The sequence below is a fragment of the Pithys albifrons genome, chromosome 1 (assembly GCF_047495875.1).
Source record: "Pithys albifrons albifrons isolate INPA30051 chromosome 1, PitAlb_v1, whole genome shotgun sequence".
In the NCBI taxonomy this organism is placed as follows: domain Eukaryota; kingdom Metazoa; phylum Chordata; class Aves; order Passeriformes; family Thamnophilidae; genus Pithys; species Pithys albifrons.
In genome coordinates this window covers 85,497,023-85,557,970 of record NC_092458.1, presented here as the reverse complement: position 1 = coordinate 85,557,970, position 60,948 = coordinate 85,497,023, and the positions used below count along the sequence as shown (strand labels likewise).

Sequence of the window (60,948 nt, the reverse complement as noted above, 5' to 3'; positions counted from 1 at the left end):
GTATTGATTTCAGCTTTAGGTATTGGTGACAGCAGCTCCTAACGCTGGGCTAAACATACAGCCTATGCTGTCCTATCTATAGGCCCTCAGCACATATTCCCGTAAAATGCTCTCCTACCCCTTGCCCCTAGGCACTGCTGCCCACTGAAATCCAGTTCCTTGTGCCTGAAAGCTAACTGAAGTGCTGGTTTGTGTAGCATTACCGACACAGCATCTCCACACACCTTTGAACAGTTTGATTAACACCACGAACATGAACTTAGAGACAAGTGCTCAGACATCACTTTAAAAAAGACTGAGCGCAGTGCCATTCCTTTGGGCCAAACTTTAAAGACAACAAAAATACATACCTGTATGCACACTGGACTACAAAAGGAGATACATGCTGAGACAGATAGGATAGCAGAACACTGGTACATTTGGAAGCACCAGTTCCATTAGTGCCAAATTATTCAACTACAAATCGCCAGCTGCGATTTCTTTTCAGAGTACACATCACCAGTGCTAGTAGCCAGGTCTCAGATGATGTTCCTGTATCTCACCCGCCACTCTCTCGACTCCTGGGGGCCCAGCCGGTCCCTGAAAATAGTGGCTGAGCCCACGAATTGCAGACAATCTCGCAACAAAGGGTTTCAGCAGCAGATGGCAGCACACGGTCGCGGGTCAGACTGAATTTGCAACGCCTGATCGCGGATGATACCACCCAAGCCAGGCTTGCAGACCAGGCTGGGACGGCAGGAGAGCACCACACATCCCTAAAACACAAGGCTCAACACAAAGGCTCCAAGTTACAGGCAGCTCCCTCCTTTAGGGAATGTCTCTTCAGACTGCTTCAAGGACTAAAAATTCAATCTACTAAGCAAGCCAGCTCCCTCTGTCCCAGCACTCAGGAGTTGCCTGGGAAAGAAAAAGGAAAGCAGGCTATTACAAATTACCTGGCTGGCCTGCCCCAAACACAAGTATGCAGGATCCCAGCAGTGACAGCTGGAAAACATTGCTCTGGTCAGGAGACACTCCGTGGACCAGCTGCTGCTGACTGACCTTCCCGTGCTCAGGTTCAAACAGTGTCTGTCAGAGTCAGAACTCTGGATGGGGACACAGACAGCTTATAGGTAGTGGCAGGTGGCAAAATTAAGAACTATCAAACTAGAAGGGCACTGCATCCTGCAATGTGCTTTTTCTGACTGTGAGCATGGGCAGAGCTATTATGTATGTATGTATGGCCAGACTTCGCGAACGAAGATGTGGGAAGGGCTCTCCCCACATGTGCCCTTCCAGCCTGCACAGTGGATTTTTTAAGTGAATTAACTTGGAAGAAAGAGACCGGTAACACTCTCTAGAGTGAGAGTCTATTGTTCACATAATCTAAGGAGCACTCAGCAGACTGCCTAGACCCTGAGGCATTACAGTCTGTGTTAACTACTTAGACCCTAGTGCTCCTCTTATAGGCATTACCAGCCCAGCTGTCCTCTCTCCTAAAACTTTGTAGGTTAAGTTCAGATTCAGATCCTGATACCTCATTACCAATGCTCAGGAAGACTGGGGATTTTGGTTTCCTGTTTGGTTTTTACTGGAAGGACAACTCTTCCTCACATTTCTTCAGTCCACATACAGCATCAAGGTTTTGTGAAATCTATAAAGTTTGTGTCTGAAATCCATATATTTGTGGCTGTGGTAGAAAAAGTAGCTGCATGACGGTGAGATTCTGTCTCCCATTTGGCACAAACTTTTCTTCCACTTTGACCATTGTGCCTCTCACACTGTGGGCAGCTTTTCCCAGATGCCTATGGAAATCAGCTGATCTACTATGTGGAACATAGTAAATGTTCAGGAGATACTGCTCACTTTGATCTCCTGATCCACGTTAAAGGCCTGGCCTTAATCCTTTACAGAGTGAAGTCTGCAACATCTCAAACTGTACTTCTAATGTAGCAGAAAAGTCAGTAAGCAGGCTACTTGAGAAGAAACCACTGGCAAGGGGAAGTGCAGAAAGACATGGGAGGATTCAGCCAGTCCATTCACAGGCCAGCAGGCCAAGTCATTTCACCAGGAACTTACCTGTGAGGAAAGGCACAGGGACTCAGAGTATTTACAGAGAAGACTAAGCTCTCTTTCATGAACTGTTTCCCGGTCCTCTATGCTTTATGCACAAACATGAGTATATCCCTGCAGTTCCCTTAGGTGCATCTCACCTGAAAATCCTTCTACTCTGGAGAAACACCCTCTTGGGCTTTTCAACCCTTTTTTCTACAAGTACCTACTGCAAAGTCAGAGAACCTTCACCATAGCTTATGGGCAAGGTCCTTCACTTTCTGTCTGCCATGAGCTATGCAACATATCCACCCTATTCACCAAAACACAGGAACAGCTCCCAGATCTGAAAATAATTTTTTCAGACACCACAGATACTAGAATATTTGATAACTCAAACAGTCAACTTGAAAGTTTAAGACTTTTCATCTTTACCCAAGCCACAAGACTTCTGTTGTACTTTCAACACAGCCATATGCACAGCTTTGCTGTCTGGCAGAGGAACACTGAGCAAGTATGACTGTGCACAAAGAGATGGCTGTAAGCAGGCTTGACAGAAGAATGTCAAGGCCCTGAGCATATTCTTCATCTTTCACAGCTGCCTGGACTGAGGTCCAGCTTAAATACAGGCATCTGGCTTTGAGAAACCTTAGCAAAGTTGACCTGTGGGCTTATCACAGCTAAGGGTCTCAGCCTTGATCCCCGCCTGAGCTAGAGCAGCCATGCTTACATCTGGCCACATACCCTGATGATCTAAATCCTCATCCTGACCTGCTCTGATATTCGTGCTCAAGTACTGCAGGACTGCTCCTTTGTCAGTGCAGTCACTGCCCCTGCCTGCCCTGCTGTGACTCAGCTTCCAGCTTGCTCTCTTTCCAAGCAGGCTGCCCTTGCTGCCCCTGATAAAGCTCACCTTGCCCATCGCTGCAGTCAGCAGAGACTGCTACTCATCTACCAGCATGGAAAGAACTATTTATGAAAATATCTGCAGGCTGTAGAAGCCTCTAATGTCTGAAATACAACTAAGTTTTCTCACTTGTAGTTTTATCTACACTTATCGAGCATCACATGAACCTACAGTCAGAGCTGTTTCTATGTTGTTGTGTTTGCTGTCATGTGGAGTTTAACTCCCTTTGGAGCAGCCACGTCATTTCAGTGTTCTTCCTCCACACTCCTCATCTTTGCCCAGATAGAGCCTGAACCTACTCACTCCTGAAGTTGCTCTTGTCCAGTGTGCAGGCCGTACACATATGCAGAAGGATAAGCAGGCTACTAGGATCTTGCTGGAGACATGAAGACCTTCAACTTAGAGGCTTCCAAAGCAACAACAACTTGACAACTTAGAATAATCAAGACAGTCTTTTCCCCAATAGTACTTGTTTAATGACCATTTGCACCAGTACATCTTATACTTTATATACATATATCTTTAATTTTTGCTTCTTCCGCTTTTTGAATACATAATATATTATCTCCAGAATACTAACTAAGACAACACAGAAGAGGCTCCTAGTTAGTTGTTAATTGGTGCCATGAACTTCCTTGGTTGGGGAATTGAGACATAGTTGAAATGACAGGACCTCACTAGGATTTGAGCAAACAAAAAAAGACAGATCAAAAGCCAACCAGCAGAGTCCATGACTTCACTGGCAGACTAAAGCCATCCACAAGTACAGGAGGCAGGAAGCTGAAGTGCAGTGAAACTGCAGGAGTGACTGTGAAGGCAAGGGAAAACACCAAGAGAGCCAGGGAATCAGGATTAAAGGACTACTTAAAATACATCCAACAGCAGTCTGGTCCCCACTTCCACAAGTGGAACTGCAGCAGCTTTACAGCTATTTCAAGAATGTTGCTTCCCAGAGGGATGGTCTAAGTGAAACTTTGTCTTCAAAATGCCCTCAGTGTAGTAAGAAGACAAAAATGCCAAGGGACCTTTTGGCCAGTACGAGGTGCAAACATCTACCTATTCCTTTTAAAAGCCTCACAAGAAAATTTTTGCCCAAAGCCAAAAAATTTACTTGCAGAGGTGTGCTAGAGACACAACAGTGTTGCTGTGTTGAGTGTTCAAAACAGGAAGAAGCCTTTCAGTGAAGCACCAAAACCCTAGTGTTCCAGTAACTGGGTACAGCTGTCCTAGAGTCAGTGAGATCACCTTCCCAGCTACTGTTCTGGCTTAGTAGCCAGCATGAAGGGTAGCCACCATTGTGAGGTTTCCAGCCTGCCCTGCGAGCTTTGCCCAGGGTAATCAGACTTATACCCCAGATCATGTTCATATGCTAAAGAGGAAACAGCATCCACATCAAGGAGCCTCAGGAAGCTCTCCCAAAGGGAAAAGCAGAGAGTAAGGGCCTTTCACCTTCTAACACCCTAAACCACACAGAAACAGAAAGGGCTTGGGGCACATTAAAAATATTAAAAATAAAAAAAATCCCAGTCCGAATAACCAGCTCACACCCTACAACATTAACCTCAGAAGAATAGCTGTAAGAAATACAGGTGGGAGAACTTTGCTGCCACAGTTGCAAGATTGGGCCTACTATACATTTCTAGCCAAAATGGGAAGTGTGAGCTGAAAAGAGGAAGGAGACTGTCCCTCCTCCAGAAAAATAATCCACTGTCCCACCTACTGTGGCATAGATATGCAATATTTGTAATACAGTGCCAAGTCACAACACAAGGCTGGGGCTCAAGATAGTGACACAAGAACATGAAATGCTGATTGGTGGGAATTACTTGGTTGTCATCTGGTGCAAGTAACTACCAAATTATAAAAACAGGCTTTTTTTTTTAAAGCTATTTCCAGTTAAAAGAAGCTCAGTGATAGAGAGGCCTTTGCATGGGGAGAAAAGTAGTTAAAATGAGATAAGTTCCTCCAGTGAACCTGCCAGCCAAATAAGGAGCCTGGAGACAGGGTGCCCACCTGGACCTACAGTGAAGTGGCAGCAGGTCTGCTCAAGGATTTGTATGACTCCTCCCACAAGAGCATGGGAACATCCAGCACTACCAAGAACTGCACCAAAGACAGGAAGAGTAACGTGTGCAGGGGGAGGTTCACTCCTCACCACAGACACAATCAAACCAAGAGGGTTTTGCGTAGAGACAAGAACTATCTCCTTACAGGCTCCATTTACCAGCTGCAGTCAGATGCAGCTGTCCTCAGCACTGCAAGCAGCAGAGACTGGAGTCACTATTGAAAACAGCTACAAAAAGCAACAGCCTAATCAGAGAAAATTTAAAGGACAAGGAACTCAGAGGCACCTATCCAGCCTACTCCTGTACCCACCTTCTTTAGGATTCTTGCTTTTCCTGTATGGAGAGACAGGGAAAAAGAGCTAGGATGTACCATGCAATGGCCAAGTGGATGGAAGAGATAAAGCTACCTCTCTCCTCCTTACCCGTCTTGGGTGGAGTCAGTATGTTCTCTTTAGGTTCAGTAGAATCAAAAATAGTTAAGTTTTTACTGAAGTGAAGGTCTGGTTTAAAAATGAAGGATTGTCCCAATTTGGATTTGATTGAAGACTAAAGAGGTTTGTGCCCACTCTGATCCCATTTTGTGCCTCTAGAGCCTCTTGGTCATCTGTTTGTCCCATTCCACTGCTTTGATCAATCAGAACTGGACCCAGTCGGACTGTTGAGGAGCCGGATTGGGAACAGCGCTGAAATAAAGAAAGGAGAATCAAAGGGGCAGATCTAATAAGACTTTATAACTTATGGTTCTTCCAGTGCCCACCAGGACACTACCCTTCTTGTGTTCCCTTCATCACAATTTACCTGGATGCAGTGCTGAAGTCTCCCCAGAGGTCTGTGGTAGCTGATACTGGTGCCTTGGATGCAGATGCAGGAGCGTCTAAGTCTAATAGAATATCTAATGCAGGAGAGAAAAAAACATACCGTGCTAATCAAGAAGAAAACCCCATAGGCATTTAAACTGTCATCTTAAAGAAACTTCTGGATACAGGGGCAGAAAATCTTTGAAGAGACTACAGCTCTCTCTCCAGAAGAAGGAATTTACTTTTAAAGGGGTTTTTCATAACAGCATCACCTTTTGCTGAATGTGCACAGAGCCTCCAGCTCACACTGCAAGGTACATTTGTCTTCAAGAACTTTTCAGTCTCCATTTAGGACACCAACTGGTAGAATTGTGACTTACTGCCTCTCCCAATAGACATAAGGCTCAGACTCAACCCAAGCTCAGCAATCGTAGAAGTTGCCAAATAGGCATCACCTTAACAGGACAAACCATGCTCTGGAACCACATGAGCCCCATCCAGAAGGTTGTAATTTCTTCTCACTCAAACCTGTGTACAGCACTGCTGAAGTCTCTGCCTGCACAAGGGGTACCATCAGCTCTCCATTGTCACACTTTTAGCACAGCCTCCAGGAGGCTGCAGCATCCTCTTTGTTATAGAATCATAGGACGGTTTGGTTGGAAGAGACCTTCAAAGCTCATCCAGTCGAACAGCCACACCACGAGCAGGGACATCTTTCCCTAAATCAGGTTGTTCAAAACCCTGTCCAATCTGGCCTTGAAAGTCTTCCATGAGGGGGTACCTACAGCTTTTCTGCGCAACCTGTTACATGGTCTCACCACCCTCATTGTAAAGAACTTATTCCTCATATCCAGTCTAACTCTATTCTCCTTCAGTTTAAGCCTTTACCCCCTGCCCCTGTCACTACAGACTTTTCAGTCTCCATCTTTTTTACAAGATTCCTTCCCATACTGGAAGACCACAATAAGGTCTCCCTGGAGCTTCCTCCTCTCCAGTCTGAACAACTCCAACCGTCTCAGCCTTTCTTCACAGAAGAGATGTTCCACCCTTCTGACCATTTCCATGGCCCTCCTCTGGACCCAGCATAAGAGATCCATGTCTTTCTTGCACTGGGGCATCAGAATCGCCAAAGAGAGCAGGGACACACTATGCCTCACAGGGCACTGCTGGCACTAAGTTGAACATGCCTTTGCAGCAGCAGATCTCATCCCTCTCTAAGCCCCTACCAGTGTCTGACTGAATGCTTGCTCTGTGCTAGTGTTTACCTGCATTACTGGATTTCTGCACAGGTGGTGGTGTGACATGGTTGGCAATGGCTGTGGAAGAAGGGGAAGGTATAGGAGGAACTGAAATTTTGCCTCCTGGTGGTGGGGGCAGCAGGCTTAGGCCACCTGATCCAGATGCACGGGGCTTGGCTGCTCCTGCTTTCTTTGTCGTCATGTTCTGTATAAAAAGAAAGGACAAGTAAGGAGGAGTCTCCACTGGCATATCCATAGAAAGAAGCAGGGTAAACTGGTTTGCTTACCCCAATGTTTAGTTTGATGGTCTGCCCTTCCTTAAACCCTAAATCTAATTTGGGACGTGTGTCAGCTTCCTGGGACTCCTTGGAGATCTCAGTCTCCTGCTTCACCCATCTAAAAAGAAAATAGAAAGACTTGAGATCCTGTGGCAAAAGGGAACAGGATTTCAGAAAAATGTGTGTTTTTTCTCCCCATCCCACCAAACTTACCTTGCCGTGTCAAACCTACTACCTTCCTACTCCCAGTGTAGTACAGCAAAAAGCTATGACTGCCACAAACCCAAGAGACTTCCTAACACTGCACCTGGAGCATCACAGGACCTAAGCTTAAGACTTACAGACCTGAGCCTGCAGGGTTGTCAGCTTGTATGACAGCTGACAGCACACTCAAGTGATCCTTGCCAGAGCAGGGCTTCAGGACCATCCCAAGGAAGCCTGTGCTGAATGACCATGCACCACCACCCACCATGTTCTACAGGCCAGAGGAAAAACAGCATTCCAGAAAAGCACAACTCACTTGAAGTGATCCTGCAAAGAGACGTTGAAGTCAAAGGCATCACCACGATCTGTGAAGCCAATGCCAATAAAAGCACTTCGTCCTAGCAAGGAGATAGGAGGAGTCATTAGAGGTGACCTGCAAATGGGCTCTTGTATTCGTTCACTCCAAAATCCTTCTGCTTCTCCTAAGCCACTCTGTGCTGCCTCCCTCCAACACACCTGCAGCTGGACACCAGCAGCCCTCAGCAGTTCACTGTTCCTAAACTTCAGGATGCATGCTCAGAAACCGAATGTTCCTTCCCAGCCCCTGGACTCTGTACAGTGTAGGAAAACCTCCTCTGTTTACCTTGCCTTCTCATCCCTTCAGGCACACTACCCAGCCTTGTCAGCACTCCGAACACTGTTCCAAACCACCTGGCATACACCCAGCTCCATCAGGCTAAGACTCCTCCACCCCTGGCACTTGGCACATACATTGTCCCTCAACTCACCGGTTCCATCCTGAATTCGAATGACAAAGTACCGGCTGGAATCTGCCACAGTCTCTACTGCAATGCCAGGGTATTGATCTATGGGAGCCTGGGCAAAAAGTTCTCCTGCAGACAAAGAATCAGGCATTAAGCAGAGAGACCTCTTGCTAAATGTGGCCAGAGCTGCCACACACAGCCCTGAGCAGGTTGAGAAACACAGGCTCACAAGCAGCAATCACAGTTGCAGTCCTGCCAAAGCACAGCCTTTCCCTTACCTGAAACCTTATCCTCCAGTTTTATGTAAGCAGTTTTGCCTTTGGAGGTGACACGAAGCCGCCCTGTCCAATCTGGATGGTCCAGTTTCCAGTCAGATGCCCTGAAAAGACAAGCAGCTGATCACTGAACATACATCAACCCTTCTATTTCTGCTCAACCATCTCAGCAGAAGTCGCTACTCCCAAACCCTCAACACCTGCAATTTCTCATTCCACTTCCCTCCCCAAACAACACATGGGGTCTCAGTTCCTCTCTGATGCTGACAATCAACACACATGACTGACTGGTCTCTCTGGGTAAAAGGAAATAGACACAGTCCAGAGAACATCAACTCTCTACCTTTGTAAGTGTACAGAAGAGGAGAGATAGAAGCCCAGAAACTCACTTGAACAGGAAATCCACAAGTAACTAATAAGTGACTTGTGAGCATCCAGAAGACCCCAAGAATTAATAAATAGCATGCTGAAAAGCCACTCCATTATTCCATCCTATTGCTGCCAAATAGTATCAAGTACTTCAGAGCCTGGAGACACCTGGCTTACACCAGGTAAAACATCACACATTCAGACTATCCTGTCAAACTCTGACTAGCCCAAAGACTCTTGTGAAGGGGAAAAAAAAGGAAAAATGAAAAGAAAGAGAGAGAAAAACCAACCTAGAAAATCACAGAATATTCTGAGTTGGAGGAGACCAACAAGGATCACAGACTTCAACTCTTGAGCCTGCATAGGACATCAAGAAACACGCTACGTGCCTGAGAGCATTGTCCGAACACTTCTTGAACTCTGTCAGGCTTGGTGCTGTACAACCTACAGGATTTTACAACACTAAACAACCATCAGTGGCCTGGTACAACACCCACAGCATCAGCAGTATGTCGGGTTCAGGAAATATACAAATCCCCTTCTCCAGCAGGCCTGTGGGCAGAGCTTATAAAACCACAAACCACGATACTCTCACCTAACCAGAGGCGGCCTTTCTAGCTTCTGGCCCTCCAGTCTCTTCTTAGAAATGATGCTGAACTTCTGCCTTCCTCCCCGCTACTGCGAGAGCAGACAGGGCGAACCCACCGTGCCCTCAGAGCGCACCAGTCAGTCACATCCGCGCCGATGAGCCAGCCGGAGGGGGAGATCAGCTCTGTCTGCACAGCTGCTTGCTCGGCGCCCTCACCTCCTGCACCTGAGCGGCAGCGCGGCCCCTGCTCGCCCCAGCACGGAGCGGACGCGCTGCCTCCAGCACTCACTGCCCACAGGCGGCGGCAGGGCCGTCGGGGCTCGGGCAGCGGGGCAGACCCGCTCGCGGCCGCGGGACGCGGCTCCCAAGGCCTTGCTCGGGGCCAGGACGGCCCTGCTGCCACAGGCCGGGCTGGGCCGGGCCGGGCCGGGCCGGGCCGGGCCGCGCTGAGCCAGGGCGACCGCGGACGCCGCCGCTCACTCCCTCACCTGTACCCGCGGTTGGAAGTCCGAGGCGGGATGCGGTAGACGTTAACATCGGGCTTGACGCAGAGGACAGACTCGTACTCCAGCTCGGCCGCTGCCATCTCGGGCACGAGCCCCCCCGGGGAGCGAGCGGCAGCAGCCTAGTGCCCAGAGGCGCTGCCCACCGCCATCTTTGATGCGGGCACACACCGCCTGGGGGCGCGGGGGCGGCCGGGCGGGGCGCGAGCCACGCAGGAGACGCGGAGGGAGCCATCTTGGATGCTGGCAGCGAGGCGCGGGGGTGGGAGGGCGCCATCTTGGAGCTTCCTCTGACACAGCAGCGAGGACCGGCGCCATGTTGGAGCCTGGCAGTTGCCTCGATGGGGCGGCGCGGCCATGTTTGTGTGGGTCGGCCTATGGCGGCCACGGGCAGCGACCCGCCTGGCACGGGGAACAAGCGACACTCCGGGTACTGCGGGCACTCCATGGTGCTGCGGGCACTGCGGGATGCTGCGGGCAGTCCATGGTGCTGGGGCCACTCCACGGTGCTGCAGACACTCCATGGTGCTGCGGGCACGGGGCTCTGGGCAGCACAGCGAACCGGAGGGGAAACGTGACACGGAACACTTTTGTTGCTGGGAAGGATGGAAATGCCACCTGCGCCAAGGTTAATTCCAGGAGTGTGACTTGCCCAAAAACGAGGCCAAAATAATAATATATTTATGATAATTACGTATCAATTATGTTAAGACTAGCAGTGGTGCTGACATCTCAAGGATCAGCAAAATTAACCCTTTTTTCGGAGTTACCCGGAATGAGAAGGGGACTGACTGTGAAGCAGAGCTCTGCCTGATTGTTGCAAAATACGGAATTTGTGACGATTTTCCTAAGAAAGGATGTTTCTTTGATGTTTGTAACTTTCAAGTCTAATCAACAGGAAAGGAGATTTGATCTGTGAAACCAAGAGCAGCTGACGAGCAAGCTCTAAGTGATGTCCGTGTGTTAGAAAGACACATTACTTATGGGTAGAATTACCTTGTTAAGAGTTTAGGGCTTCACGTATTTCAATGACCTCAGACCCAGGGGGAGGGTAACAAAGCTTGAGGAGAAAGATGTACCACTGATAGCAGACTCAAAGAATGCAGAATTCACAGGCCACGAGGACACTTGGCACAACTCCCAAGATAAGGAAGAAACTAATAAAGACAATTCAGCAGCTGTGCTGAATCAGCTCTGGCTGGTGAAAGGGAGTTCCAGCAGGGGGAGATCAGGATTATCAACTCAGGCACCACCGACCCAAGAAACCCACAGACCCAAAGGGAGAGAAAGATTGAGTATGTAGAGTAATTAGCATGGGAAGGGACAGAATCATTAACCAATAGAAGGTAGAGTAGTAATTAATTAGAGAACTATGTAACTTGTAGCCAAGGAACACTAAGGCCTTTGTTTGCTAAAATGTACAACTAGCAAAAAGATTTGATAGTTGGTCTGCTTGATTTGTGGAAACCTCCACCTTGCACCCTGCATGGAAAAACATTGTCTCTTTTCTAAACTACATTCTGTGTTAGGGAGCTACTAAATCGGCAACAGCAGCATTTAAACCATGCTCTTCTTAATGGTGATTTCTCAGCCAACACTGGTGTTGCAGCAGCCTGTGGCTGAGCCTCTAAAACACCAAATGTTTACTCTGAAAACTGGAAGAAAAGGCATAACAAAAGTTACAAGATTATGTAGAGCCATGTCCATGTCAAGTGTTGGAAGAGGCTGCCCAGGGAAGTGATGGAGTCACCATACCTGGAAGTGTTCAAGGATCAACTGGATGTGGCACTTAGTGCTGTGGTTTAGTTGACAAGGTGGCATTTGGTCAAAGGTTGGACTTGATGATCTCAGAGGCCTTTTCCAACCTCAATGATTCCGAGATTCTGTGGTTCTGTATCCACAGAACAAGGGGTAGGCATAACGTGGGCTAATTGTGCTCAGAAGTAATTCGCTCTATCCATGGAACATGGAGTGAGCACAGTGTGAAGAAAAAGCATCACTAAGTTTGAGGAATTAGTCTTATTTTTTTTAATGGTGTGGAATAGCATTAGTTAATGCGGGGAGAGCTGAAAGAGTATCTGGCATTTTGTTTCTTGCTGTTTCCAGAAGTAAGGAGAACAGTAAAGGTTCACAGGAAAGTGGTGTTGGGAGGAGCCCCCTCAGAGAATTTTTCTCGCCATACCAACACAAAAGGTTTAGGCTTGGAGTGCCAGGACTGAGAACAAAAGATAGCTGATGACTTTCAGAATCAAGCTTAATTGTGGAGTGGAGGTGAGAAAACAGAACCCCAGCACCTGGGGAGGGGGAGAGGTTTTTCTTTCTTTTTTCCCCTGTGTGCTGGCTTGGTTTGATTTTGGGGGTTTCCTTGGGGCAGGGGCAGAAAAAACAGCCACTTCTTGCTGGTGAGAGCTTTTTTTTTTCTGGCTCTGCTTTTTGCTTTTCCCCCTCCATCTCTGGGCACCCTGAGCTTCAGAGAGAGAGAGAAGAGAGGGGAGACATAGCTGCTTCAGGACACTGCAGACCTTTTTTTTCCCCCTCTTCCTGGGGACTGGTTTGGGCTGCAAGGAGATTCCTGGGAATTATCACCATTTCCTCCACTGCCAGCTTTTCCTTCTTCATTTGGAACAGAGGACAAGGAGAGAGAGAGAGAGAGTGAGAGAGAGAGTCCATGTGAGTTCATCCCTTGTCTCTGCCTCGCTGGGAAAAGACTGAGGATTCACCTCGCAGCCAGCCAAGGTGTGACACTGACACTGTCCATAAATACAACTGCTCCAAGAGGAACCTACTGTTTTGGGGGTTCTCTTTTGTCTTTACGTTTGGTGCTGGGGGAGTAGTTTGCTCTGGTCTGTTTACAGTTATATCTATATCTACACATATATGTATATATATACTAGTTAAGAACAGTTATCCTTCTTATATCCATTTTCTAATTAAAGTTCCTTTTTCTTAAATTTAATAAAGAGTGATGTGATTATTGTGGAGGAATCCTCTCCTCTGCTTTTTGGTAAACATTTTGGTTTTCCCCTCAAACTAAGACAAACAGGATAGTAGTGAACCTCACTCAGAGCAATCAATCTATCCTGTCAGGCCAAACAGCCAACTAGCCCAGCACTGCATCTCTGAAGTGCCCAGTGCAGAAAACATTTGAAACAAAGAAAGGAAATCTGAGCTGCTGATCCATAGATCTGGTAAGTGACAGATACCTGCGCAGGTAGAGAGATCTGAACCCTGCCATGCAGCCTGCACAGGAGTCACCCACACTCAATGCAGATACATGTGTAAAAGGCAGCTCAGACTCTCTTCTTCCACTGTGCCAGTGTTAAGTTGCTTGTCAGGCTGCAGAATTAAGGTGAAGAGGTTAATGAGAGGCAAGCCCTGGAGAACTTAAAGAAAGCCTGTAAAATGGCACAGAATTACACTTCTCCAGTATAGTAGCTTACCAATCTAAGTGTAAGGGCTTTATGGGCCAGGGATTCAATGCATTTCTAAGCAATATTTTATAGTCTGATATGGTCTCGTCTAGTTTTTTTAAACTTATTTATACTTTTAGTTACACATATTATCCCTGGAGCTATGAATCTAATCGTGCAATACAAAAAACAATAATTTTTTTTGTTTTCAAATACGAGTTCACATCACCTTATCTATGTGTCTCTCATACTGCCACTTGTCTCTTTCCCAAGGTGAACCATTCTAATCCATTTAGCTTGTCCACCAAAAGAAGCCATTCCCAGCAATGGCTGTCTAGCCATCCTTTTCTGTATTTCTTCTGATTCTATAATTGTATTTAAAATCCAGGACCACTACAGCATTCATTATTCAAGAAGCAGTGAGTGCTTCCTGTCACATTTACCTTTTGGATTGAGTTGTGTGTGATTTTTCAGAGAACATCCTGCAGTGTCTGCTAAGTTTTTTCTTTGAGTGCTAATAACTCACCTAGACTACATCCCTCTGTGTGTATAGTTACAGTTGCTGTTCCAAGTTCAGTGATTCAGTATTAGCAACATTAAATTTCACCTACCTCTTTACTGTGCTGTCATTCAGTGTGCCATGGTCCTCCTACTGTCCTTCTAGAAGGAGAGCATCTAGGATGAGAGAGTGGCAGAGGGCCAGCTGTTGTAAGGCATGTGAAGAATGATTCACCAGCAGCACCAGGACACCAGGAATACATTTCCCATTCAATTCCATTGAGACTTAACCAGCAGAGAACAAAAAATTGCTTTGTTCGTTCAATCGAGAGTCTCTGGATCAAGAAAATACAAAGCACTGCTGATAATAGCTAAAGTTTGGTTTTATTTTTTTTAAAAGAATTCAGCAGTGAAGTTGAAATCTTGTAGGAGTCAGACTTTTGTAAATACAATGATCATGTTTTTATAATTGCATATGGGTCTAATTTTTTAGTAACTGATAGAATGGTGAAGTTTTGTAGTAATAAACCTGAAGTGGTGACATACGTGGTGACTTCCATTATGGCTTTTGCCAACTTGTGCTGGCTGATTGACTCTATACATCAAGAGGAAGTTCAAGATGAACATTTTCATAGTCAAGCTGACAGAGTATGGGCTAGGTAAGTGGACAGTGAGATGGGCTGAGTAGTGGCTGAACTGCTGAGCTCAGAGAGTGGTGATTAGAACAACTTCATCCATCTGAAGACCACTCACTAGTGGTGTCCAGCTGCAGCTGACACTGGTTCCAGTACTGTTCAACTCTTCATTAATGACCTGGATGATGAAGTCATGTGCACCCTCAACAAGTTTTCAGATGATATAGAACTTGCATGAGTGGCTGATGCACCAGGTGTCTGTGCTACCATTCAGAGGAACCTGGACATCCTGGAGAACTGGGCAAACAGGAAACTCGTGAAGTTCAAGAAAAGTGGAAAGTTCTGGGGAGGAACAACCGTGTTCACTAATACATGCTGGTGGCTGAGCACCTGGAAAGCAGATTTGTAGAGTGATGACATTGTCCTGTTGAACAAAAAGTTGAACATAAGCTGGCAATATGCCCTTGTAGAAAAGAATGCCAATAGCTGCCAGGGGTGGATTAAGAGGATTGTTGCCAGCAGGTCAAGAGAGGTGTTCCTTCCCCTCCAGTCATCACTGATGAGGCCACATCTAGAGTGCTGTGGCCAGTCCTGGATTTCTCACTATTGGAGAGTCATGAACATAGTGAAGTGAAACTTGTGAAGAACCACTAAGGTAATTAAGGGACTGGTACACCTCTCATGCAAGGACAAGCTGAGAGAGCCTTGGTGACTGTGACGGTGGTTGAACATTGCAACAGGTTGCCCTGAAGAGTTTATGGAATCTCCTTCTACGGAGACCACCAGATATAACTGGACACAGTCCTTGACAATCTGCTCTCGCTGACCCTGCTTTGAGAAGTGGGATTGGGCTAGACAGTCTCCAGCCAGCCTTTCAACTTGAACTAATTTGTGATTCTGTGAATTAGAGCCTTTCTCAGCTAGCTTGGTCTTTTTATCACAAGGGGAATGGGGAGAGCCAGAAGAGAAGAAAATGCAATGTGATGATTTGGGATTAACATAAAAGTTTAGAGAGGTTTTATCAGAACTGGTGGAGAGGGACGTTCTTGCAAAGTAGAGTCTGACTAGAGCTATCAAGTCCCATGGTGGTCACCAGGCTGTGTCCCCTGGCCAATAGCAGTCCATAGAAGTAACCTCCTATCAGCACTGCCTATCTGAGTCTGAAGAGTCCCCCAGGAAGAACGGCAGCTGAGAATATGATGCAGCTAGAGGAATTTTCCTGGCAGACTGCCTATCTTTGGGGTTGCAGCCCAACCCTCCCCTGTCTTCCTTCCAGTTTCATGGTTTATGTGTTAGAGGCAGCATTTGTGTGTTTCATAGAGCCAGCCTCAGGAGCAGAACTTTGCTCTGTCATGGATCATTTTCCAGACCAAAACCAAAATACTGAACCTGATTCTTGTATGTCTGGGCTTTGTAATTTCTGCTACAAGTCTTGATTCTCAAATTCTGAGGAGCAAGGGGGAACCCCTTAGCTAAAACATTTGAAATGCCTTGCCCTAGAGATCTTTAGTTCTTATCTTTAGTCTTGCCACATTTTGCGCAATCACCATTTCAGTGAACCACTTCTAACCTTCTGTAGTCAAGTTCCTTCTTTAAAAATAGACTTTAAATACTCTGAAAGGTAAAAGTCAGATTAAAATGCCTTTGACACAACCAGTCATGGTTTGCTGAATACAGTGTTCTGTATTTGGTGAACTAAGCTGTCTTGAGCTGGGACAGAAGCTGATCTGGATTGCCAAGAATCCAAAAATGGGATTAACTAGGTGAATATGCTGGTCTGATAAAGCATGGAAGTGGTCACAAGACAACAGGTCAGACATTTGACAGTGTCATAGCAGAGTCTGAAATTATGGATTACATCAAGCAAATGCCAGTACTATGCTAACAGGCAAGATGTCATTCAGTTGTCTGATAGAAACTACAGTAAAGTATAGGTCTGTGCATATAATTCCTTTGCTTTCCATTAATGTTTTATTTGGGGCACTATTTTATTTTGACAGTATCGAGACAACTTCTTTTGGTTTGACTGTTCATGGGCAGATGATATCTAAAACTCCAAATATGAGTCATTCTAAGCCATTCCATCAGATTGAAAGAACACACATACAGGAAACAAGTAGGTTCCTAAAATGTCATGTGAGTTTCTTTTTACAGTAACTCCAGAGACAGGACTGATGGTACTTGCTCCCTGACACACTGAAGTAACTGCTTCACTCAGGTAGGTATTATAAGCTTGAGAATTCTGCTTTCCTCTTCTACTTGCAATTTATTAATTCCTGAAAATATCGCTCTCTCCTCCAGTTCCCTCTTCCAGTTTTGAACAACGTTCCAGCCCTTTCAGCACTCTTGAAAACACAGAATGGGCAGTATCTTCTTGATTCATCTCTCTGTTTACTTTGGAGTAGGACTTGCATTACTACCTTTACAGCATTCCTTGATTCCCTATCCTCTTCATACCATTTTCTGTATGGGGAGGGAGCGATATTCAGCTGTTGCAGCACTATTCTCCTGGTTTTGCTGTAAAAGCCTCTTCTGCTTGTATCAGCAAGAACACAGGAAATGGGAGAAACTTGTTACAATTTTAAGTTAAGACTCCAGCTTTAAATTAAGCCTTCCAGAGGCTTCTTTCACAGCTTTCCTTGCAGGTCACTCTCACCTAAAACCTCCTGGCAGTTATTACCAAAACCTGATAAATTACAAGCTAATTTTCTTCCCAGTGAAGCAGTTCTAACACTTATGCATGGCTCCACTTTCAGACTATTTGTTATGCAAGAAAGAGATTGATGATTTGAATTTAAATTTTTTAATAATATTTATATTTAGTCCTGCCCACAACAGTCTCTGTCATTTAATTACTGGCATAATAGAGGTTAAAAGAGGGTCAGTTGCCTTATTTATGTCTTCTCAGTTGTTTCTGCAGGCTGTATTCAGCTTTTGCCTATGCAGTTTCCTTGCATTTTGGTAACATTTTTTAGGGACTTTTCAGCAACACAACTGACTTCATCGATTCAGCAAGGGTTTAGTTAAAATAGATAATTCTATTAATGCCTAAAGGATGAGGATCGGGCTCTTTTTTTCATTCTGTCTTGGCTTTGCTAGTTTTTCATTCCTTTCTAAATTTAGTAATATCTAAGTCCAAGAATAACTGAGCAATTAATGTTGTTTCTCTACTACTCTCATAGTTTTAATGTCACTTAAGTATGTGGTAGCTGAGCTTCATTGTCTTGCAATAAGGTACCTCGTATACAAAAAGGCTCAAGAACATTACTGTTATAACTCTGTATTTTCATTTTTATTTCTACAACTAAATCTGTCTGTTCTTCTTAAACCATTAATTTCTTGTCTTTCTCCTCATGAAGATTAGCTTTCCAAGGAACCAGCAGACAGCTCAGAACACAAACAAGGGAGAAGGAAGTGGTTACCGAGACTTCCCTAAAATACCCCCTAGCCAACAGAGTTGCTGTCCTTTGTGTTCTATTTATAATGTCCAGAAAGCAGAGCAGGGTTACTTCATAAAGACAAGCACTGCTTTCTTAGCCTAAATGTATTTCACTGGTTATGCCTGAGGAAATTGCTCATTTGAAAGGGAACAGGACTTTAAAACACGGATTTCCCTTTCTGAGAAGTGTATACAAAGCAGGAAGTCAATCAGGAAACACATCTGGAACAGCATGGCTGTGAATAGAGAGCTCTACTTTGGAAAAAAAGGTATCGAAGGGGATGACAGAGGTAGGAGAACGTAAGTGTATACAACCCTCTGAACAGCAGGACTTGCATAGCTTAGCCACCACAAGAAAGATGAAGGTGTATAATGGTCACATAAGTAAGCCTTTAGCACAAACTTGGATAGACCAATGCCTTTGTACCCTCATAGCTCTGTACTGTCACCTGACTCAGGGATGCTCCAGTAAAGAGGAGAATTTGGGGAGTAGAACGTGAATGGCTACTAATTTGCTTTCTGTTCTACAGCTGCAGAATGTCTCAACTCCTTGGCAATAGCAGTTCAGAGGAACAGGCTGCTGTAAATTATGGATCGGCATCAATTGTCTCCATTGCTATCTTCATCATCATTTTCATCATAGGTATCCCGGGCAATGGATTGGTGATCTGGGTAGCTGGTCTGAAAATGAAAAGGTCTGTGAACACGGTGTGGTTCCTAAACCTTGCTGTGGCTGACATCATGTGCTGCTTGTCCTTGCCATTTTTCATTGTTCACCTGGCCCTCCACGAACACTGGCCATACGGATGGTTCCTCTGCAAAGTCATTCCATCAGTCATAATCTTCACCATGTTTGCTAGTGTCTTCCTACTTGTGACCATCAGCATTGACCGGTGCCTCCTTGTCATGAAACCTGTCTGGTGCCAAAACCATCGAACAGTGAAATTTGTATCGCTAATATGCAGTGGTATTTGGATCCTGGCCTTCATCTTCTGCTGTCCTGTCTTCTACTACCGTGAGACAAGCACTTATGATGGCAAAACTGAGTGCGGGTACAGTTTTGGAGATGATGAGGTCCTGGATTATATAAACAAGTCTGTAAATGAGTCATGGGAAGAATACTCACTTTTAGCCTACAATGATAATGACTCATTGGGAAATACCTATGCAGATGATTATTCTGTACCCTTTGCCTTAATGGTAATAAACATCACTAGGGCTGTCTTTGGCTTTGTGCTCCCCTTTGGCATAATGGCAGTTTGCTACATCCTTATTGTTTTCAGAACACATGCAAACCAGTTTAGCAAACCACGCAACAGGATGCTGCGAACAATTGTGCTCGTGGTACTTGCATTCTTCATCTGTTGGGCTCCGTACCACATAGTTGGGATTCTCTCTCTTGTACCTAGTCTTGGAAAAGGACTGACAGAGTCATTGATCCTGTGGGATCATCTCTCCACAGCAATTGCATATGCCAACAGCTGCATCAACCCCCTGCTCTATGTTTTTGTGGGAAAGGACTTCAGGGCAAAGGTACGGCAGTCAGTGCAAGGAATCCTTGAAGGTGCCTTCAGTGATGAACTCCCAAGTTCAAGCCTTCACAAAAGTCAGACTTCAGCAGAGAGGAACATTAGCAGCACAGTGTAATGCAAGACTTCTTATCAGCATTGTAGAAAGAGCAAGCTATGGCCCTCCATATCAATTCCTCTGTTTAACAGTTGGTTTTGCTCCAACCCATTTCATTAGCCTGCAACTCCACACCCAGGACACTGTGATGGTTCAGATCATGACAAGTAATCCCTTTATATCCTACTCTAGAAATGGGAAGACCTTGGCATAGCAGAAGAGAGTATTTTAACCCTCAAAGAAGAGAGCAGGGCTGCAGAAGGTGGTGGGATCATGTAGTTTAACCTCTGAATTGAGATGTGAATATTATTTACATATGTCTATGTTCTACATCTCTGGTCTCTAGTAAACTGCAGATAAAACTAACTTTGATGTCTCTCCTCAGAATATCATCACATCTTTCCTATTCTTTGACTCTACTTGGTGTCTGAGGTGCGTGTGGGGTTATCTGAAGATTCCCCTAGAGGGTAGTGCTGCATTTCCTTACAACCATGCATTAGAACAGCACCTGCTCCAGTCAGCTGCATTTGAACTGACTTCCATCTGGCAAATATTTCACTGTACCTGGTCCAATGCCCATGCTGTACCTCTCTTCATTAACATGTGCACAACACTCGCTGTCTCCCCAACACTCTCCACCACCAAATATTCCTTTTAGGAAGTAGTTTGAGATTATCCAAATGTACCTCCTGCATTTTAAGACGCCACATGCACAGAATTTGACTACCTGTAGTCATTGATGATCCAGATTAGGTAACTGCTGGACTATCAGCCATTTGGCAAACCCCTGGAATTGAGAATTGATAATCTCCAGTCTGATCTCAAGAAGGCAGGGAACGAGCATGTTGTGTCTCAGTTACATCAGGTTCTCTTTACAAGAGAGATGTGATTCTTGTGTCCTTCTGGTGAAGGAAGATAAAAATTTCGGCCAGTCAGACTATTTGAGGTATTCCCAAACTTGAATGCAAACTGAAAAGCAGAAATACTTTTACTAGGTACTCGATGGAAGCAGTTTTAAATCTGCTTTTCCTCTTAGTCCTTCCTTTAAAGAGAATGACCAACACATGGTATGGCAAACAGCCACCAAGTATTGGTAGAGTTTTCACTCACCTTTCTGGTGAGCAGGCGTTGAAAGACTCACAGATCTCAGTGCCCCAAGAACAGCCATCTGGGAGAACTTTCAACTTTCTCTCAACATCATAAAAAGTCTCAGTCTAAAGTACATACAGGTTCATTTAGCTATGTCAACACCAAAATTATAAGGTAAGTAGGTGGAAACTGAGCCAACCTGACAGGCGCCGCTGGAAAAAAAAAATCAATACTGGCACCAAAAGAGTTAAACCATAAACATTCACTTTTTCTTTTTATTAAGAAAGCATGCACAAAAATAAACTTGTGAGACCACGCCCCTCTCTCCCTGACCACTGACACAAAGCATGGGGGGCCACACCGGGCTGGAGGGGCCTGCAGGACCCTCCTCCAGGCCAGGCTGGCCCACTCTCCTCCCTGCAGGCCAGTGCCACCCATCCCATCAATGTCCTCCCATGCACTAACAACGCACATTTATTTCAGGGGCAGAGGAACGAGGCTAATTTGCACACTGACCGGCATGTATTTACATATGCAAATGAGGCACAACTTAATACGCAAATGAGGCAAATATGCTAATGAGGAGCACTTGGATACGCAGAAGGAGCCATCTTGGTTTTTCTTCCGGTGGTGTTTTCAGACTTCCACAGGGCTGGCTCTCAGTAACATCCTCTGCAAAGCACTAACTGGCACCTGCCATAAGCTGTCTCTGGTGCCACTTCCCACAGAAACCTATCACACATGCTTCCAAGCTGTATCATTCCCATCCTGAATCAGCAGAGATAACAGCCGACTCCATGTTGAAGCTGTCTGGGATTCCTCATTTCTCTTGGAAACACTCAATGAGAACTCCCCCCCAAACACACACTTAAAACAAACAAACAGAAAAACCCAAACAAAAACAAAAAAAAAAGGAAGGAAAAAAAGTGTCGTTCCCCCTTCCCAATACAATGAGACTCTGTCCACTTCCCTGACATAGATCCAATTTCTGATTGTAATGGTAGTTCCCCACCTTCCTGAAGTCAGAGTAGGGGTTATTATTTTACTCCCCCGCCTAAGGTCCGTCAAATGGCCATGGCCATGATAGTCTATTTCCATGTTTGTTCCCTTCACAGGTAAACAGGGAATAAGGGCTGGGGGGAGGCTTTATGAAATATTAAAGAGGAAACAAGAGGTTTGACAGAACAGAGCCATACCAGAAAAAAAGGGGAACACAGGACACAGCTTAGGGGAGGAGGCATCTCTATACTCACTCCTGCACCTTTTCCACCTTCCTGATTTGCAAGTGCTGAAAAACTCATCCTTCAGGACTGACACCAGATTCTGTCATCTCCCCAGCTGAACTGCAAGGGGTATGACCCACCCTCCTCCCTTTTATACTACACTCTTGGACTGTTCGGCTTAAAACCCTGCCCTACTTCATCCTCTCTCTTCTAATGCCCTTCTTACAAAAATCACTTGTGAGGGCCTCCTAGTACCTGACCAGAGGGTCCAGCCCTTCACCAGCAGTCCCCCAGTTCCTTCCCAGTCTGCGCAGTAGCTTCCTCTGCCCACCATGAGCCCATTCACCAAGCAGGAACCCCTGATGGAGAATGTGCACCTACACAACAAGACTCGTGTTGTTGGCACTCTCAAACCACAGGGAAAGACAATCTCCAAAGAAACATGAGGGGCAGAGGGCCAAATAACAATTGGACAAATATTGATGGGACAAAGTTCCAAATTTGCATATGCAAGTAAGAACCTCACTACATATTTTGAAGAAAGGCTTGAAGGGTAAGAGGTGAAATTAAAAGCTCTGGGGAACAGAATTCGCTGAATCACATGTGACACCCCTGACTGCTTCTTTTACCTGATGGGTATGTAGGCTTCACCTAGAGACTGCAAAAGGCAGTGTAGGAAATGGGTCAGGATTCCCTTCAAAATCTCTCTGTCTTCACAGATGGCACTGCATTCTGAAAACAAACTCCTCTGCTGAAATACCATCTCCACCACATTGTCCTTTCTCCAAACTCAGGTCTGCCCTCCCAGTTCAGCTTAGTTCTCCCTACCTAAGGGATTACCCTCTCTCTGTACTCGGGAACACCACTTCTTTTCTTGCTGTTTCTGCTGGTGTGACAAAGTTCACAGAGCTAAGATCACCCCTCCACAGTCCCTTCAGCCCCCTGACCTTTACAACATTTACGAAACAACATAACTACAGGCTCCCAGGGTCCACTAGGCTCTCTCACTTCAGTAGCCAATACAACAGATTCACCGGCCACCTTGAAGGGAAAGAGGGATTGTTAAACGCAAAATGATGGAGGCAGAGAAAGATGCACTCGAGGATTCAGCCTTCCAAGGTCTTTTCATGGCACCAAGGACCCATCTTTCTGCCCTCCACAGGGCACTACACAATATGAAATAGCCGATCCGATGCATCCGAGGCCATCAGAGGTGGGGGAGGGCTGTGCTCAATTATTGGTAATAATAATAATAACAATAATAATAATAAACAAAAAAAGAAAAGAAGATAAAACAGGACACAAGGAAGGATTATCTTCGGCAGCATCTTGCGGTGGCTTCTCTGGCGGAGATAGAGAATATATATCTATATACAGGCAAGGCAGGGAGGCTGGGGAGGGCGGTGCTGACACCATTGACCCCATGTCCCCCTCCTCTCCCACGTCCTTCACAAAGGACGGGCTATCAAGTCTGTAACTCGCTAGGTGATCAAGTCCCAGTCGAAATCATCGGGGATTTCCTCATTGGCGCCTGGAGGAGGCCCTGGAGGCCGAGGGACCAGATGATGAGCTGAGCCAAAAACAAGAAAAAAAAAAAGAAAAAGGGAAGAGAACAGTTAGAATAAAGAACTTTTTTAGAACTTTTTTTTAGAATAAAGAATGCTTTTTCACAGAGAGCTCTCAGGCAAAAGAAACTCAAAGCAATTTGGGCCTTCTCCCTTCCAACAATCTAATAAACAAGAACACCACTGGTATCAATTTCTCTGTCATATAGCACCTACCAAGGTCTGTAGGTGGTCTGCTGTGAAATTCGACACAGCATCTTCTACAGAGGTCAGTTTCAGTGCCTTTACCTTCCTCACAGCTGACTGCTGATAGAGCACAAAGGACTTCATCAACAGAAGCTTCTCATGTAAAGTTGCCTTCAAGCAGCAAGTTGAAGGTGAGGGTAAGCTAGGAGACTGTTTATGTGAAGTAAAAAAAAAATCAGGCCACTGAAACCCTAAACCTTCCCAAAGCTATGGCAGAGCCCTAAATGGAGGTTGCCTTGCAGTCCAGGCTCCCTTTCTACTTGCAGTGCTCCATTTGATTACTAAGTGCTTTGGGAGAAACACACAAAGGGGTTGGGAACCAGTTTTAAAATGTTCATTGGTATAATATGCCTTTAATGTCACCACTTACCTGGGCGATTATACCCTGGAGAGTCCTGGGTGGAAATCTGGTACATAGGAGATGGCCCGGAGAAGAGATGGGGAGGCTGGGGCTGACCATAGGAGTTCACTGTGAAAGCAAATGAATAAAAAAAAACAAACAAAAAAACCCAACTGTTACAGTTCTGGTCAGCAGTCTTGGCCCTGACAAGGTGGCAGCTCAGCCACAGAGCAACTCACTCAGACCCACGGGATACTGAGGAGATGTTCAGCTGTTGGGTCCTAACTGCAAGCTATAGCTTGGTCAGGGATCTTGTTCTTGGAACCAGCAGAAGTTTCTCTATTATTGTAAAAGAAGAAAATTTTCATCCAGAAACACCACAAGCTGGCTCAATATCATCCATTTAGTTCAGTAGTAGACGACACACACAGTTCTATCAAGACCATGACATCCCCTGTGCTCTCCTCAGAGTGCATCTTCCTACTCCTCATCCAGTCAGTATTTCTCCAACATGGGTGCAAGAGCTTTCTCCTTTACAGCTCATGCCATCTGGAATAGCAATGCCTCTACTTGGCCATTTCTTTCTGTTGGTCTCCTACAAAAAATACCACCTCCTTCTCCTTTTACAGGTTTACCTTTTAAATATATTTCTGCCTGGATAGCTTGCCTGTCAACAGTATGCATCACGTAACAGTGGTCAGTCCAGTCACAGGCATAGGACATCCCAGTTCTTTAAAGCCAGAGTAAGTTGAGTTGCTATGAACACCTCTGACAGCCTAGCTCTGAGTTGCTCAGTGCTACATTGCCTGCCAAGGCTCTAAGTAGTTTAGGATATTCACAGAATTGGGCCTTCATTTACATATCACTTTAGTCTCGTCCTAATTACCTTGGTTCATGGATTGCTCCTGTTTGCCACTGTTCAGAGCACAAGAATCAGAGATTCGAGGGGGCTGCTGTGGGCCAACCAGATGAGGGAGCTGACCAGTCTGGGTAAGGAAGTGATTAAGGGAGTCGCAGAGGTTGGCAATATGATGTTGATCCAGCGTCCAGTTCTTCCGCTCAGCCTGGCGCAGACTCTCCATCAGCTCTGTGGGGGCCAAAGGACAATGTCAAAGACAGTAGTCACACTGTGGTCTTCTCTGCAGTTTCTATATTCTACCCTTGAATCCTACCTCCTCCTCACAAAGCCAACTTCATTGCTTCAAATCTGTCACCAAATTCCTGGAGAGCTGCCTATCTAGGATACTGTCTCACTAACTCAGGTAGGGGAGGGAAAAGTTGGAAGGAAAAATCTCAGTTAGCTTTCTGACATCCTTTTATGAATTAGTTCTCCCTGCCCCAAATTCCTGCAGTATTCATTCAAGGATCTTTAACAGAACCTATGGAATAAGATACCTCATTTTAGAAATAAGGTGAGTGACTTGAGAAACCAATGGACTTGATATGGTTACACTGAAAAAAAGTTCTTGACAGCACTCACATGTTCTAGACTACAGCCCTAGTCACTTGGCCAACACTGACCTGAGAACTGGGAGTGTTCAATGCTAGACCAGTTCAGCCGGTTTACCATCTTGAAGCTTTCCTTCAGGGAATCAATGTTGGAGCACCAATCAGGGGGAAATGCTGGAATGAAACAGGGACAAGGTTAATCCAATACATATTGCCCTTTCCCTCCACCCCTTAATATAAAAAGATTGGCTCCTCATAACCGAAGAGCCCAATGCTAAAGTAGTTAGAAAACCTTCCTCCCTTGGAAGACCTGAGACAGTGCCTTCTTTTTCACCTAGGCCCTGACCTTATCCTGCTTCTCTAAACAGAATCCCAAACCCAGGATGAATGCATCTTTCTTTCCTTCAGTAGGGAAGTAATTTCCCTTTCATATTTCAACCGTATCTGGCTTTCATTCATTTTCTACTAGTGTCTAGGCAAAGCTCCCTTGTGGAATTTCTCTCTGGGTGCTGCTCATTGCTCCCCTTTTCCCCAGCTGTGCTTTCCATTGCCCCTGACTCACCAAAGCCAGCACTGTTGATTGAAGCCTGTGACTGCTGCTGCTGCTGGTGTGGCTGCTGCTGTGGGTGGGAGTGCGGGTGATGTTGCTGGTGCTGGTGGTACCCTCCGTGCTGCATCGGGGGCGGGTGCATGGACATCACTGCTGGAGGGCCATAACCTTCACCACCCTGCTGCTTTCCCCCTTGGGATGGGCAACCCTCCGGGGTTGGAGTGTGAAGTGGGGGAGCGGCACCCACTGAGGAGGGGCCTTGCTGCTGCTGCTGCTGGTACATGTAGTAATTGTGGTTGGAGGGCTGCATGTCACCAAGGAGTGAAGAGAAACCTGCCAAGTAAATGAAAGAGGAGGGAGCTTTAAGAGCAGCCTGAATCAGACCTCTGCTTCCATTATCCGTCTCGAATTTCACAGTGCTCATCCCATACTATTTATGAAGACTTTGGAGTGCCCTCTACAGGCTGCCAACAACCATCATCAGTGCAATTATGCCCTTGCTGTGCTCCAGACTGTTCAAACCAAAAGGCTCTACAACAAAGACCCAGAAGGAATTTAGCACAAAGTTTGACACTTAAATTCCTCCCTGGATTTTTCCTACATTTGCCAAAGTAGCCCATGATCTCCTGAAATGTCATGCACATGTTGATTTCCCATAAATGACCACAAGCAAAGTTAAACAACAAAACATTTAGAAAATGGATAATGATACATCTGACTTGCTTTTTCCAAAGGCTCCATTCAGTTCCCTTCTGCAAGCAGCTTGGTCAGAAAACTTCCTAATTTTTCTCACACACATAAAAGGCTCTCCTTTTATACACAGAGTACATTGTACACATAAGGGCTCCATCATTACTTTCATTCCTTCTGACTCACTGGGTGTGTCATTTCTATCCTGCTGTATTTCAGGCATCCACTACATGCAAGGGCATCGGGTGTTCTCCATTCTTCCTCAACACCAGGAGCTCAGGATATCTCTTATATTTGCTTTCCTGGTTCATTCTCCCCATGCACTGTGGAACCTCTGCGAAAAATCACAGTTGAGGACTTTAACCTGAACTACTCACTTCTTACTTCAGGTACCCTTACTTGACCATCTGCAAGCAAGCCTCAGATTTTCATTAGACTCAAGATCAAGCCTTAAAGCTTCCTACTACTGTGATAGGGCAAAAGGACAAATACTGCCATCCTGACTCCAAAGTTGCCTAAAAAACTTCCTCAAAAACTGCATGTTTTCCTGGACTGCCTTACAGCCTAAGACTTGGACAGAAAAAAACATCAGACTACTGCTAAATTTGTAAAAAACGACTCCAAGGTCTTCTCTACATTTTAGTAGCTTGCTCAGCTTACAACACCTCATGAAACAGGATCCTACTAGGAATCTCAAGTGCCAGCATGATGAAAGCACTAAAACTATATAAATTTTTATGTCACGGAAGCTACAAGTTCAGGAGGCTCCTCCCAGAGTAGCAAACTTTGCCTCCATTGTGTGATGGCTGACAGTGCAGGTGAAAGGCTCATGTAATAATATATTCCTTTTTATTCCAGATTAGTATTTAGAAGAGCATTTAAAGGCAGGAAGAACTGTAGGCTTTTCTGAAGTGTTTTCCGCGGACATCTCAACCCTGTAGCGATTATGCCCTCTAGTGGCTGCTTCCTCAATCCCAGAAAAGCGAGCTATAAATGGGGTCAGAGGCTTCTTTGCTCTCAATCCTCGAAGCACAGTTCTCCGAGACCTTGTACAAACCTTGTTTTAACAGATCTGTGCAATGATGACTTTTCTCTCTCCTCCTGGAGAAACTCCATATGCAACAATCCCCTCCCTCTTATGGTTTCTAGTCTGACAGACTGAATATTACTCTGACATGCTTTTCTTCAGGACTGCATTTCTCTCAGTTTCTGCCATTTCAGTATTTGAATTTTTATCAACACAAGGTATTTTTAAATCATTATCCTCTTTATTCTAAGAGAACTAGGGGGAGCAATAGATAAAAGATGTATAGATTTCTTATCTGCTCCTGGCAGAAGTAATTACAGCATGCCAAAGAAGGCAAGTCTGTTTGCACAGGCTCCTAAACGAGGAAATATCTGAGAGATGCCAAATGGACAAGATTGTGTGGGCAGATACCTGCCCACCCCACATGACGCATGTAGTTACTCACCATGCTGAGAGGAAGATGATTTCTCCAGCATGGATTTGTAGAGATTTCGGAAAGACCAGCTAAGATCCTGGAAGTTGATCTCAGAGTAGGAGAACTTGAAGTCATGGTTGGCACTGTACAGCGGGGGTGGCACATCAGCCCCTTCACGGCCCTGCCCCCCTGCTACAGTAGAGGCAACATCCACAGGCCCTGCACCCTGCTGAGGGAACAAGAAATAAGGCCTTTAGCTTGTACTAGGTTTTGTAACTTGAGACAGAGATCCAGAGACTAGACACACATAGAACATGCACCGATAGCCCATTATCACTTAGCTCATCTCCCAGCAAATCTTCCCAAATGCCATTTTCCTTGAGGAACATCAACCATCACCCTCCCTCTGCAGGCACAATGGCTCCAGCATTTTCTTCAGTTGTGTAATACCATTATGCCTTTATCCTTATGCTCATCCAGCCCTTTGCTAAAATTCACTTCCTCCTTATTTTCTATCTGCAATTTCAGCTCCTTCCCTTCTTTTTATTTTTGCCTCCATATCACAATTTTCACAATTCCCTCTCCTCACCACTTGGCTTTTCTGTTCATGCACTCCTCCCACTTCTATCTTTTTCCCTGCTGCTCACCTGACTATAGTTGGCAATGGGGGTAGTACTCTGGATTGTCATCTGAGGGGTGGCCTCAGGCGGCAAAGAGGCTTCTGTGCTGACTGGAACAGCCCCTCGGGGGCTTTTACTTGCCTCTTGCTCCGGGGAGTCTTGTGGTATCTGTGAATGGGGAAGAAAGAGAAAAGGAAAGGATCAGAAATCAGAAACAGATGGAGAAGTGAAACTGCAGATGGGAAGCCAGCTCCCCCGCTGTAGAAGTTCATGGCTTAAAAAAGAGTAGGACTAGGCCTTAGTCACTGAAAAGTCAGGATAAGGACTTTACACAAGATTAACTTTTCTACTGAATAGCAGCAACAACAGCCAACCAGCGGGACATACACACTAGTTCATTCATTCCCAGCCTTTGTCTCCCCATCTGTACAACCTGCCCCCAAAACACTACCATGGTCTGGTGCTGGAAGAACTCATTTGAACAAGAAGGGAATTCCCACCCCATTCCATGCTGTCTGGAAAGAAGAACACTCACATCATCATCTGGAGGATGCCGCCTCTTGCGAGATATATCTGGACATGTATCTATTGTCCAATAAGAGCCCTGGAAAGAAGATCCATTGGTGAATGCATGATTCAATCACAGAGGTTCCTGAAGCAGGGGACGACTGACTCATGGAATGTAGCACCAACTAATCATTAGGCCCACATGGACCACCCTCTAGAACATCAGACAGAGACTTGGGTGCTGTACAGAGATTCCCCTCTTGCACTGAGTTGCACTGCACAGTGAGATATGATGCTGCTGGTGGAAGGCAGAATACTCTACTCTTCCACCGTGAGACAGGACAGGTGAATTCTTTTGGGCCAGCACAAAAGAGCAGCTTCCTTCAGCAGCTTTCTCCCAACTTGAATTTGTTACTGACTGGTGAGAACCAACTTAATATTCTGATTTGGCAGAGACAGGTAGAAGGATTGCTCTTTTTCCATGGTTCTGAGACTCCACTTTGAGGATTCTGCCTGTTTGGGGGGTTCTCAGTACAAGACAGACACTGATGTACTAAAATGTATCCAGAGAGGGGCCACCACAATGATTAAGAACTAAAACAAATAACATACAAGCAGGTCACACAAAGATCTGTTTAGCTTAGACTCTTAAGAGAAAGCTAAGGGGATCTAACCACTGTCTTCAACTGCATAAGGAAATTATAAAGGATGACAGAATCAAATTCTTCTTAAAAATGTACAACACAAAAGCAATGAATACAAGTTACAGCAAGGGAAAGTACAGTCAGATATGAATAAAATTTCTTCAAAATGCTGATGGTGCAGCACTGGAACAAGTGTCCAGTTTTGCTATATCCATCCTTGGAGATGTTCAAATCCAACAAGAACCTAAAGAACCTAATCTAATTGTTCCCGTTTGGGAGGGGGGGGTGGGTGGTGCGTGTTGACCTCCAGAGGTTCCTTTCAACACAAAATTGTCTATTGTTATGTGTGCTGTTTTCTGAGTAAGTATAAAGAGAATTCCACAGTGTAATTTAGCTCATTTTAATCTCCAACTGAAATCTGAATAATCTGAGTAAGTAGCAGAACAGGCTTTCATTATAAGCCCAGCCCAACATGCCAATGAACACCTGCAAACATATACCCTTAAGTCAGTTAGGATTTTGTGGAATAAGCCATATAATCAATGGTATTTTTGAGCAGTGATCTTCAAAGATCTACTACTTCCATTTATAGACACCGAGACCACACAGTCCTTTAAATATAAATAAAAGGCTTGAGCAAGTGGTCCTTTCTGGTAACTTTAGGATGAGGAGGAAGAGACAATCTTTCTGTCTAAATCCGTAACTTCGTGCCCCACCATCTCATTCTGCCTGTTTAACTGTGAGGTTTTTTAAACAATAATATCTGCATGCCAAGATGCCAAGTCTTGGTTTTGCTAACAATTCCCCTTTACAATCTATACATACCATCAGAGCTTTATTAGCCCTTACTTGGCCAACAAATTCCTAAATTCTTGTAAATGATTTCTACAGATATAAACTATGTGGTGATGATATTTTTTTCCAACACTAAGTATTTTGCAGTCTAGGTAGGCAGTAGTTCTGCTTTCACTTCAGTGGATCAGCCATGCCTGTCATGTCATAGCCCTGCTGTTCAGCAGCCACTATGGTCTTTCATAACAGAACAGGTTGGACTAGACCTACATTTAACACAAAGATCAAGAAGAAAAATCTCCAAAACTGATAAGGTACGTTCCACCCTATTTTTAACTTCTTCCATATCTTTACAGTCAACTGAAGAGCACAGGCAAGAAAAAGAATTACTAAAACCACTAGGGCTCCTTGAGAGGTTCCCTTTAAGTAAATGTGTCTGCAGCCAAAGGACTGCAGTAAATCTTACTACTGCTTCCATTTTTGCCTACACTTTAGGTTTCAAATTCCAACCGTGAGTTAGAAAGGGCAACGCCAGCTTATTCCCTGCAGTTTTAAATTGCTTGCCCAGGAGTATGTTGATTTCTTACCTTCCCAGGATCGTCTCTCGGTCGAGGCACCTTTCGAAAACATTTATTCAGAGAGAGGTTATGACGAATAGAGTTCTGATGAGAGAGTAAGAGATACAGGTAAGTGCTACAATAAAAACATACAGTCTTCTGAGTGTGCCCTGGAGCAGGTAAAGAAAATAGGATGGTGAATTTCAAAAGCCAAAGCTCACTACATATACATGGAGTGGAGCAGAAGAGAAGCTGTGGAAAGAGAGAGGTGGATTTGGATGAAAATATGGGGATGAACCAGCTCTACATCTACAGGGGGTGCAGTGAAAATAGTAGTAGTATGATGCAGAGCTTGGTAGTGATGTGCAGTTTGTGGGGGTTTTTGTTCTTTTTCTTGGTTGTTGTTGGTGGGGTTTTCTTTTTGCACACTCCTTCTTGAGGGGGCACCACATACAGCAAAATTCTCAGAGAAAATGAGACTTCTGGCTCTGCATTTTCTCCAGTTGGTCAGTTTACTTTTACACATCTTATTTTTCTCAGTGAGGATATTTTGCACAGAATTAAGAAAAGAAGTCTTGTAAACAGGCAAAAAGAATACTTTAGTGATGCAAGCCCTCACCTTCCAACCAATACCAGCATTTTTGTAGTAGGGAAAGTTGTCACAGATCCAACGATAAATCTCACTAAGCGTCATCTTCTTGGCAGGTGATGAGTTTATGGCATATGTGATCAAAGTGGCATAGCTGTAACGTGGCTTCCCATCTTGGTGCACTGCAGCCTCATCCTTACTCAGGGTAGCATTAGGATCTGTTGGTGAGCCTGGGGGACACTTTCGGGCAGACCCTGGAGGTCCTGCTTGTGAGGAACCCCCTAATTTTTCAATAGTAGCCCTTAAAGTAAGCTGTGGGAGCCAGTCTATGGAAGTGAGGCTGCTTTCCAGGTCGGAGGCCATGGTGCTGGAAGAAGGAGTACCTGTGAGAAGAAAGGAGAAGAAAGGAAACTCCTGAGACACAAACAAGGTGACCTCTGAGAACAAAAAAACTCATTTGCATTCGTCCTCTGTTTCTTCCCTATCACAATTACCTGTGTGAAGATCATCCTACTTCATACACCCTATTCACAGCCAGACAGAATCACCCAAAAAGGCCTACAATTGTCTCCGAGAGCACCATCCTTGCTGCAGCAGCTGGGACAGTGCTGATGGTAACACTGCTAGGACAGTCTTACTCAGAGCACTGTTTCCAGGTGAAGAACCAAGACCTGTTCAAAGGAAGTGGAGCTCTTTTAGCAGCTGTATCACATTGACTCCTTTACTACATAATCCATATAACCTTGGTACCCTTCACCAAGATTACCTGTAACCCAGTAGATTTACTATGTCAGGCAAGAGGAAAATCATAGCTAAAAGGGAATACTCATTTATGCCATATACAAATGACAATTTAATTAGATCATCTGCAAAGTCAGGACTGTCTTAATTTGGGGGGAAATTAATTCCTCTCCAAGGCCTAGCCTCTTTTTTTGCATTAGGTGACATTATAATGAATCCTATTCCTTAGAGCTAGGATTACATATCTCATTTTAAAACACCAAGATCATGCATAATACTACATATAGATAATTACATCTACCATGTCAAGTTGGAACAGACTATATTAAGTTCTTAATAGCTAAAGCTTTGCCTACCATAACCAATTTTTCCTAAATACATTTTTTTAATTGAATTAAATCTTGCTTACTTCACAATATAGCAGGTAAATATCTTCTCCATTTCTAAGACACAGGAAAAACTTACTCATCCAAAGTTACACAAGTTTGCCACAGGGTAGGAAGAGACTCAGGATCTTTTCTCATAAATATTATATACTTCCCCTCATAAAAATAAAACACACCTGGCTTGCAGTTGTACCCAGGGATCACTACTTAGCAATTATTTTATATAAAGAAAATATTTAGCAGCATGAACCTGTAGGAACTTGAGCACTTAACACACAAACTTTTATGTTGTCTCTTGTAGTAGACAAGGTAGCACCAAGTTCATCATTCTTACAACTGGCTGCATCACTGTACTAGGAGGAATCCCTTGAAGTCTACAATGAGGTAGGTAAGTTTCCATGGCCACAACCTGCACTGCTCTGTGCTTATTCTTTGAATAAAGAGAAGAATCATGTCTTGAAGGGATGCAAGTTCTGTGCCTTTCATTTCTGAAATTAGTCCCCTCAGAGGATTAGATGGTACTGCCTTTGAGCATGCTAGCCCGTACAAAAGGAAAAGACAAACACATGAGCACATACTTACATAGACAATTGTGAAATTAAACACATGCATACATGTAAGAGAACAGACTGACATGAACACACTCTGCTTAGGCAAGATTCGTCAGCAGACACCTCCCACCGAGTGCATCACTCAGATGAGTGGATCAGATGAGACAGGGAGACACCCATCTGCATGAATACCAATTAGGTACTCATTCTAAAAATAGGCATTTGACAATAACACAGTGTGGATGCACAGATCCAGAGACAGATGCACCCAGCATTTCCACACAGAAGCTACCTGTTCTTCTCCCACAACCATATGTATTATACATATGCATCCCAGGCACTCAGCAATAGGACAAGGGGGCACAGGCTCAAGCTCTGCCAGGGGAAATTTAAGTTGGAGATCACAAAAAAAATATTTCCAGAAAGAGTAATCAGGCACTGGAATGGCCTGCCCAGAGAGAGGGTGGATTCCCCATCCCTGGAGGCTTTTAAACTGAGATTGGCCGTGGCACTGAGTGCCATGATCTGGTAAAGGGACTGGAGTTGTACCAAGGGTTGGACTTGATGATCTCGGAGGTCTTTTCCAAACCAATCGATTCTATGATTCTACCTTCCCCTACTGCACTGAAGTGCTCTCACAGCACCAAAGCACCTAAGTCCATATTCCAACGCATTTGCATGCACTAAACCTTTTATTTCCATGGATGTGCTCACAACACTTCTTAGGGCTCAAATATCCACACAATATCCCAACAAAATGCATCTCTCAACCCCCACAGGCAAGCCCTGGCCTCAAAAAACACCACCCAGTTGCACAGCTAACATTGTCACTGACACTCGCGGCACTTATGCAATTGCAGGGCTACAGTATCTATGGCGAGGGGAAACATTTTTCTGTCTGTGGAGGAAAGGAAAAGCTCAATTGCTACCAACTTACCCATCTACTCATCTGCCACACTATCACATATGACAGCGATAACTCACTTGCTACACAGCAAACTAGAGAGCTGCAAAAGGCTTTGCATTATTCATCCGCCTCCAGATGTGGTTTATTGAACAATACTTTTTGAATTATTTGAAATTTACACACACACCTCCACAAAACTCAACAACAACAAAAAACAAACCCAAAAAAAACCCAAAAACACACACACAAAAAAACCCCCAAAACAACCAAAACAAATAATTTCCTGAATAATACAAGGGAAAAGCAACAATACAGTTTTGTCCAGTGGGGATGGACAGACCACCATGCAACCAAAAACGCAGGATGGTAACTTCACAGGTGAGGGCGGTCCCGTGGTGTAAAGGAGAGCACTCTGGACTCCAAATCCCAAGGACCTGAGTTCCAGTCTCAGTGGGACCGTCCCCTGGCAGTTCAATGCCTCCCTGCCATCCCATCCCGTCACATCTCGGATGCTCAGCAGGGTCAGCCCCAGTTAGTACCGGGTGCTGTGACAGTCCCGAGGACTTCCCTGTCACTGTCCAAGCTCGCTCGGCCGTGGCAAATGGACCTCAGGACTGAAACGGTGGGGCCAGTTCTGTGCACGCTGTTCCTCACCTAAAACATCCCCTGCGCAGGCTGGAAGGGCACGTGGGGAGAGCCCTGCCCAAATCTGCATTCACCAAGTCTGGGCATACATGTACATATATACAACTTCACAGGTACAGCCCTCACTAAAAGCAGTATTTTACTTGTGAGAAAACAAACATGAACTAATTATTAAGTCGAATGCCTAACTTTGTAAGTGTGCCTCATATGAATTTTAATTTCCATGGTGCAATCAGACAACAAATTACAGCTTCTTGTTAAACCACTATGAAATACCAGTTGCAGTAACAATACAGCTCCAAGGTAAAGACAAATTTTTCAGTTCCAGCCCAGCTTGCTCGCCCCGCCCCCCCCCCCCCCTTTTTTTTAAGGTAAGCATAGAAATCAAGAAAATTAGGTTATAAAAGCCTATGGCAGATTAAGACACCAATCTGAAACACCAGAAATTCAAGAGGCAGAAGAAAAAACTGCAGTTTCCACAGAGTTTCATATTTGCCCAGGTTATGTCAGTAGAGCATCTGGGATGATTTGCTATGCAGTAAAATGTAAGGCTGATATGCAACACCCCCATCAGCAAATACATGAGCCTTTATGCATTTGTGTAAAATATACTTGTCAGGGAGACAAGCAAGTTTAGAATTGGGTCAGATTACACCCACACTAAGAATTTTAATATTTTTCATTCCTTGGTTTATAGAAATCTTTGACAAGAGAACAAAATCCCAAAATCTTAAATAAAAAAAATTTTGTGTACACACATGCACTAGTCACCCAGAACTGAAACAACCACCTTCCAGTAAAACACAGCAGCTCTTTAAGAACATATACACGAGGCAGTAATTTAGGACAGAAAGTGAAGGCTCAGACCCAACAGCAATCACATGGAAAATTTCAAAGAAGTGGAGTCATAGTTTTTTTTCCAGGTTTGAAGTTTATCATGCTACTGGATTTAAAAGCCTGTATGTTGGCAATACAGGATCTGTAATAATTAGGCATAGTCAAACCTTAGGTAAGGTAGCAATTCCAAAACACTTCCAGAGCAAAAATAACTCTGTGTAATTGGCTACTAAATTATTTAAAATAATACTTGCTATGCAGTAAATATTACTGTTAATTTCTGTTGTATAACTCAGCCACCTGATCCAAGTGGTTGGTGCACCAGCTTGTCTCTACTTAATGGTATAATAAAACAAGACTGCAGCCAAACCAGAGTGGCTGATGATTCTTCCAACTTTCCCTTTCCAGCTTATTGCCTGGCAAATCTTTTGAACTCTTCTCATGTGATTCCATTCAAAGAAAGAAAAAAAAATAGTAGTAACTAATAACCACAATGAACTGAATTTAAGGATGTTTTAAAATACCCTACCACGTTAGCAACAAGCCAGAATTAACTTTGAAGAAGTAAAAAGAAAGTTGAAAACCAGAATTCTCCCGCTTTCCAAGGTAAATGTTATCTGTTTATGTATTTGGCTGAGTGTAAAAAGCAAGGGTAAGACAGCCAAGTCCAAACCACCCTCAAAAGCTGGAAACTGACTGCAGAGTCTTCATTTCCCAAACACTAACTAGTTACAGTACAACCCCAAGTCACACAGGTCAGAGATGCAAAAATGCAAATGATCCCAAACTACAGTTAAACAGACAAAGATCTGTCCAGTTCATAAGAAAAATGTATTAAAGACAATCCTTGCGTTGAATATCTTTTAATAACCACTAATTCACTTGGGACTAGTAATACTTCACTACAGCTTTCCAGGAAAGCTACTGCCTTACTTTGAATATTTGTAACCAGCAGCACATCAAACCTCACGCTGCAAATGCAAGCCAGGCTCTGTCTATGGGATAGTGAGGACAATCCCTGCTGCTGCCCTGAAGGAATCAGTACTTTGCCTGCCCTGCTACTTTGCAGTGCTTGGTCCAAGCCAGCCAGATCTTACCTAAGATCACTGCTACTTATGTATCAGGACTGAAAAATGTATGAAATGTGGGGAACAACACTCCGAGGGTCACACTGAATGCAGTTAATGAACATTTATAGCCTGAAAGATTCTTTAAGGCTGAACTCAAAGGCTGACCAGTCAGAATCAGTGATGATTGAAGCAGGGAGCCATACAATGAATGAAACGATGCTGTGCACTGATAACAGAGGAGGCAAGTTCTAGAACAAATCTAAATAAATTTCTTTTCTTTGTTTACCTTCACTATTGCTTTATTTGCTGCTACTCTGGTCCAATGAAACACTATGGCAAAACATTCAAAGGAGACTAAACTTAGATTTCTCAACAAAAACTTTGAGAGAGAAGAAATGCACGACAAACTACCAAGCAGTGACAGACATTGCTGTAGAACACCTATGAACACATGACCACTTGAATTTAGGTACCTCAAACACAGATCCAGTGATCTAACTAACAATATCCCTCCAACATAATAAGAGATACACCTGTTTTCTCAGGTATTTAGCAAACAGAAAAGGTCAAATCAAAGCTGGCAAAAAAGAACAATTTGACTGCAACCTTTCTGAAACAGAAAGGTAAGCAGCATGTCAACTAGAGGAAACTGCCTCAAAGCATAAATAGAAAATGTAAAACATAATATCACGTGCATGAAGAAACAAAGACCCTCCCCTTTGATGACAAAAAGGCAATTCTGACGTACTTGCATAAATTACGCATGCAAAAACATTGTGTTCTTATCCAATACAGAAAGTGGGAAATAATCAACTTTGCTAATTCTGGCAGGAAGAGAAATTTGCCTTTTAAAGATATGTGTTTTCCCTCAAAAATAAGAAGGTGTGAACTAAGACAGCAGGAAGAAAATACTTAAAAATCTGATCTTCTCTAAGCAAATGTTCTCATAGAGATATTTGTTTCATGTAAGAATTTTTTTTTTAAAGAAACCTGATTATCTACACAGTCTGAAATTTCTATCCATCATTTTGGTACTACTTTTAAGAAGTCATCAGAAAATCATAGAATCGATTGGGTTGGAAAAGACCTCCGAGATCATCAAGTCCAACCCTTGGTCCAACTCCAGTCCCTTTACCAGATCATGGCACTCAGTGCCACAGCCAATCTCAGGTTAAAAACCTCCAGGGATGGGGAATCCACCACCTCTCTGGGCAGGCCATTCCAATGCCTGATTACTCTTTCTGGAAAGAATTTGTTTCTGATCTCCAACTTAAAATTTCCCCTGGCAGAGCTTGAGCCTGTGCCCCCTTGTCCTATTGCTGAGTGCCTGGGAGTATGTTTACGTTTCTGGAATCAAATGCAGAAGGAAGACAGAGAGGCTGCTGGGTATTGTTCATAAAATAAAACTTAACCTGGAAGGAGTGACAGGAGTCATGTCAGTGACAAAGGAAAAGCACTGCAGTTTGGAAGCACACTTCTGTCTGCAGTGCCATGTGAACAAAGGAAAACCAATCCTTGGGCAAGGAAGTAAGAGAAATTGCCATATCCTGGAACCATGCTTCCTGACTTTGGGAGCAGTAGAACAAGCTGGAAAAGGTTTTCCCAATTAACTGTAGGATTGCAGGGGTGTTAACATGGGGCACACAGTTCCTGCTAGCCATGAGCCATGAAGGGAAAAATAATCCAAGAGGAGGAATTTCCTGGCACCAAAGCACACATCATGTGGTACCACCTGTACGAGCATGAACCAACACAACCTGCACCTGCCCACATCACAGAGGTCTGGCTCTGTACCCCCCTCAGAACCACTCAGTGTGCAAGACAGAATGGCCTTCAACATTCAGTTCTGTTTTGTGTCAAAGAACACGGGTGATTCCGTGATTATGGTATCCTGAATGGAAATTGGATAGAAGTTACGGTACAAATTCAGATGTACTGAAAATCAGAGTTAGAGGAAAATGAAAACTTTTAGACTGTGTACGTGTATGGCCAAACCTCGCGAACACAGATTTGGGCAGGGCTCTCCCCACGTGCCCTTCCAGCCTGCGCAGGGGATGTTTTAGGTGAGGCACAGCGTGCACAGAACTGGCCCCACCGTTTCAGTCCTGAGGTCCATTTGCCACGGCCGAGCGAGCTTGGACAGTGACAGGGAAGTCCTCGGGACTGTCACAGCACCCGGTACTAACCGGGGCTGACCCTGCTGAGCATCCGAGATGTGACGGGATGGGATGGCAGGGAGGCATTGAACTGCCAGGGGACGGTCCCACTGAGACTCGAACTCAGGTCCTTGGGATTCGGAGTCCAGAGTGCTCTCCTTTACACCGCAGGACCGTCCTAGACTGTGTGTAGCTTAATATAAATTACTGGACTAATTGTTTTGTTATAATTAAATTGTTATACAGATACAATTTTCCGTTAACAAATAGAAATCTCAACAACGTAAGATTCATAATACGTCTCAATGAAAAATAAAAATAAAACAAATTTCTTTTCATAATAGTTACTGATAATATAAATATCATGATAGTACATTTTAACATAGGACTTTTCAATTCCCTCCATTTTGTGCCAGGTGCACAAGCAAGGTATAGTTTTGTATTCTGAACCAAGTAAATGAACAGCACTGACTGTGCAGACATTTTTGGTAGTAATGGAGCCTGAAGTCTTGTGAGGACTATAAAGTCACCAAAACTCTCATGCTGGAAGCGCATCAGGATTCAACTCCAAAGGCAATTATGTCCTAGCTTTGTATGATGCTGACAAATGGTGTAGTTTACAAAACATGACCTGCTTATTTAAACTTATCAACAGATGGCATTGCAGCCAAAGTCTGAAATATGCTCATGTCAAGGGAGACAGGATCTTCACGGGTGTAACAGGCTAGGATGGAGCACAGCTACGCCTTGCCAGATTTTAATAAGATCAACTAATCAAATATTTTTGTTGTCTCCTATATAAACATGCAGGAAAAAAAATGCATTGAGAAATATTACACAAACACTGCAGCCACCCCTTAGACAGACTGAAAATATCTGTTCAAAGTTAGGACTTGTTTATTTATTTATGGTGCTGTGTAAGGGAAAGTGGGGAATACGTAACACCTGTCAGAAGCAGCAACAAATTGTATTGAAAATACTGGTAAGCCTAAAATACTTTTGAGCTGGAAGTTATTTCCTTTGTAATAAGACTCCTAGAAAAGATTTATTCTAATAATAAGCCAAATGTCCCATGACAACCCTCCCAATAACAGATTTGAAGTAAAAAGTAAACCAAGCAGTTTGAAGAAGCACAATGAAAATACATCACCACAACAGAAATGTCTCTACAGCATCAGAACCACTGTGCAATATTTTACCATAGGAAGCAGAAGCTGCAATTCTAAATATATGCCGAGGCAGGAGAGAAGTCTTTGACATTTGCTTTAAGAATATTAACGGAACAATTACACTTACACTGAGAAAGGTATCGGTTACTGCTTTTGGAATAATTCAAATTTGTGGCCATAGATCTGGAATGAAATTTTCCCTTGGAAACCAGGAAGTCTGTGGTAGAGAAACAGTATCTAAGAGCAGGTATTTCCCCCAAGCTTATGGAAGCACAGAAGCTGAAGAGAAGAATTGCAATTCTATCTGCGTATCAGAATCACATCCACTGGTAAACCTTTGGTACAAGATATGCAAACACTGATACAATATCCACATCGTCTCTGAAATTAGAGGCAACATCAGAAGGAGATCAGCACTCGGAATATCTTGCTCAGAAGATCTGCACAGCATTGCAAAGATACATTCTTTTAACCTGGATCTCTGTGTGTAACATCCTTATAAATGAAAACTATTCTTATTCACATTAAAAAATGGGTCTCTCAGTGAAAAATTACTGTTAACCTTCCAGTTTAAAGACAGTAACAGAGAAAAGCTTCTATATAAGACAAAGGAACAGCAGCCAGGTATAGGGAAAACGAAAATCTGACTGCAAGTGGTCAGAACCAAAGGCTGAACCATTGAAAATAGATTAGTCAATATGAACTCTGCAATAGTTACTAAAACAAAGCCACAATCCACTTGTGGAAATGGGTATCAAGCACTAGCAAGAACTATGTACTGAATTCATAGGAAATAAGGAAATTTGTATCAAGTGCAGATTAGTCGTGTACCACGTGCCCAAAATGTACACGCTCCCAGAGCTGAGGTTACAAAACCACTGCAGAAAAGCCTGTTAGAAAGGAGCTTAAGAGAAAAGCACAGCTGAAATTGATGTTGGAGAACGATCAGAAGAATAAAATAATACTGTGTGAATCTCATAAATCAGGTCTCAACCACTGTTTTAACATATTTCCCTTTTACTATTCTTTTAGCTGTTATTCTCAACTAAGCTGCTGAACTGCCTTCCAGCAGACAAAACACCTGACAATCCCTGGCCAGGCTCACAACTTGTAAAGATTTCTACCAAGCTCGAAGGTCAAGAGGATTCAGAACCACACTGCCACAGACCAGGGCAGTGACCCTTCCCCTGTACTCTGCATCGGTGAGGCCACACCTTGAATGTTGTGTTCAGTTCTGGGCCCCTCAGTTCAGGAAAGATATTGAGGGGCTGGAGCGGGTCCAGAGAAGAGCAACAAGGCTGGAGAAGGTACTGGAGCACAAGTGCTATGGGGAGAGGCTGAGGGAGCTGGGGCTGTTTAGCCTGGAGAAGAGGAGGCTCAGAGGTGACCTCATCACTGTCTAGAACTACCTGAAGGAAAGTTCTAGCCAGGTGGGGGTTGGTCTCTTCTCCCAGGCACTCAGCAATAGGACAAGGGGGCACAGGCTCAAGCTCTGTCAGGGGAAATTTAAGTTGGAGATCAGAGAAAAATTCTTTCCAGAGAGAGTAATCAGGCATTGGAATGGGCTGCCCAGAGAGGGGGTGGATTCCCCATCCCTGGAGGTTTTTAACCTGAGATTGGCCATGGCCCTGAGTGCCATGATCTGGTAAAGGGACTGGAGTTGGACGAAGGGTTGGACTTGATGATCTCGGAGGTCTTTTCCAACCCAATCGATTCTGTGATTCTGTGATTCATTAATAGTTTCTCTTGCTCAGGACTGCTGCTTGGCTTTCTGTGCCCTACTCATAAAATGCTCCATTTCATGCATCATCCTGAACCTAAATCTTCTGTTCATCTTCTTACAGACAGTGAAAGAAGTCCCTTTCTTCCACACACATACTTGCCACAGCTGTCACCTTGCAGCTGCAAGTAAATATTATTCAGCTCTAACCCTGACTGACTCTCCCACTCCGAGATGTTGTGTCTTCACTTATGAAAATCTTTATTTACTCTTGTAATCATCTTTCTGCACAAAAGAAGTCATGGAGAGGGAGGTAGATGCAGTAAGACAACTACCCCTGAGTACCAGTTAGATCTCTTGAATAATTTTAAAATATGCTAAAAATAGTTATTTTTGTATTTGAAAACAGTTAATTGCAAATATGCGATTAACAGTTGGACTTGATGATCTCAGAGGTCTTTTCCAAGCTTAATGATTCTACAGTTCTGTGAAATAACTAGTTTCCAGTATGTCTGGTCTCTATTGGCTGGCAGCATTCCTGTGTGCATCAAGGTATGAGTCAGCTGAGGAAGAACATGAAGAGATGCTCATGTGAAAAATGTCATGTTTGTGTTGCTGGCAGAGCAAAGGACAGGCAGCAAGAGACAACGACAGACAGGGTAGAAATATATGTGTGAAGGCCCCTTAGAGTGAGGACAAGAACCCTTTGTGGTGGATGGTAGCTAAAGCACAGGCTCGTCGGGGAGAAGATGGCAACGTGTTGAGAAAACAAGGCAGGAGGGCAGCTTCAGTAATCATGTTTTTAACAAGTCAAGAAGGTAACAGAGTTGTCAGAGGCCAGCAAGAACAGCCAGCAGCAACAGATGGTATCATAGAATCACAGAATGGATTGGGTTGGAAAAGACCTCTGAGATCACCAAGTCCAACCCTTGGTACAAGTCCAGTCCCTTTACCAGATCATGGCCCTCAGTGCCATGGCCAATCTCACCTTAAAAACCTCCAGGGATGGGGAATCCACCCCCTCTCTGGGCAGGCCATTCCAATGCCTGATTCTCTGGAAAGAATTTTTTTCTGATCTCGAACTTCAATTTCCCCTAGCAGAGCTTGAGCCTGTGCCCTCTTGTCCTGTTGCTGAGTGCCTGGGAGAAGAGACCAACCCCCACCTGGCTAGAACTTCCCTTCAGGCAAATGAAGGAGAAACCATAAGGGTTACCCAATGAGATTGAGAAAGAATCAGCAAAAATTCAGGCCATGGACTGGGAGACAAATCCTTATCTTGTATGTTCAGAGCAAGAACATGTTATAGGCCAAACTGTAGAGGTTTGCAACAGAGGAAAGGAGGAAACAAAGGGAAATCTCAAAGGAGCTTTCTAGAGTTCTGTATAGGCCTCAGCAATTGCAGCAATTAATTTTAAAAAATATGTTAAGGTAATATGCAAAGTTGCATAATTTAACATCCCTGGAGTGAAGGAGATAAAGAAAAGCAAAGAGAGGACACCAGAAGTGGGTCATTGTGTCTAACTTACCAAAAAAAAAAAAAGAAGGTAAATAGCTTAGTGCAGAAGCTACTGAATGAATGACTAGAACAGTAGGAGGGAAACCAGGAAAATACTGACACAAAAGTCAAGGGAGGACAAGATTTCAAGACTGGGCATGATCAAGTGTCAAAAACAGCACGGAAGCCAAGAAGGATGAAGATGGAATAGAGACCCTGAGACCTGGCCAAGAAAAGGTCATTACAGATCTCAGGAGAAGCTCCAAGGGAGTGAGAATATCTCTGCTGAAACCAACTTACACAACAGTTCTACACTGCAGACATGGTACAGGATCTTTCCATTCTGGAGCCACCGGTCCTCCCATGAAACAAAAATTAATTGAGGCATCGTGCTTTCACTGCCTCTTAACGCCACAAACCCAGCATATCGATGTTTTGAGTTCAGTATCACATTGAAATTAAGGCAATTAACAGCAATAACACCCAGCCATTATAAAGTGGTTTACATCCTTATACTCTGGAACCCTTTTAAGAACCTATTCCAGAACAAATGGGAAGCCATGCCTGGAGAAGCATTCAGCCCAAGGTCAGCCAGCAAAGGAGTAGCAGAACCATGCAGAGAACTCGGGTCTCCCAGACCAATTCTCTAACTTCAAAGCTTGTCTGCTTTGTTCAGGTGCAGATAAAGGGAATTTCAGATGCAACTATTTTAGCAGCTTGCTTACTTTTCTCTGCAAGGTCCTGATGGGAAGGGAAATTTTGTCTTGGTTTTACTTAACCACAGTTTTCTGGGGGAAAACTCAGGATTCAGAAACTTTGCTCCTTTAATTTGTGACCACGAGGAGTTCAGATTCCTTCTCAATTATTCAGATTTGAACTTTTAACAGTAATTACATATTTCTGCTATAATCAGCCACAGTCTTTATAGAGCAGAGCATAAACAAAATTTGAATTGCTAATTGCAAAAAACAAAAAAGCAAATCTTTTTTCCTCAAGGTATAAAAGCTCTCACTCATCATCTCACCCTGTCCCTCATTACTCAGTCTCCCTTATACATAAAAAAGGCCAGAAAAGAACACTATTCCCTTAGTTCTTGACTTCACATCAAGTTAAGTGACCAGCTCAGAAAGAAGAGGAATGGGGTACTAGGCCTTGAACAAACTGTTCATTTCAGTTCTGAAAATGAAGATTCTCAAGCGCTGGGGGGAACCACAGAACGCAATGCAAGGGGTTTTCCTTTAACCAACCACAATCCAGCTATTCCTGAGGAAAGAGAGGGACCAGAGAAGAAGGGAGGGTAGGAAAGGGAGTAAGTTGGTCTATGGAGACAAAGTGCCATTCTCTAGCCAGGCAGAACTGGCTATTTTCAGTGATAAAAGAAAAAAATTCTCGAGATAACCTCAGACAAAAAGTCCTATGTGTCCATAGGCATAAAATCTAATGAAAGCCAAACCAGGAACAGGTCAAAATGCAGGTGCAGAAGTAAGACCCAACCTGTGAGACAGAGTAAGAAAGGATGCCTGCCAGTGACAAATCCTAGAGAGGAGATGAGGGACGTTTGTCTGGTGAAAAGAAAAGCAGAACTTTAGGCTTGTAGGACCACAAGACAGAATGCCAAAGGGACCACAAGGAAAACGAGATGCAAATAACAGGGACAAGTGAGAGGAGGAGTGGGGTGTAGGAGGAAATGCAAGTCAAGAAGTAGGCAGGGTGGAAACGTGCTGGGCCTTAAAGGTGCAGGAGAGGAACCCGAGTGTCACGCAATGCTACGAACCCCGGCAGTCAAGAAAGGGTTCACAAAGGTCAGGTACCAGCACAGTTTGTCCTGACTGCCTTCAAGACAACAAGTCTAAGATCCATAATAAGATGGGGTAGAAGACTGGGCAGGTCAAAAACAGAAGGACAGAACAACCATCTAGTCCAAACCTAGGCAAAGCGGCACAGAGCACAACATTAAACTGATCCTAAACTTGGTTGTGAGATCTCTGAATTTGACACAGTCCCAGCATTATGCATTTCATTTCAAACTTAAAATGAAAATTCACTATTAATTGATTGTGAAAGCACACTGCAGCATGCTTGCTCTCTCTTAGGAACACACAGACAGCCCTTAAAGGTGAAAAACAGGAGTACAGAGAAGAAATGTGCTATAGATTTTTAGGTTCATCATATATTCCTTAGAAAGAAGGAAACAAAACCAGCAGAACAAACAGCAAGGAGCAATACTGCCTCCTACCAAGATGATAAGCCTTAGAGGTTGAACATATCAACTGAATTTTCTTGCTAAAATAACACGTTCAACTGCCAGCAATACAGTGAGTTAAAGGCTTTTCTTCAGCCTTCAGAGTTAACACAACTAAAGAGTTCAAACTTGTTAGAGATACCATATTAGGCTGTCCCTTAACCTTGGGGCTACTTATCTCATCTAAGTTGCCTTCCAGACTGAAAATGCTAGAAACAGTATTTTTTGAAGTTTCAATTCTGAAGCATCACTCAGGAACAGATTCTGCAAACGGAGTACTACAAAACGTAAGAGAGGGTTCTGTGTGAAAGTCAGTGGTTACAATTTTACTCAAGGCTAGGAGGAGCAAATGGAAAAATTAGTCCAAAAGCATTTTTCATCTTTTAGTTGCTACCAACCAAGATCTCATTCCTGTCTGACAGCTGTGTAAAATGAGATAATCAGCCCAGTCCTGCTCTTGAGGGACAGCTGTCTATATCACAGTTGCCATTAACCACACCTCCTTTCTGACACTTGAAGCAAAGGGACAAACATCAAAACTGGGATGCAGACTGAATCTCCCACCATATGAATGTCAGTTGAAGTTTGGGGGAGGAGGTGCTAAGCTACAACCTGTATCTCTGTGGTAAGAATAAACTTCTCCAGAGACACCTGCTGAATTTTTAGAGAAAAAAAAAACAAAACACAAAAAACCAACAAAAATCCAAACGAGAAGTGCTACAATAGTCACAACCCTGTCTTGGACTGGGGAATTAGATCCAAACTCCTCAAACCCTTTATTGTGTTTCATTATTTCATTCCAACTTTTCATACTCCTTATTCTATCCTTGCCTACAAAACCAGATTTCAAGATAAAACCCAAGAACTTACAGAACACATACTAAACATTATTATAACCTCCTGATCATAACATAATCCTTTTCTCATAACTCTCCAGACCATCTCATTTCATTTTACTTAAGGGCTTGACCTGAGAAATGCCACACACTCAGTTCTCAGATGGGAGCTGAGTGCCCATATGACAGGATCACACTGTTTAAATTTAAAAAGTCAACTTTTGGAAACACGAGTGTCCAAATTTAAATTTACAAACCCATACACACATAACTGTGTGTCTCTTTACCCAAATGTTGAAGATTTCATTGCTTCTGTTGAAGCCAACTTTATGTTCCTGGCAATTTTCACAGGTACGTTAATATGGTTTTTAACATCTAATTTTAGATATTCAGGTTTAACATTCTCAGTGTAAACTCTTATAGCACTATCATTTAAAGGTGTCTATAAAGTAGCTTGCACTTTCCTGAAGACAAATAATACTGTCCCTTTTTCTTTTATGAATACTTTTGTATAAAATAAATGGTGCAGAACAGCTGCAGTATTCCATCTCAGAGGAAGCTGCATTTTCACCTGTGACAAATATTTGATGTGAATACCATGATCACACTGAAGAGCTGTGCCCTCTAAAAATTATTCTCTTTTCCCTTAAATTTATGAGTATGTCCTGGCTTCTGTATAGCTGTGTTTTTAGATTGTGAGATCTTCAGAGCAGAAACAGCCTTAATTTTGTGTCCAAGTCAGTACTGAATGCTCTGCTCTCCCAGCAATTAACAAATATATAACAATTAGTCTAGTCTACAGCACACCACTTTCAGCCTTGTGTGTCTGTCTGTCATGAATATTTAATGCTCAGGCAGCAAGTACAAAAATTTTAAAGCTTTATCATTAATGGCAGAAAAAATGTTTCATATGCAGAAAGATAATTGTCATGGAAGAGCAGAATTTTGTTAAGGCTGGCATATACATTCTGTAAAGTGCCCTGGCATCCATCAGAGCCAAAAGCACTTGAAAAATGTCAAGTCATTACTGTGAGGAAGGGGGCAGCATGAGGTAAATTAACCTCAGGAGCATGAAAAGTCAGTTATCCCCTTGAATGTACAAAGGCCAAAATACCTGTTATCTCTTCCCTCGTGCCAGATAACCCAGCTGTACTCAAAACAGGCTGATTGCATAACTATAGGGCAACAGGTAGGAGGGCATCCAACAGTACCCCCAAAACATACCTGTCCTGGTGGTTCAGCCTTCCCTTAGGAAGAGGCACCTTCTGAAACCATGGATAACTGGCAGAATTCTCTGCCAAAATGGGGAATCGTTTGGCATCTTTTGTCTGATCTTGCTAGCACATTACACCAAGGAGTTCCTTCTTCAGGGACTCCCTGTTTAACCATTGCTCTCCCAAAAGGCTTCTAAAAGGCTTCCTGCCCTGGCCCTTTGATCTTGGATTTCCTCGCCGATATCTTACTGGAGAACAGTAACACAAATACCTCAGGTGAGATATCCTTAGGCACGATTCTTCTTCTTCTGAGATATCCTTAGGCATGACTCTTCTGCTACTGGAATCTGCTTTGGCTTCATTTGAAATGAAGTCTCCCTCGGACTTCATTTCTCAGGAAATCACTACGTTGGTGTCAGAATAATCATTTGTGACTGGGAATTAACTGCCTCATTTACAAAAAGCAGCAGCTTGGCTCACACAGTACCAGCATTAGGATTCACATTCCTAGCCCCTGAATGCAGCACAAAACACAGATGTAAACTGGTGGCAACCGCATGGCTTCCTCTGGCTTTTGGAGCAGGTTCCACCAGCACTGTCATGGTTCTCATTCCCAGGCCCCTGAGCACCACAGACCCCACTCTCAAGGGCACCCCTTCCAGAATTTATCCCCCAGTCCCTCAGGTACATTAGGACATGCATCTCAGAGCACCTGCATGGGGACCCGGACATTTGGATCCCAGGCACAGTGAGGTTTTGCATCACACAATGATTTTATCCTCACAGTTACAAGCACAGTAGGACCCATATGGAGAACTGACACTCCACCCCATCGGTGCATCCTTGGACACTGACACTACAAATCACTGCTCCTGTCTTCTCAAAGCTTTTTTTGGCCAGGACTATCCTTCCCAATGACCCCTAAATAACAGAAATTAATTCACACCGGTGATGATACAGGCTGAGCCCAGGACGAATAAACCAGGGAAAGAAAGTAGAAGGGAAAGGGCAAAGAGGTTTCTTACAATTAAATAGGGATAAGGTCTCCATAAACTAAACAGTGAGAGAAAGAATCAGGTTAATTCCATACAGCATATAAGGGAGCTAAATGAGAGAGACAGACACACAGAAAAAGAAGCCTGGGGAGAGAAACTGAACGAGAGAAAAGATTAAAAGGAAAGCAGACACAGTGAGAGAAGAGACATGGAAAACAAGGACAGAAGGCAAGAGAGAAGGACAGCTAGGAATAGAGAGGTGATATAATGTGGTTACTCACTCTGTCTGGAAGATTTTCTGGAGGGAGGTGGATTATCTTCAGTGCTGGTTGCTGGGGTGCTGCCCTTCACACTCCTTCTCTGAGACCCATACTCAGAGCTTTGATGTCAGTTATTCCAAGAGCTTCTTCAAGAAATATTTTGAGGGTGAAAGGATTGTGGATGAAATCAGGATCTTCAGTATTAAAACAATCTGCTTGGGATTGTCAATCCCCTGAAACTGCTGGTTTTATCCTGGGATGGAGATCCTCTCTCCCTTTTGGCAGCTAACTACTAAAGGGGTGTTCCCCTGGGAGACAGCTTTTTCACTAATAGCTTATTTCTGAAATCAATTTCACCAATCTCCCTACTTGGAAATCTCTCTTTTCTTTTCTCTATACACCCTGTCCTTAAGGGTGGGAAAATATCTTTCTCTGAAAAAAATTCTTGCTATCCCTGTGGATATTATCAACGAAATCTACCTTTTCCTTTCCCTGTAACTAGGAGGTGTGTCTACTCTCCTTGCACAGAGAAGAAAACCCTCTTGGGATTAGGGGATGAGGGATCTTCCTTGGGATGAAGGAGGATGAGATCAGTACTGGAAATTACCTTTATCTCCAGTTAACAGCAACTGGAAAAGGAAAGAATAGCTAAATCTGTCTCTGCTTTCTCTCCCTTGTTTCGCTCTGCCGCCTGCTGAGCAGATGTAAATAATTAAAATTACTAAGTAAGTGTCTGGAGCTCCTGCTTATTTCTGTCTTGGGGACTGCCTGTCTTGGTCATACAAGATTTCTTCTGTGAAAACTCCCCTGTTACTATCTGGTCTGGGGAAGGGCTGTCTGCCCTGCTGGAGGCAGGAATTTCCCCAGTAGCAGGGAGGAGTAGGTGGTAAGGGTTATTCTCACAATCCTCAGAAATTGGGGTCCGAGGACACCTCTCCCCTTGTATCGAGGGAGCTCCAGAAGACTCTGTCCCTCAGAGAGAAAGAGCACAACTGCTCCTAGATAGTTAGGCAGGATGCGTGCCGGGCCCTCTGCGCTGCTCTGGCTCGTTAGTGGGGAAGGGGCAAGTGCTGAGCTTCCTCCGCGGCTGCGGGGCAGGGGCCTGGCCGCGGGGCGTCCCCGCTCCGGGCAAGGAGCTCCCGGCGGGGCGGGGGGCGGCAGGCAGGGTCTCTCCCCCACCCCAGCAGGCTGCAGGGGTGTCCCCCCACCCCGGCCGCTGTCCCTGGCTTCCCCCCAGGCCCCGGCTCCTCCTGCCCGGGCTCGGCTACCACGGGAGGCCGCGGCGGCTCACGGGCCTGCGCGGCGCCTCCGCCGCCTTCCGCCGGGCCGCGGCTTCGTCCCCGTGGCGCTCCCCCGGCTCCGGTGCGGGGGGCCCGGCCCGGCCGGCGCTCAGTCTCTCCAGGCCCCGCCGCTCCCGCGGCTGCTGCTCCGGGCTGCGGCTCCACTGCAGGCCCCGGCTCCTCCCCGGCCACCGCTCCGCCTCCCCCGGCTCCCCCCGGCTCGGTCGCCCCCGCCTCCCCGGGTTAAGGAGGCGCCGGGCCGGGGAGCCGCGGCCGCTCTGCCGCTCGGAGGGAGGAGGCGGCTGTCCACGGGGACCGGCCGGGGCCGCGGTCATCCCCGGCACCCCGAGCGCTGCCGGCAGCCTCCTCTGGCGGCCCCTGCCCAGGTGGGTGCCCGGCTTGGCCTGACAGCCCTGGCGCCCCAGGTCGGGTTCTCCGCCCTGGGTGACCCGCGCGGCTCCCACCGGCCACGCCGTGGTTGTGCCCAACTCCAGCCCTGGATGCTCGGGGTCAGCTCCCATCCCCAAACAACCCTTCGTCTCTGATCATCTTGCGTCACGCCTTGTGTTTGTCACTAACCTATTCCAGGGACATCACCATGTCTTACAAGGCGTTTCCAACCACAACCCTGTTAAAAGTCTGATCGCTATCTCTCCCATGTGTTTCAGCCGGGTAGAACCATGCAGGAAACCCCATGAATTCATCTCATTAATGTGTATAATAAAGTGGGGGTGCCAAGAGGTGTTGTGAGATTGCTTGCAAAAAGTGAATTTCTGAGCAATCCAAATTGCTTCAGCTCCGTGAGAATCATGCAGATATTTCAGCTTGCAAGGACACACACCTGCTGTTTGTCCGGTAGGCGACGTTCACTCCTTGCAAATGTTTTCATGAGAATGTCTCAACTGCCTTCCTGATCTCCGGACATGGACCTCAAAACATCGGGATGAGATAATACAAACACTGGACTTGTGAGAGATAGGCTTTTAACCAATTAGAAGTTCTAGGTGTTGGGGTGAGACCTTTTAGAACAATAAGATGTACCTCTAACCCTATATAAACCGTGTGCTGTGTGAAATAAAAGGTCTTCACTATAAACTTCATAAGCTTGTTGGTGAAGTCCTTTCTCTCCGAGAAAGTTTGTTTACTTTAAAGAGGATAGTTCAAGGCTTTTCTCGGTGCTGCCAAACACCAGGATGAACAGGCAATGGGCTAAAAATGATGAATGGAAAGTTTCACCTGAATATGAGGAAGAACTTTCAGTTCACCCCACACTGAAACATTGCCCAGAGAGGTTGTAGAGCCTCCCTCACTGGAAATATTCAAGAATTGACTGGGCACACTCCTGTGCCATGTGCTCTAGGATGACCCTTCTTGAGAAGGGAGGTTGGACCAAATGACCCACTGTGGTTCCTTCCAACCTGACCCATTCTGTGACTCTGTGAATTTCACACAGTGTTGTCCCACTTTCACCCAGTTGGCCAAAAACTGTGAGTCTCCTGTCAGTGTGTCTCAGGGCTGCAGACCAAGGAAACAGTCCATTATTTTATGACACCAAAGAGGACTGAAGCAGACTAAACAGACCAAATACTCCAAAATGTGTATGCAAGAAGGAGCAGGTGCTCCCTGGTGTCCCCCTGCACCTGAAGTGTGTCATGGGCAGGTCACTGTGGCATGTCAATCTGAAATGCATGACTGAAAAACAGCCTTGCTCAGGGTCCCTACCCCAGTTATCTGAAAGACTCCCTGCATTTGATGATCTCTTCTTTTTGTGGGCAGTTTTGCATCTGCATCCTTCGAAATAGCAGCACTTCTGTAAGGTTTGGAGAAGTGGACAGCACATATGCTGGGAGGAAATGGCATTTTCTGAGTAATATGGAAATTACTCTGATATTAGAGGGTGTGTTGTAAGATTTGCTGCTTTTACAGGGCTTAGTTTACCATTGCACCTGCAATGACTCCTTGCATTCCTTCAACAGGTCAAAACCTGTGTCAAAGTTCGATGCCATCATTTCAGGAAGTCAGTCACCATCCTCTGTCCTCTCAGGATACTCTGTTCTCCTTTTCCCACACCAAACCTTTCTTCTGCTCCTATGACAGCAGCTTTGGTCATAGCTCTTCTCCCTGTGCTACTTACCTGTTCTGTCTGTCAAGAAGGATTTCCTGCCTCCTTTCCTATATTAATATTATTAATATTATTAATATTCCCATATTCATATTACAGATCCCATTATGGTGTTCTTGATCATTACCAAGGTCCAACAACCATCTGGACTGGAGCATAAGTCCTATGGGAAGAGGCTGAGGGAGCTGGGGGTGTTTAGCCTGGAGAAGAGGAGACTCAGAGGTGACCTCATCACTGTCCAGAACTACCTGAAGGGAAGTTCTAGCCAGGTGGGGGTTGGACTCTTCTCCCAGGCACTCAGCAATAGGACAAGGGGGTACGGGCTCAAGCTCTGCCAGGGGAAATTTAAGTTGGAGATCAGAAAAAAATTCTTTTCAGAGAGAGTAATCAGGCATTGAAATGGCCTGCCCAGAGAGGTGGTGGATTCCCCACCCCTGGAGGTTTTTAAATTGAGATTGGCCATGGCACTGAGTGCCATGATCTGGTAAAGGGACTGGAGTTGGACCAAGGGTTGGACTTGATGATCTCAGAGGTCTTTTCCAACCCAATCAATTCTATGATTTTATGATTCCCTCCCACCTCTACAGCAGAGCTCTGTCCTTTCTCCCAGCCTCACTCCAGTCCTCAGTTGACACCTTAGCTTCAGTTTCCTTGTTCTTCTGCCTCTACTTGCACTTCTGCTTAGGCTGTGTGGTCTTTGGATCTACCTGCTATTCCCACACCAAATTAGCTTATCTGCTTCTGCCTGGGATTTGTGTCAATACAGTGCTCAGGCTCCTCTTTACCGAGAGACAAGACAGGAGCATCATTGTGCCGGGAGGCACTGACTGGTGGTATCTGTAAGTTGTTTGATCTGTAGCCAACTGCAGAGGTGTTAAAAAGCTGTGGTGGGACTCGACATGTGCCAGGCATGCAGTGTGTGTTCCCTACTTATTTTTCATTTTGGTTTTCAGGATCCTCTCTCCCAAATGAATATCTGAAATACTGCCGGCTTTTTACAATTAAAAGATATGATGTAACTAACTTGTTCCACTACTTGAAAGAATGTAAATACAAACATTTCCATCCAACACAAAAAACGTCCCAGGGAGGCAAAGCAAAGGATCAGTGCAGCAAAGATGCACAGAGGTGAATGGATCATGATCCATCATCATATTTAGCATTCAGAGAACAAAGACATCCCAAAGCCTTTCCAAGCTAAGAGGATAGAGGAGAGCAGATGGAGATATGGGGGAAAAAAGTGAACTAGTCACCACGTAATTTATTTTTACATTACATTCAATACATTTTATCCTTCTCATTTTTTTCAATATGCCACTGCCTTTGTGCATGAATTGTTAATATTTGTCTAAGGAAAGCTGTAAATTTTGACAGATGGGGAGCGGGCAGTTGGGGCTTCTGGCATTCAGGAAGGTGTAGGAGGTGGCTTTGTTTTTTGGCAGTTGGGACATTGAAACTCACAGTATTTGGGGAGGAATTCTCTTCCACATCCTGCTTGAAGGACTGTTCCTTCCATTTGCAATCAGAAGTAAACAGGCATCTCAGCAACGCCATCTAATGTGCAGGTACCCTAATGCCTTTTTCTCCTTTGCCTGGGTTCGGTTTTTGGCTTCTAGCATTTTTTTCAAAACCACTTCTTATGCAGGAAATTCTTTCTTTTATGTGTTTGTGTCTAAGTGCAAGAACAGCTGAGGGAGCTGGGAGTGTTGGGTAGCCTCAGGGGTGACTTTATCGTTCTCTACAACTCTCTGAAAGGAGGTACAGCCAGGCAGGGGTCTGTCTCTTCTCCAAATGAGTGACAGGATGAGAGGACAAGCTGCTTCAGTGGAGGTTCGTGTTGGACATCAGAAGACTTTCTTCACTGAAAGGTTCATTAGACATTGGAATGGACTGCTCGGGGAGGTTGTGGAGTCACCATCCCTGGAAGTGCTGAAGGAAATATTGGCTGGCACTCAGTGCCATGGTCCAGTTTACCTGGTGGTGTTCGTCATAGGTTGATGACCTCAGACGCCTTTTCCAACCTAATTGATTCTGTGACTCTGTAAATACGCATGTAAAAGTTTACTTTAGCCGCTTACATTATGCACCCTGAATTTTTCAGAGTACTCTATGGAAATGACATACCTACACGTATAATGATGCAGCTTACACAATCAAAAGGCCAAAACTTGTGTTTTAAACCCCAGTGCTTTGAACACGTTTAGAATCCTCATTACAGGAAAGCCTGTGTTACCTGGTACCTCCACCAGCGCCCACCAGCCGTGCCGGGCGCTCGGGAGTCTCAAAGGTTGGGAAAGCGTCAAGGGCCGTGTTTGCTGGGCCAGCCCCGGACACGCGGGCAGGCAGACACTTCGTCTCCAGCCGCCGCTCCCGGCTCCGCAGCCGGAATCCCCATGTGACAGGCTCTTATCTCCCTCAACAAGCCTCCGCCCGGCTCCCTGTCCCTGACAGCGAAGAGGGAATTCTCCCGCACGCCGCTCTCACACCAGGCAGCCCCCGCCGCCGCCGCCGCCGCCGCGCCTTCGGGGCCGCCCCCGCCGCTCCCTCTCCCGCCGCACTCTCGGACCACCTTAAGAGCGCGCGGAGCCCCCGCACGCAGCGCCCGGGCGGCTCCTCCCCTGCCCGTGTCGCATCCAGCCAGGGAACGTGTGGCGGGCGGCGGGGCTGCCCCAGCGCGGGGGCGGCGGGAGCCCCCGGGGCGGTGGCGATGGCGGGGCGGGGGCAGTGGCGGTGGCGATGGCGGGGCGGGGGGCCTGACGGTGGCGATGGCGGGGGCAGTGGCGGTGGCGGCCCCCGCGGCGCGGAGCGGGGGCAGCGGCGGCCCTGCCGGGGCGGGGCGGGGCGGGACTGCCCACCCTGCCGGGCCCCGGCCCGCGAGCTCCGCGCAGCGCGGTGCCCCTTGGCGGGGGGCGGGGCCGCTTCTCTGATTGGCTGTCGCACCCATCCGTCAATGAGGAGATGGCGACGGAGGGACAACGCGCGTTTTCTATTGGTCGATCGGCCCGGGAGGGGGCGGGGTCGCCCCTCCGGTCGCGCCCGCGCGCGCCCGTCACGTGGGCCACAGAGGGCCGCGCGGGCGGCCCGAGCCGGGGGCCGCTGCTGGCGGCGCGCGCGGGGGTCACTTCCTGCCCGGGGCCCGGCGCCTTCCGGGAGCGCGACCCCGCAGCCCCCGCGGTGCTGCCTGCGGTGCGGCGCATGCGCGGCGGGGGGCGGGGCCGCGAGCCCCGGCTGTTCGCGAGAGGTGCGTGACGTCACGGCGTGGGCGGGGCCTCCCTTGCTGCCCTGGCCCCGCGCGCGCGAAATGGCAGCGCGGTGTCAGGGGCTCCATGTTGTGTGCGGGACCTGCCCCGCTCCCGTCGGCCGGAACAGCCACTGCCTGGGCTGGGCTGCGCTGCAAAGACCCCGTCGGGAGCACCGAGTCGAATTCCTGGCGCTGCACAAGACAACCCGGGCGGTCCCGTGGTGTAAAGGAGGCCACTCTGGACTCTGAATCCCAAGGACCTGAGTTCGAGTCTCAGTGGGACCGTCCCCTGGCAGTTCAATGCCTCCCTGCCATCCCATCCCGTCACATCTCGGATGCTCAGCAGGGTCAGCCCCGGTTAGTACCGGGTGCTATGGCAGTCCCGAGGACTTCCCTGTCACTGTCCAAGCTCGCTCGGCCGTGGCAAATGGACCTCAGGACCGAAACGGTGGGGCCAGTTCTGTGCACGCTGTGCCTCACCTAAAACATCCACTGCGCAGGCTGGAAGGGCACGTGGGGAGAGCCCTGCCCAAATCTGTGTTCGCGAAGGCTGGCCATACATACATACATACATGCAGGACAACCCATCGTGCCTGAGAGTGTTGTCCAAGCGCTGCTTTGAATAGCCAGGCTTGGTGCTGTGACCACCTACCTGCAGTGCCTGTTGCAGTGCCCAACGTTCCTCTGCATGAAAACTTTCCTGATATCCAGCCTTAACCTCCCCCAGCTCAGATTCGTGCCATTCCCTCGAGTGCTGTCACTGATCACGAGAGGCAAGAAATCAGTGCCTGCCACTCTTCCCCCTACAAGTATCATAGAATCGATTGGGTTGGAAAAGACCTCCGAGATCATCAAGTCCAACCCTTGGTCCAACTCCAGTCCCTTTACCAGATCATGGCACTCAGGGCCATGGCCAATCTCAGTTTAAAAACCTCCAGGGGTGGGGAATCCACCCCCTCTCTGGGCAGCCCATTCCAATGCCTGATTACTCTCTCTGAAAAGAATTTTTCTCTGATCTCCAACTTAAATTTCCCCTGGCAGAGCTTGAGCCCGTACCCCCTTGTCCTATTGCTGAGTGCCTGGGAGAAGAGTCCAACCCCCACCTGGCTAGAACTTCCCTTCAGGTAGTTCTAGACAGTGATGAGGTCACCTCTGAGTCTCCTCTTCTCCAGGCTAAACACCCCCAGCTCCCTCAGCCTCTCCCCACAGGACTTATGCTCCAGTCCCTTCACCAGCCCTGTTGCTCTTCTCTGGACCCGCTCCAGCTCCTCAATATCTTTCCTGAACTGAGGGGCCCAGAACTGAACACAACACTCAAGGTGTGGCCTCACCAACACAGAGTACAGGGGAAGGATCACTGTCCTGGTTCTGGTGGCCAGTAAGCTGTGAGTGCACTGAGGTCTCCCCCCAGGCTCCTCAGGCTGAACAGACTGAGTGCCCTCAGCCACTCCTCATGGTTTCCCCTGAAGGCCCTGCCCCATCTCAGTTGTCCTCCTTTCAATGCTCTCTAATGGCTTAATATCTTTCTTACATTGTGGTGCCCAAAACTGCACACAATATTCAGGGTGAGGCTGCCCCAGAGCAGAGCAGACCGCGACAATCCCCTTCCTCTTCCAGCTGGCGATGCTTTGCCTGATGCCCCCCAGGATGTGGTTGACTCTCCTGGCTGCCAGGGCACTGCTGACTCCGTTTAACTTCCTGTTGACCAGGACCCACAGGACCCTTTCCACTGCTCTCCAGCCTCTCTTTCTTTGGTCTATACACACATCCAGGGTTGCCTTGTCCTAGGTGCAGAATCGGGCATTTGCCCTTGTTAAACTTCATAAGGCTGGTGGTTGCCCATCTCTGTAGTGTGTTGAGGTCTCTACAGTGCAGTGCTTTGGTGGTATGTGAAGAACAGTGTCCCTGCTGCTGTCACTGGTGTCCTCTTGCTGCTGTAAGTGTGGCTAAAATCACAGATTCACAGAATCAATTTGGTTGAAAAAGGCCTCTGAGATCATTGAGTCCAACCTTTATGCAATCACCACCTCGCCAACTAGACCATGACACTGAGTGCATGTCCATCTTTCCTTAAACATCCCCAGGGATGGTGACTCCACCACCTCCCTGGGCAGTCCAGTCCAATGTCTAATCACCCTTTCTGTGAAGAAATACCTCCTGATGTCCAGCCTCAACCTCCCCTGGCTCAGCTTGAGACTGTGTCGTTTTGTCCTGTGAGCCTTTGAATTGAATTTAGTCACTTGCTCAGAGGGTGTGACTGAATTCTTAGGGTGAAGTGTATCCTCTTCCTGCTTACACTGCACTCAGGCTCTCAGCAATGGAGTGCATTCTCTTTTACAGCCATTGCCTTCCTAAGGAGTGTGCCACTGTAACCCTGCCAGGCTGCCTTAAAAAAATCCATCAGCTGTGCTCCAGAGGTTTTAGTCACTGGTGAAGATAATGGTATATTTTTGGTAGTCAGAAACCCCTGTCTGTCATTATCTGCAAAAGTGGTTTCTACATGGACTGTCTTGTTTCTGCCATCATCCCACCCCTGCTTTCAAATAGGACCTGCAACAGTATGAACTCTTTCCTGAAACCCTCAGAAGTCCAAGACAGAGACATTGGCTGTGCTTCCAATAGAGAGAGGTTTTGTCAAAAGAAGGAAAGTCTCAGTGTTCATTTCTTAGTGCCTGAAGGTTTGGTCTTTGTTTCCTCCAAGCCTGACTCCATGCAGGCTCCATGCTATCACAAATGTGACAATCATTTTTCAGGCTACAGCTGCACTTTAATGTGCTTTGAAGCAGGTAGTTCTGTGAATTACAGAACTAACAAAGCATGGTTCCTTACCAGTTTTGGTCTCGTAATTGGATTCTTTGATGACTGACAAGGCACAAGTTCTAACTGAAGCTTTCCCACTAATTGGTGCATTTGTAATGTCTCTTTTCATTCTGGTTCTTTTAAGCCTTTTAAATCTCTAGTTTGTACCATGACCTTTCCCTCTGCAAGGACAAAAATAAAGTCTGTTTCCTGTATTTCGTCTCTTATTTCTTGTTTTTTTAGATCTCTGCAAGGGACCTTCATTCTTCTCATAGCTTTATAGCAGAGGTTTGAACCCGGCTCACCTGCTTTTCCCTTGATCTTATAGACAGGCATAGTGGCTGTAGATAAGTACAGGGACAGAGTAGGGCTCATTCCCAAGGATCATGAGCAGAAGGACACTGCTCCTCCTGTGTCCTGAGGTCAAATGCCCTGTTTGAAAGGAAGACATGCCACCATATCTTAGGTAAATGCTCTTGTTATCCAGCATCTTGTTATCCAGGTAATTGGAGGCAGTTGATTTTTTAAGGCTTTTTTTTTCTTGAGCGACTTCCTCTTAGTGTGAATGATTGATTAAATACTTATGGAGACAAAGATAGGTGGATTATAAACCCCAGACTTCAGGACATTCAGGCAGTACATGTGAGATACCAGGAGGATAAAAAATGGCAAATACTGCAAAATACTCGACTGCGTGTTCAGATTGTGGTATCTCTGACAGAAAGCAGAGCAGGAAGGCAGGAGTTGGGATCGAGATCTCCCACAAACTGGGCAAAATATTTTAACCACGATGTGCTTGGTCTGCCCCAGCCCATTGTGCAGGTTATCTGTGGTCAAATTGTGCTCTGAGTGGCCTCTAAGAATAATATATTCTGGAAAGATTGTAAGGGAAGTTTGTACTTAGGATTCTGAGTTTTCCATGAGAAAATTATTTCCATAATTGCAGTTTCCCAATGCAGAAGGTTTATGTGGTGTTACTACATTAAGGAGTACTCACATTATGAAGTACTCATAAGTGAGATATTTCAGTAGTTGGACAGACAGACAAATTGATAATGAAGAGGCCAAAATAATTAATAAAGACAAACCCAAAACTCCCAAAGGTAGTTACATGTTGTATTACCACAGGCTCAGTGAATACCAAGTACAGCAAAGTTACAAAGTGGTTCTTCTCTGGAAAGTCTACATGAACAGGTATCTTCTTATTCAGCACTTAAGATGTTTAGGTGTGTTCTGACTAATCTTCTGACTTGACAGGCTGAAATAAGTTTTACTGATTTTCCTGCTTGTTAGCCCTGCAGGATTAAAATAGCCCTGAAAGGGGAAGCTGGATACTGTTCCCTCATGTGGAATTGACAAAATTGTATTCTAAGTTTCAGATACTTAGAGTGAACAACCCAAAAGACCAACTGGTAGCTGTCCTTAAAGGAAACCTCTGCTTTATGCATCAAACTTTGGGTCTTCATACTGGGCAATGGTGCCAGGGAAGGAAAGCTGTGGACCGGGCTGGCAGCTAGGAAAGCTCCATCTGCCTGTGAGCAGGGACAGAAGTTGCTTGAAACAGTAAACCAAGAACAACCTGAAGTCACTTTTCAAAGAGCCACTACACTTCACAGGCACTGAAACACAGTGAGTCTGATTAACAGCCTGTCTGCCACTTCAAAAGCAGATGGTGTGAAAATGCAGACAGGATATAAAGTTTGATTGCAATAACTCAGACTAATGAGGGGCTCATGCCGTTGCATTCTGACTGAGAAGCAGACATCAGACTTAATAGTAAAAGATTAAAATTCTTAGAAGTGCTGGCAAATACCTATGATATCAGCAATAGTAATAGTCTTGGATGACAAGCGTTCCTATGGATCAAAAGGAAAATAGGATACCTGTGTGACTTAACTTACAATTTTGGAGTCATGCAAGAGGTTTTTCAAAATTTACAGTAGGGAAAAGCTTGAATTTTCAGCATTCAATTATTAGGAGGGAAGATACCACAGCAATTTGCAGAGCAAACAATGAAATGGATGAAAAGGATAAATGAGAATCTTACAGGGTAGGAGGGCCCGGAAGCCTGTGAAACAATTAGTGGATGTGTTGGATCAAGAGAGGTTAAAGAGGAAATTGAGAAAAACTTTACTTTTTCATATACATCTTCAGTTTTGAGGCTTTTATATTCCTGTCCTGTGTGCATTCTGGGTTTTTACAGTGACTAAGGTCTCATAAGGAGAAATGTTGGACCAAACTAATTATTTTAAAAATAATATGGTATACCTTCAAGAATTCCAAAGAACTCCAAGTGAGAAGTAGTTGGACACCTTGGCTCGTTGAGTTAGGAAAATTATGTGGATAAAAA

The 60,948-nt window shown here is 45.3% G+C and overlaps 3 protein-coding genes across 5 annotated transcripts; 1 reads left to right on the top strand and 2 right to left on the bottom strand.

Annotated features, from left to right (window-relative positions):
- Positions 1-3,388: 3,388 nt before the first annotated feature.
- Positions 3,389-10,201, bottom strand: NECAP1 (NECAP endocytosis associated 1). The gene is made up of 8 exons (XM_071557697.1): positions 10,007-10,201; positions 8,564-8,664; positions 8,310-8,414; positions 7,838-7,919; positions 7,327-7,435; positions 7,067-7,244; positions 5,803-5,896; positions 3,389-5,687 (listed from the first exon to the last, which is right to left on the bottom strand). The coding sequence occupies exons 1-8, from the start codon at positions 10,102-10,104 to the stop codon at positions 5,639-5,641; spliced, it is 816 nt and encodes a 271-aa protein (XP_071413798.1). The 5' UTR covers positions 10,105-10,201; the 3' UTR covers positions 3,389-5,638.
- Positions 10,202-16,716: 6,515 nt separating this feature from the next.
- On the top strand, positions 16,717-19,892 carry C3AR1 (complement C3a receptor 1). Its single transcript, XM_071571830.1, has 2 exons — positions 16,717-16,782; positions 18,534-19,892. Exon 2 carries the CDS (start codon positions 18,541-18,543, stop codon positions 19,648-19,650), a length of 1,110 nt encoding a protein of 369 aa, XP_071427931.1. The 5' UTR covers positions 16,717-16,782; positions 18,534-18,540; the 3' UTR covers positions 19,651-19,892.
- Positions 19,893-20,965: 1,073 nt separating this feature from the next.
- Positions 20,966-50,638, bottom strand: FOXJ2 (forkhead box J2). 3 transcript variants are annotated; one of them, XM_071557665.1, is made up of 12 exons: positions 49,178-50,638; positions 32,427-32,603; positions 31,963-32,346; positions 31,374-31,448; positions 29,379-29,447; positions 28,871-29,011; positions 28,254-28,452; positions 26,104-26,424; positions 25,614-25,715; positions 24,979-25,179; positions 24,123-24,221; positions 20,966-23,511 (listed from the first exon to the last, which is right to left on the bottom strand). In XM_071557665.1, exons 2-12 carry the CDS (start codon positions 32,439-32,441, stop codon positions 23,423-23,425), a joined length of 1,695 nt encoding a protein of 564 aa, XP_071413766.1. In that variant the 5' UTR covers positions 32,442-32,603; positions 49,178-50,638; the 3' UTR covers positions 20,966-23,422. The 3 variants fall into 3 exon arrangements, with proteins under 3 accessions (XP_071413766.1, XP_071413775.1, XP_071413784.1); XM_071557674.1 differs by having other exon boundaries at positions 28,254-28,449; XM_071557683.1 differs by lacking the exon at positions 32,427-32,603 and having other exon boundaries at positions 31,963-32,315.
- Between the last annotated feature and the right edge of the window lie 10,310 nt (positions 50,639-60,948).

What these genes read in the sequence shown, in the direction of transcription:
- NECAP1 (XM_071557697.1), bottom strand. Translation starts at nt 10,104, where the DNA reads ATGGCAGCGGCCGAGCTGGAGTACGAGTCTGTCCTCTGCGTCAAGCCC. An exon ending in ACTGGAGGATAAGGTTTCAG is followed by an intron (nt 8,415 to 8,563) that starts GTAAGGGAAAGG and finishes CTTTGTCTGCAG; the next exon opens with GAGAACTTTTTGCCCAGGCT. An exon ending in TCGAATTCAGGATGGAACCG is followed by an intron (nt 7,920 to 8,309) that starts GTGAGTTGAGGG and finishes TCTCCTTGCTAG; the next exon opens with GACGAAGTGCTTTTATTGGC.
- C3AR1 (XM_071571830.1), top strand. Translation starts at nt 18,541, where the DNA reads ATGTCTCAACTCCTTGGCAATAGCAGTTCAGAGGAACAGGCTGCTGTA.
- FOXJ2 (XM_071557665.1), bottom strand. An exon ending in ATCATCTTCCTCTCAGCATG is followed by an intron (nt 26,425 to 28,253) that starts GTGAGTAACTAC and finishes TTTACTTGGCAG; the next exon opens with GTTTCTCTTCACTCCTTGGT. An exon ending in AATCAACAGTGCTGGCTTTG is followed by an intron (nt 25,716 to 26,103) that starts GTGAGTCAGGGG and finishes GTTTCATTCCAG; the next exon opens with CATTTCCCCCTGATTGGTGC.